Source organism: Oreochromis aureus, linkage group 3, assembly GCF_013358895.1.
Source record: "Oreochromis aureus strain Israel breed Guangdong linkage group 3, ZZ_aureus, whole genome shotgun sequence".
NCBI lineage: Eukaryota > Metazoa > Chordata > Actinopteri > Cichliformes > Cichlidae > Oreochromis > Oreochromis aureus.
The window spans coordinates 61575651-61636598 of NC_052944.1; the positions used below are offsets into that span (position 1 = coordinate 61575651).

Genomic DNA, 60948 nt, shown 5'->3' on the forward strand with positions numbered 1-60948 from the left:
TCGTGGAAATGTGCACATTATTTTTTCCTTTCTATTGGTAGGTGGCACAGTGCACTTGTGGCAAGTAAGCAAGCTAGAAGACTGGGAACCTTGCTGGGTATCCAGTTACGGAAGCAACACATTAACAAGAGAATTCTGAGTAAAACCAAAGTTACTTTCCCTAGTAACTAGTTACTTTGAAAGTAACGAGTAACTTGAAGTAACTGAGTTACTTTTTTAGAGAAGTAACTAGTAATGTAACTAAGTTACTAATTTAAAGTAACTTACCCAACACTGGTCTTAATTGATAACCAGTGAATTCCACACAGTTAAATTACAGCTGGACGTTTGCACTTCAGCCATATCTTGATTATAGTGTCAAATATTTTGTGGTGGTGTGCAGACGCAAACAATAAACAAACGTGTCTTTTGCTACCAAATTATGTCCATAACTATAATACCCATTACTGCTGATAACACAACTCTGTTACTGTTAAAACTTAATTTAATAAATTGCATGAAATGAGAAACACAACACATAAAGTATCAGAACATGGCTCATCAAAGTTTATTAATAAAACTAGTTACAAGTTGACAAAATACATATAAATACTTCAGAGACACAATCCTTCCCTCAGATGAATGAGTACACTGTCTACACTACAGTCAGAGATTTTACAAGAGAACGATAAACTGATAACTGAATGAAGAAAGTTTTTACAACATGTTGTTTGTCCAAAACAACCTGTGTTTTTTTTCTCATATCAGACACAAAACACATTCACAGAGTGAGGTTAGTGACCTTTCAGTGGTGCAGACCCAGGGTTGGTGGACTTGTTGGCACTCTTTAGTTTCAGTAGGTGGCAGAACCTGACCATGGTGTAATCTAGGGACAGACAGAGCTGATGTGGTTTTTAACACACATCATATAAAGCTTCTCATTAAAGATTACACTAATTCCAGATTACAGGTCACCTAATTTCTGTTACCAGATGCCATAGTGTGATATTACCAGTGGTCACTCTTCAAATTGTTATAGAAAAAATGTTCTGCAGCACAGACTGTTGACAGAAATCCTCTTAATGTACACAGTCTACATATTTCTCTGTATTAGGAATTTTACTCCATGGAGGTTTTATATTTTTAAAACTTCATTAGAGCCCAGAACTGCAAGAGTTTATTTTTATGTGAATGACATCATGATTTAAAGACTGTGGCTCAGTGAAGAGAAACAGTAACATGCTCAGGAACAAACCCAGAAGCAAGAAAACAGGTTTTATCTGTGAGTCCACTTCCCAGGTCTCACTGTGTAACTACTGTAACCTTACTTATGTCACATAATTTTATTTTTTTAGCCATGTTTAATTTCTGTAGATTCCATCCATCCATCCATCCATCCATTCGCTTCCGCTTATCCTTTTCAGGGTCACGGGGGGCGCTGGAGCCTATCCCAGCTGTCATAGGGCGAGAGGCGGGGTACACCCTGGACAGGTCGCCAGTCTGTCGCAGGGCTAACACATAGGGACAGACAACCATTCACACTCACTCATACATTCACACCTAGTGGCAATTTTGGATTATCCAATTAACCTATCCCCACAAGCTGCATGTCTTTGGACGGTGGGAGGAAGCCGGAGTACCCGGAGGGAACCCACGCAAACACGGGGAGAACATGCAAACTCCACACAGAAAGACCCCGGCCTGATGGTGGAATTGAACTCAGGACCTTCTTGCTGTGCGGCAACAGTGCTAACCACCGTGCCACCGTGCTGCCCTTTCTGTAGATTATAATAAAAAGCTAATAAACAACTTCCAGATGAGCAGAATCACTATTTTTTTTTTTTTTTTTTTATTATTATTTTTTTTTTCTGTAGATTATAATAAAAAAAAACTAGTGATTCTGCTCATCTGGAAGTTGTTTATTATGGCATTTTCTGAGGTAATTTTGGTTCCTACCTAGTGTTTAGAGCAGGGCTGTTTATGGTGTAACGTTCCCTGTGCCGTGTGTGTTGAGGAGTCACAAAATTAAAGAGTTAAGTATAAACTGTCCTGCAGTGTTGGTGTTCATTATTGAAGATTCCTTTAAAATAACCTATAGCCCTCCATACACCCACAGCTCAGAGAGACCAGAGAACTGCAACCAGAAACCAGGGTTACACTACTTTCCACTGAAAAAAGCTAGAAAAGGGTGGAACATTTAAATTTTGGGAATATACTTTGATTAAAGGTTAGAGCACATTAATGGACTTGAAAAAAATGTCAATAAGATTTTAAATTAAATGAGACAGAGGGTGGCTTTAAAAATGTGTATATAGCATTAGTAAGATTAGGAATGGAGCTGTAGCGTCAGCAGCAGATTCAGCACCAGGGTCAGCAGCAGACTCTCAGTTAGGGATGGGTATCGTTTAGGTTTTATCCGATACCGGTGCCAAACCCGTACTTATGAAATGGTACCGGTGCTTAAACAGTGCTCGAACCGATGCTTAAACAATGGAAAACATAAACTTTGTCCAAAAACCTCTCATGTTTAGCTGTTTGTTTTTGTAAAAAGATAACAATGTTAGCCTTTTCTGCAGCTATAGGACATATATGGCATCACTCTATCAAACAAGAATACAGCCGCATGTAACTGCGACGGTGTTTGCTAGTTCACCTTACATGCATTAATGTAATAACATGGTTAGCGTACTCAACGTTAATTACACACAAACAACATGAAGCTACTCACGCAGAGAAGAACGGCTGCTGCTGCCATCATCATCCGTCATCATTTCTGCTACGCTGACAGGGCTAGGGGCCAGGACTCTCCTCTTCGGGTTCTTGGGGGTTGTTGCTAACTCCGGGTCCGATAACAGGCACCACACCCGCAGTAGATGTGCTCGGTGTGAGGTCTCGCAGCACGCTATCAAATACGGTGCATTTCTCGGCTTTTAAAAAAACGCTATGCACCGCCAGGTGTTTCATCAGATTCGAGGTGTTACCTCCTTTGCACAGTATCACCCTAAGCACTTGTTGCTGCTGAGTTTGCATCTTTTGCTGTGAAGTACAGCCAGACTTTTGACCGCTTCGCCTTGGGCATTTTTAATCTGTAGCTCTGCTCTAAAAGAACGTACGTACCTGGGCCCGCCTTGGAAAGGTAAAATGATTGGCTAGAATCCAAAGTGTATGACATCTCAGGAAAAAAAAGCACCAAAATAAAGCACCAAAATATGCGCTGCTTTTCGGTCTGGTTACTACCGTTTATGTCAGGACCGGTGCGATACCGGTACCCATCCCTACTCTCAGTTAAGCCAAAGTGGATAGGATGCAGGCCAAGGCACTACGTCTTTGCTGTGGGATAATGAGATCTATGGCTGCTGTTGATGTGGAGATGGGAGGCAACAGCAGCTAACGGTTTACTGGGCTTCATTTACAGGTTACAGATATTTCCATCCAGACAAAAAGCATCTTAACTGGGATAGAGAAAGGGCAAGGATGTGTTGTTCTGAGTGGGACAATGAGATCACCAACAGTTTTTCTACCTCCTGCAGATATTGATATGACACTTCTAGGGGATGATGATGATGGGCCATGGGACAGACAAGTGTAAAATAGCTGAACAAATATTTTTAGAGCTAAAATTCAGTTAATAAAAAATTTAAACTTTATAAATAAGATTTGATTTATAAGATTTATAAGCACGACTTTTGAAACTTTGTGCACCCAACACCTCTTAGTATCGTGTACCACCACTCCAGAAGAGTAGATGGCGATAACACAGTGTTGTCTTCAGGAACCAGGGAAGAAAAGATCAAATCCCTGGTTTAACTATGACTCATTTTAAAGGCGCGCTTGCAGCACCGCACCAGACAGTTTCACGAAAAGCCCGAAAGGAAATTCAAAGTCTTGGTTTGTCTGTTACATTCGGACTGGATACATTATTTTGAAACACCTGCAGTGTGAGCATGGATTCTGTAGCCTCTGCATCACGTCACTGTTCTCTGCTGTTCCGCTGCGTTGTTTTCATGGTTTCAGCATCTACAGGTAAGCTCTGAAAACATTACTGTATGTACAGTAGCGGCATATAATCACGAAGACACAGACTTCTTTCAATTGTTTTTTAATTGTTCCACCCAGCGCCCAGAGCAGGTGTAATGAGGTCTGTTACACGGTGATAAATTGTCGTCAAATTGTCATCCACAAGGCCAGTAATGTTGTGGGGATGGAGCTGGACTCCGTTAGTTAGAGTGGTGTCTGAGAGGCAGATGTTTTCCAAGATAAAAACATTGTTGGATAATACCTCCCACCCACTCTATGACATGAGATACTGGCTAGTCACAGGAACACATTCAGTGAGTGACTGAGATTACCAAAAAGCACCACTGACCGACAGAAGAAATCATTCCTGTCTGTGGCCATCTCCCTGTACAACCCCTCCATCTAACACACTGTAAACACTGCAATAGTTACACCCTTTTTACACACGCTGTTTTCTACTCTGTAATATTCTTGTCAATGTTCTTGATATTTATTTATAATCACCTCTGTTAATCCTTGATATTTAGAACTGAGTGATTTGTATATATTAGTGCTATTTCTTAAATGTGTAAAATCTGTAACATAATGTTACATAATGTTTGGAGTTTAGTCTGTTACTGTTACTATTTTTACAATTTCTTCTTGGAGCAACTGTAACCCACACAGTTTCCTTATGGATTAATAAAGTATTCTGATTCTGATTGTTTCAGGATGACCTGCCATTATCCAATGACACATCTGCTTACCTGTATCTTTTGTTCGTTTCTCCTCCTCTTCTTTTCTATTTTTTCTAAACTGAGGACCTGATGGCTTTGAACTAGGGCTGGGTATCGTCACTGATTTCTAGAATCGATTCGTTTCCGATTCACAAGGTCCCGAATCGATTCGATCCACGATTCGATTCAATTCGATTCAATTAAATTCAATTTGAATCTGGGAAATTTTGACAGTCAGAAATATTATAATTCAGATCAGTACATTTACATATTTTTGTATCTATAAAAAGGAAGCTGACACATGCAAGACTTTATCAAAGGTGTGAGCGTCACAGCAGATGCCTTTGTGTCAAAGTAGCTGAAGATAAAACAGAAAAACATGAAGGTGGTTTTCCTGGCCTGGGATTTTATAAAAATATTCTGCAGTACATCAAAAACGAAAGAAAACCATTAATCAACATATGAACGTTACCTCTGACGTTACAGCGGTTTTATTAGAGACACGGCTAAGCGTTTTGCATTTTGCATAATTTTAAAAAGTTTAAATTTGTTCAGTATTGAACGGCAGAAATTAGGTTTTCTTTTCGGAAGTATGCAAAACGAAAAAAAAAAAAAACAGCGGCCGACAGCGCTGTAAACAACGGTAGAGTTGTGCGTAACAAGCAAGCGAATAATGCAGAAAACAGATTTTCAGACCGGAAACTGTTCTTGAAGTACACACAGAGAGAGAGAGAGAGAGAGAGCTTTGCATGAAGTGTGATTTTATCGTGGTGGAAGCAAAACAGTAAAAGTCAGAGTGATTTCATGACGATGTTTACGTGAAGCGTAGTTTGGATCTTCTTTTGCTGCTGGTTCGGTCAATATTGTTTGGAGAGAGATAAAACTAACAGCTTTAGAATCAGCGCAAAAAGGGCGTGAACACAAAGCGCGGACCTGCCGAAACATCAGAATCAGCGAGCTGTCGGCTTTCAGCACCGACCGTGTCCCTGCAGTTGTTGTGCCAAAAAGTGATTGCCGTCCGCGGGAACGCGCGCAGCCGCTTAAAGCTGCAGCGCCCGTCAGGTGAGAAAGGCGACATCTCACTGATTCTGATCCGCGGGTCTGCGCTGTGTGTTTATGTCCTTGTGCAGAATCCATGTACCTGCTCTCATTTACTGTCTTAGCTGTTTGGTGGTTGTTGAAATTTTGTGAGGTTTCACCTGAGATTCTGGCGTTTCGGGCAAAATAAATTTATATTAAAAAATCGATTCAGGATTTTAATGAATCGATTTCACGTTATCCAAGCCAGAATCGATTTTAATCAATGAATCGATTATTAAAACCCACCCCTAGTTGTCACATGATTCGGAAGGCATTGTGGGCATTGTAGGCTCAGCCAATCAGAGCTAGTGGATTTCGTTACACGGGCATTTTGCCGTAACACGGGCAGAAATATTGCCGTTCAGTGCCTTCGTTACTTGAATTTTTCGTTAAATGGGGTATTCGTAAGTCGGGGTTCCACTGTATAGTAGTATAGAGTGATTTAAATAAGAATTAACCAATTAAACCCTATTTTTTCATATTTAGAGATACCACTCTAAACATGCCAGAATAAGCCATCACATATTTAAAATATCCATCCATTTTCTTCCGCTTATCTGCTTAATCCTAGATCTCCCTCTCCAAAGCCATCTCCCCAGCTTGTCCAGGCCAGCCGAGAGATATAATCTCTCGGGCCTCCTTCCGGTGGGACATGCTCTGAGCACATCACCCAGGAGGTGCCCAGGAAGCATCCTTGTCAGATGCCCGAGCACCTCAACTGGCTCCTTTCGATGTAGAAAGAGCAGTGGCTCTACTCTGAGCCCCTCCCAGATGGCTGAACTTCTCACCCAATCTCTAAGGGAGAGGCCAGCCACCCTTCGGAGGAAGCTCATTTCTACCACTTGTATCTGTGATTTCGTTCTTTTGGTCACTACTCACAGCTTGTGACCATAGATTGCTTTTAAAATCAGCTTTTAAAATCAGACTGGTACAGCGTCCACATCACTGTAGCTGCAGCACAGTGTCAATCTCCCGCTCCTTCTCCCGTGACTTGTGAACAAGACCCTGAGATACTTAAACTCCTCCACTTGGGGCAAGAATGGGCACTTTGCCTTTTTCCGGCTGAGGACCATGGCCTCAGATTTGGAGGTGCTGATTCTCATTCCCACCTCTTCACACTCAGCTGCGAACCATTCCAGTGTGAGCTGGAGGTCATCACCAGATAAAGCCAACAGAACCACATCATCCGCGAAAAGCAGAGATGAGATTCTGAGACCACCCAAGTAGAACCCTTCCTCCACTTAGCTACGTCTAGAAATTCTGTCCATAAAAATATTTAAAGAAAAAATTAAAATATTTAAAATATTTGAAAGAAAATCACTGACCTTGGTTTGTTGTCCAGCAAAGCATTGATGTCAGAACTAAAGATAAATAACTCTTAGGTTAGTATGTAAAATAATAAAGGACTGTAGTTTATTTGGCTCATTTTCAGCCCATGGAAAGTATAACACTCATATAAAAGGTAGAACTGGATGCAACAAGTATAGAAAACAAAGAATTAAAAAAATATATTAAATGAACATGAAGCATGAAACAATGTAGCAGTTTTAGAAAAAGAGCTGTTCACAGTTTGTATGATGTCTGTGGTTTCCCTCTGGGTACCCCACAGTACAAAGACCTGCCTGTTAGGTGAATAGCCACTTTAAATTGAGAGAACGTGACAGTGAATATAGCTGTTTGTCTCTCTGTGATAGACCTGCAACATGATAGGAGTTCGTTCTGTCTCTAATGTCAGCTGGGATTGGCCTCTGTTCTACAAAAGTGCTTCAGAAAATGGTTCAACGGAAAATAATCTGTGCCCAAACACCTTCAGCTTTTCCATGCCCCTGTTGTTCAGACACACAAACTTTCCTGTTGCAAAATCACACACATGCATGTAAGGGAGTTTCCTGCACTACATAAAAAACACAGCTGATGACTGGAATCAAGTTACATAAGAATATCTTCACATGTTAATACTGAAGTCATAAGATTTTACCCTTTTTATCCAAGGCCTCGCCTTTTAACTTGTTACTGCTATCATCGTCAGCCTGTCAGGCTCTTTACATTGCTTCTGCATTTCCACTCCGACAGCTCTAACACCAAGTTTATAGAGCTGTTCTTTTAGTGATTATTTCATGTTTTATACTCACTGTACTGGGTGGATAAGTAATACACCAACTTTTAACTCGTGTGTCCACTTTAAAGATAAGCTGACATTATAACTAATTCAGCTCTATCCAGTTCCTTCCTCTTTAACCCGCTGCCTGACTCCAGCCTTTCTTGTTCATGTCTACATCAGTTATTAGCAGACAGTAAAAATTCAACATTTAAAATAAAGACATTTTCTTCTTACAGAGCAGACACAGTAGAGATGCTTCCTTCATCTTCTTCTCAAATGATGTGACCTTGTTTTAAAAAAAATTTATGTTGCAAATGACGAGTTGGGTAACCACAGTCAAGTGCGTCTTCATTTGTGAGCCGCGGTGAAGTCAGCCGCCTCTTATCTCCCTCATAAATGTTCTTTCGCTTCTACATTAGCCTTTAAAGCAGCATCTGTTCTTTTTCATTCCTTATCAAAAACACACAATTATGCACACATTCATGTACGTGCGCACACTCACACGTACACGAGGAATGAAGACATTCCTCCTCCGGTCCACCCAGTATACCTCTGGAGGAAGTTTTATTTCTTTCAGCTGCAATATTTCAAAAAAGAAAAGGAAAATTATACTCAAGTTGAATACCTTAAACAATGATTTTTAATACAATTTTAACATGATGTTATTGCGTTCCTATAAAGTTTTTAAGTTTGAGCAGACTTCTCCTTTAATTTTTCAGGAGCATGAAAGCAGTTTCAGATGAAACTTGGCCCAAAAGTAGAGGTAGTGGACCAGTGGAAGAATATGATACAGTTTCACGTCAACTATCAAGGATGATTTTTAATGAATTTTTGAACATGATGTGATTGTTTTTAATTAACTGTGCACTTAGCAAAATTGTTCTTTAGTTTTTGTGGAATATTGCAGTCAATAGAGATTAAACTTGTGCAACAAGTACACTGGGAGGACCAGAGGAGGAATGTGTTCAAAGTTCAACTATCAGGAATGATTTTTAATAATTTTTTAATAGGCTGTCCCAATGCAATGTATGTTCACGCGTGTCCGTGTGAGTGCGTGAGTCCATGTTTACAATCAGGAATGAAAGAGAACAGGCACTGGCTTAAAGGCTGGTGTAAAAGGGCAAGAAAATTTATGAGGGGGATAAAAGGCGGCTCACTTGAGTGGTGGGGTGAGGACAAAAACAAAAAGAACAAAAAAAAAAAAGAGACTGGGAGCTCAAATGGGATTGGAGCTCCGTGAGGAGTTCAAAGACTTCCGTTAATCCGGCAGCACTGAACCTGTTGATGCTGGGGTATTGCCTCTGGATTAGCCGTTGCACAACATAGATGACATGAACAATGCAGAGGCAACTCTGCAATGACTGGAGGCAAATAAAGCACTATTAAGTTCTTAAAGGTTATGTGACTTTTGTAACCCAGAACTTTAAAAATTGTCAAATTCGGTTAAACTGCTTAAAAATGGCCTTCTGCTGTATGTTCAGCTTGAATATACAATAGCAGGCTATCATTGGAAGATCCAACAAATAGGAATAGAAATACATTTCACTGCAAATAGTATGTTTTATTCATTTTATCTCTAGAAAATTAGGCTTTGAGCTAATGGCTCTTTGAGAATCAAAGTGAGGCAGCAGTTTGCTGATTTCTGCCTTGTTTGGATGCTATCTCTCTGCCGAAGACAACTGACAAGAGGTTATTCATGTTTAAGCTCTAATTTGGCCTTTTTTCTTCTTCTTTTTGTATTTGTTTGTGGCCTAGATGGCCTGACTCAACAGGTGGGGGTAAACGCTGTTTCTGAGTTTGCCTTCGCCCAAGCAGTGCAGAAATGTCTCCAATACATTCCAGATCGGATGGGTGGTGCAGAATGCCCGATATCCAGCCCGATTCCGGAGTAAGCTAAAAAAAGTGACTTGTAACTAATACATGTAACAAAGAAACTTTTTCATATAATAAATGACTTTGTTATTGATACAGAGATGTCTGTCTTTTTTTTAATTGCATAATGCCAGATGCTTCATATTATAGGGATATTATTATGGACATGACAAATTGTAAGGTAATGTCCAGCATATAATGGGTTTCCTGTTTGTGGATCATACACGATTGTCTTTTTTGGAGGTTTAACTATTGATGGTAATTTGCAGTGGTTTAGTTTTGATAGAAATACCTATTAAGTACTGTTGATTTTTAATCATGATTTTATTGTTGTTTCAATAGTAACCAAAGGTGCAAAAATGTTGGAAAATCAACATCAGAGTTCAACGGTGATTCAATATCAGAATCTGACATTGTTTCAGTATTAACAGAGGGTGCAAAAGTGACATTACATCAATATCAGATTTCAACGCTGATTCAATAGGATTGCCTGATATTGATTTAACATTGTCTGAATGGATATTTGCTATCTGGCTCCCATCTGAAGCAGAAGTAAAAAAACAAAAAAAAAAACAAAGCAAAGAAGAAGATAAAGGAAAAGATGCCTGTGAAGGTTTTCAGTCATCCAGGTCATCGTAGTCTAAGACAAAACAGCAGCACTAAGGTAGCTCAGACAAGCAGCAATAGGAGGCTTATGCAACTACAACCTAATGCAGGATAAGGAGGCTTATGTAACATGCTCAGACAGCAGCTACTTATATATGACCAACTAATGCAACTGACCAGTAATTAGCAGTGAAATATTAAATAAAATATTCATTCTGTTAGAGTCAGACATACAGAGTAAACCCCGCCCTCGTCCACGTTTTTCTTCCATGTGTGTAACGTGTATGTGAAATATAGATTAAGACATTGTTACACTGTTACATGTTTAAATGCACTGAGCTGCTGTGATGTGATTTGCTCTTTACATAATTGCATTAACAGTAGGGCACATGTACCCAATAAAATGGCCAGTAGGTTTGTACTGTGATCAGAATAGTTACTCTTTTATCACATGTTTTGTGTTGATTCTTCATAAAAGCACCCCTCCAATAGCCAAACCCATCTGTTCTCTGATTGGATAGTTAAATTTGTGATTGACATGACATTGGCCAATCAGATGAAAGGAAGAAAAATAGGGTCAAAATTCGTACTTGTAACTTGAAACTTGAGTGCAGAGTTTCACACGTATTTTTTGGCTAAGTCCACACACAAATCTTTTTTACGCACACACAAATTCTTTTTACACGTATAAATCTTTTTTTACACACACACAAATTCTTTTTACACATACAAATCTTTTTTACACACACACAAATTCTTTTTACACATACAAATCCTGATTTACAAGCACAAAACTGATTTACAAGTACAAAATATTTATGACCACAATTTAAGCCCAAATAACTCCAGCATCCAGGTGGATTTGTGTTGTTGACTGCAAATTGTCTGCTGTTCCTTCGGGTGGCGCTGTCACTTGGTGTTTGCTCTCTCTGTGGTCAAGTATCACTTCCTGTTCCGACACGGTTGTGTTTTTGAGTAGCTAATCTGCATCGCAATTTAATGAAAAACTTTTAGATAACTTCTGTTTTCATAGTATAATCTTTACGTGCTTCATCCGAAGCACACTCTCTGTGTACTCACTTCCTAATTTATAGCCAAAGTATTCACTCACTGTGTCTTTACTGTTTCGCTAGCTTAGCTTAGGTCGTAGCCAACTCGCTAGCAGCATGGCCTCTTCACCTGTCCCTCCTGCACTTTCCTGCTCATTGTGTCAGATGTTTAGCTACTCCTCGGCCTTCTTTAGCAGTAATGATACCTGTAACAAATGTAGCATATTTGCAGCTCTGGAGCCCAGGATTATTGAATTGGAAACTCAGCTTCGCACCCTTGATACACCTGTAGCTAGCCAGGCCCCTGTAGCTGGTGCAGCCGAAGATAGCGTAGGCCCCGCTAGCTGTTCCCCGGCAGACCCCAAGCAGATGGGGAAAGAGGGCGGCTGGGTGACGGTGAGGAGGAAGCATAGTCTTAAACAGAAGCCCCAGGTACACCACCAACCTGTTCATGTGTCTAACCATTTTTCCCCACTCGGCGACACACCCGCCGGGGGTCAAACTCTGGTAATTGGTGATTCTGTTCTCAGACATGTGAAGCTAGAGACACCGGCAACCATAGTCAATTGTCTTCCAGGGGCCAGAGCAGGCGACATTGAAGGAAATTTAAAACTGCTGGCTAAGGGTAAACGTAAATACAGTACAATCATAATTCACGTCGGCAGTAATGACACCGTTACGTCAATCGGAAATCACTAAAATCAATATTGAATCGGTGTGTAACTTTGCCAAAACAATGTCGGACTCTGTAGTTTTCTCTGGTCCCCTCCCCAATCAGACCAGGAGTGACATGTTTAGCCGCATGATCTCCTTAAATTGCTGGCTGTCTGAGTGGTGTCCCAGAAACGGCTTCATAGATTTTCTGGAGGAAACCTGGTCTTGTTAGGAGAGACGGAGAGGAGAGACGGAGAGGAGAGACCAGGAAGCAGAGCTGAAGTCTTACATGCCTTTCTGCAGCTTCTCTCCTCCTGTTACCCCCCCCAAAAAACACATCTCCGGAGACTGTGTCAGCTCCCAAACAGACAAAAAACAAACTAAAAACCAGCAACAAACATCTTAAACATAAAAAAATCACAAAGAAAGAACAATACAGTATACCGAGTATACAGATTATGAAACGTTAGGTCTCTTTCCTCCAAGTCTCAATAAGTACATGGCTTAATAATTGATCAACAAATCGATTTACTTTGCCTTACAGAAACCTGGTTACAGCAGGATGATTATGTTAGTTTAAATGAATCAACACCCCCGAGTCATTCTACCAGAGTACCAGTACCAGAAACCTCGAAGCACAGGCCGAGGGGGCGGTGTGGCAGCATCCAATCCAAAGACATACAGTTAGTGGGTTAAATGAAGATTTTAAAAGGACGGTGTAAAATTGAGTGCGAATGGTTTTCTACCTCTCTGTTTTAGGCCTCCAACCCACCCACATGACCCTGAATTGTACAAATGGAAGAAAAATGGATGGTTAAATGGATAAAATATGAAACGTTTCAGATCCCATCTGCAGATCCAGTCTGGGTTTTTTTTTTCTTTTTTAACACAGTTTGACCACAAGATATTAAAAAAATCTCATTCTCATTTAAATTAGCTGTAGAGCACAGAGAAGTCTGCCCACACACCCCTATTTTAAAAAAAGTCATCTTGAACCACGATGGAGACAAAGAAGAGCAGCTGTACATTTTATAGTTGCCTCTTCTTGTTCCTCTTTGATGTTGATTTCTCCATAACTGAAATCTTCTGTTCTCACTGCTGAGTCGACTGCAGCTGCATCACTCTCTGCACAAGAAAACACACAAAGTGAGCATCAGTGCAGGCGGTACAGTCCTATAGATACTGCTGCTGTCACATTAATGATGACATAAAAATCATTCAGATTAATCATGCTCCAATTATGCTTTTTGTGTAGGAGTCAAATGGGACATGATGAAAAACTGATCACATCCAGCAGCAAACATCAGCATACTACTGCAGATAAAAATCGTGACACGCTGGAGAGATTATATCTCTCGGCTGGCCTGGGAACGCCTTGGTGTTCCCCCGGATAAGATGGAGGAGGTGGCTGGGGAGAGGGAGGTCTGGGCTTCTCTGCTTAGGCTGCTGCCCCCGCAACCCAGCCCCGGATAAAGCGGATGAAGATGGATGGATAGATGGAAAAACGTATTATTGTTGTTATTATTTATTTAGTATTTTCTTAAAAGGTCACACTATGAACAGTAAACACAGTCAAACGTCAGAAGACAGAAAAATGTAAAAAGTAGTACAAAGTCAGTGGCAGCGAAGAATAGAAAGGAGAGAAACAACTAAACCTGTCCTGTGGGGTTCTTTTAAACCACCCTGTCCTAGATTCAAGTCCAACATGTCATTTTTTTTCCCCCAATATAATTCAGTTTTATTTTCATAGCGCCATATTATAACAGCTGTTGCCTCAAAGTTCTTTCTGTTAGCTGGAGCTAAATAAGCTAAATTAGCGTTTCTAGCTTAGTTTGCTCTGGATTCAGCTTTGATCGACTGTTTCCAGTAGAATTCCATCATCTTGTCATCTTGTACGCTCTCAGAGCCCCGTATGTTTCAGTGTCCAGACCATTGTATTTTAGGTTTATTAATCTCTTACACAGCTTCCCAACTCTTTAGCTAACTTAATAGCTTTAACTAAAGTGAATAGTTAGTGTAATTCATTAGTGCGCCCTGTTTGAAATTAAATATTTGGCACACAAGGAACAGCAACTCACCATTAACAGACTTCTACAAGCACAGAACAACCAACATGTGATCTACAGTATGATTGTAGGCTTTGACTAAGCTTTTAAAATATGTATCACTAAAATGATCTATACATTCCCTTAACCACTGATCAGGAAGCAGGAGGACTGGAGCTTCTCCCTGCTGGGATAGTATGAAAGGCAGGCTACACATCAGATAGGTTTCCAGTCCATCACAGAACTAAGACAACTTAGCAATCTTACACGCCTACATCCAATTTGAAATCACTACTTAACACCTATCACAACTTTTTGGTCTGTAACCATGAAAACAGGTCAGTGATATTTACTGCCACTCAGAACAACCAGAACATTTCATATCTGCACATTAAAGCCCATGACATTTGTTCTAAGTTTGTCTGAATGCCTATATTTAATAGATGACACAAATGTATATGTGAGACCTAAAATTACTAAATCTAAAGAGCACCTTTTGGGCAGTAGGAGGCATGGTGGTTAGCACTGTTGTCTTACAGCAAGAAGGCCCTATATTCAAATCCACCTTTTGTGTGGAGTTAGCATGTTCTCTCTCTGTTGTGCCTCCAGGTCCCTCTTAAAAAAACAAGCAGTTAATACAGTTAGGCTAACTGATGATTAACTCTGAATGGTTGTCTGTCTCTGTGACCTGTCCTGGATGTACCTTACCTACCTGGGATGGCCTCCAGACACCCTGCTACACTAATTGGACAAGTGGAAGAGAATGGATGGACGGACTATTTTCAGGATATTTATAATAAAGAAAACTCCACAGAGCTGCTTTAAACCAAGCTTCATCTGTCTTTTGAATATTGTTAAAACTGAAAAACATACTAACGTGAAACGTTCATGCAACACATAAAGAGTGTGAGTCTCACCTTTAAGTTTCCTGTCAACATGTCGTTCCACCAAAACAACCAGTAACATCACTACTAACACAACACAGACTGTTCCAGCTGTCAGCAACACGGGGAGAAGAGGAGAGGAACCAGCAGAAGAGGCAGGTGGAGGTGTGGATGTAGGTGGAGATCTGTTGGTATGTTTGTCTAAAATAAAGCAAACACAGTCATTAAGTTCTCGTCTCACTGTGAACGTTGAAAGCTGCAGAAACACAGACAGGTGAGTGTGTCACCTGTGACAGTGATCCAGCTGGATGGAGACTCTCCATGACCGCTGATGTCACACTCCACACACTCAGCTTACCAGTGACTGTCAGGTTAACCATGTTACTGATGGGACCCTCTCTGGACTCACACCAGTAAACGCCACTGTCCAAAGGGTCGATGTAGCTGAGGTTACAGGAAGAACCAGCTGCTTCTCCCCACTCCTCACACTCAGCTCTGGTGTCTCTGCTTGTGTTTCTCCTCAGAGTCCATCCAGCAGAGCTGTCGTCCTCCTCACAGCTCAGAGACACAAAGTCTCCTTCAAAGAGCTGAGAGCTGCTGGGACTCACAGTCAGACGAGCTGTGATGTTACAATTAAATATTTCATTGTTTTGCAAAGTAATATTTTATTTATTTAAATAAGAATTAAACTCTGTGGTTAGGGCTACCACCGTAAACATATTAGAATAAGCCAACAAACAAATACTTGAAACATTTAAAAGAAAATCACTGACCTTGGTTTGTTGTGTAGCAAAACATTGAAGTCATAACTAAAGATAAATGACACTTAGGTTGGTCTGGAAAATAATAAAGGACTGTGGTTTATTTAGCTCATTTTTAAAAGCTAGAAGTGGATGCAGTAAGTTTAGAAAAAAAAAAGGCAGAGATGATAATAACTCTGTTTTGAAAGGAAAGGTTAGCTTTATTCATAGATCTCTGGTCCGCTTACATTATTGTGCAGTCACATAAATGTAAAAGGATTAAAGAATGTGTTTTTCAGGTCCTGTAGAAAAAAAGACCTCTTCATAGTTTACACGTCCTCTCTGAATACTCTACAATCCAAAGACATGCTTTTTTATTAATAGTTAGTCTGATTATATTTAGAAATGAGAAACATTGTTACTCTGAGCATGAAGTCGTGTGTCCACTTTAAAGATAAGCTGATATAATAACTAACTAAACTCTGTCAAGTTCACTGGTTCACAGGGTAAAATTTCCCCTTTAACCTGCTGTTCAGTCCATTCAGCCTGGCGTCTTGTTCTAACAGTACCATCTCCTCCATCATTGTTTATTAACAGAACAGAAAGTAAAAATTCAACCTTTAAAAGAAAGATATTTTTCACTCAAAGAGCAGATGTAGTAGAGACGCGTCATCCATTGTCCTCTTGACTGATGTGACCCTTTTTCTTTTTGTCATAGAGACACAGAGCAAACCCCGCCCTCTTCCCCACATGTTTTTTTGACTATATGTAAGATGTGTGCAAAAGGTAGATTAAACCAGAAAATCAAAAATGTTGTTTAACAGAAAATAGTAAAACAGCAGAATCTCCAATGTTTAGAATGTTTTTGCTCTTTGAAAAACATCCAGTCGTTTTGAATTTGAAGCACTGCACAAACTGAGAACCTGGGAGACTAAGTGACAGTTTTTCCCAGATATATATCTTTAGTTGCTCAAAACATACGAACCTCCTTTTTAGAAACTGTTCTCTGCCCATGAATCATGTGTGCAGTCTCCATTCATGTTGTTTTACACCAGTTTTGACACCACCATCTAAATGCTGAAGCATTCGACCAGACTATGTTTTTACAATCTTCTCTGATGTTGGTGAGCCTGTGTGAATTGTCACCTCAGTTTCCTGTTCTTAGCTGTTGTTACGTCCTATGTGCTTCGCATACTACGCTCTTCTGAATACCTTGGCTGTAATGAGTGGCTATTTATGTTGCCTTACTATTAGCTTGAAGCAGTCTGGCCTTTGACCTCTCTCATCAACACTTTTCAGACCATTTTCTGTAAACTGTATAGATGGTTTTGTGGGAAAATCCCAGTAATTCAGAAGTTTCTAAAATACTCAGGCTAGCCCGTTTGGCATCAACAACAATGCCACATTCACCTTCACATAAATCACCTTTCAGCATCATTCTGATGCTGACCTGGGACCAAGCATGGAAATATCTGTACTTCTAATGCTGGTGTGCGCTTTAATAGCATGTTAATTTGAGTGTTCATTTCTTTATATATGTTCACGTGCCTACTTCTGAGTGTCTCAGCCTTTTGTGGGGACAGAAATTAGCTGTTGTGAGTTGCAGGTGAAGCACTGCTATAATAGCTATGGGCTGTGGTTTCAGACTGATATGAATATAAATGTGAGAGTAACAGATACCACAGAGTGGCTCATCAGTGTGAACCGGGGGCACAAAAAGTACCAGTATATTTAAAAGGTTCACTTTGCAGGCCTGCATTAACATTAAAAAGTTAAAGATGTATATCATCTAATGTGAGGTAATATAGAACATTATAAGGAAAAATATTTGATGTTTGTGTAAAAGAAAATATTTGGCCTAATATCATTTTTGTTCACTAAACAGGTGGATACATGCCACAACATTAGAAGAACCGGCAAGTAGAGTTAATGACATTAATTGTTCTTTCCAAGCTCCTTAGACAATTGTTACAGTTGTTAAATTACAGCCTTCCATTGGGAAACTTTGCTTTGATGTTACTCTGACTCTGCTAAATGTTGTTTCAGACAAAGAAGCACTCCCCCAGCAGGACAGTTTACCCCATTACACCAGAAAACATACAGGACACAGGCTCCAATCTTCCAGGGCCTCATTACTGCAATGCTCTAATACTACATAAAAAAAAAAGATTAACAATAATTGCATTAAAAACACATCGTATTGTTTGAGATAATTATAATTTCAATAATTTTTTTTAAAAATAAATATAAAAACCTGTTTTGCACTGTGTGATCTGACAGTACCATATGCTGTGAACTGAATGCTGGCAGCACAGCACATACGTAGGAGGACTGAAGTGTACAGGAATATAGTCTGGAAAAAAACAAAAGCATCCTGCAAAAGAAAACCAAGCCTTTCTCAAGGCAAAGAAATGGGATATTCTTCAATGACCAAGTCAGTCAGTTGATCTCAGCCTAAAAGAGCCACTTTTCAGTTAGTAGATGCAAAACTGAAGACAGAGAAAGTCACAAAGAGTAAATCAACACAGTAAATGCCTGACAAAGTTGCTCAAGGATGGAAACAGCATCTGGTGATGTGCATGGGTGATAGACTTCAGGCAATCATTGTTTACAAAGGACTTTAGGCCAAATAAAACCTGTGCTTATATTTAAAACAATGTTAGTTTGTCTAATTACCTTTGAGCCTCTGAAAATGGAGGAATGCTTATAAGAATTGCTCCAATTCATAACCAATAAATGCCATGCAACTGTTAAACCCATTAAATTAAAGCTGGAAGTTTGCACGTCAGTCACATCTTGATTATAGAGTCAAATATTTTGTGGTGGTGCGCAGAGGCAAAACTATAAAAAAAATGTGTCTTTTCCTCTAAATTATTTCCAGAACTTCAATACCCATTAATGCTGATAACACAACTCTGTTACTGTTACAACTTTATTTAATAAAGTGCATGAAATGAGAAACACAACACATAAAGTATCAGAACATGGTTCATCAAATTTCATTACAATAAAAACTAGTTACAAGTTGACAAAATACATTCAAATAATTCAGAGACACTACCCTTTCCACAGATTAATGAAGACTATGTCTACACTACAGTCACAGACTTTACAAGAGAACGATGAACTGATAACTGATAATGAAGAAGGAAAAGTTCTTATGACACAGTGTTTGTCGAAGGCTGTGTGGAGTTGAGATAAGGACCCAAAATGCAGGCACAGGCTGACATGTGAGTGAGCTTTTATTGAAGGAGAGCAGTGTTGGAAAGGTTACTTTTAAAATGTATTCCACTACAGATTACAGAATACATGCCCCAAAATGATTTTGTAACGTCTTCTGTTACGTTACTCAATGAGAGTAACTTATTCTGAATACTTTGGATTACTTAATATATTATCAAGCTTTTTACAACTACATGAATGTACTATTGCTGTGTGATTTATTACTATTAATGAAGGATATTCGCCATACGAATACCAACTAGATTTTTAAATCTTACTATAAAAAGAGTAACAGTAGGGTGGAAATTCGGTAAGGCTGCACTTTTTGCAGTGATCTTGTATAGAAAACTATTCCGTGCGTATATAAAACAGGTCCGCGGCTCTGAACCATAGTAAAGGGACCTCTGACTAATACGTCAGGCTCCATGTCGGGCTCGTAGCCGAAAACTAGCTTTACTTTGTTGTGTGGGTCAACTTTGCTAGTGAGAGAAAGAGAGAGGCGTTGAAAGGCTGCTCCAACAGAACTTATTGTTTCGGAGGAAAACACGAACACAGTGTACAGTCGAGTCTTAATAGCGTACTTACAACTGGGCTTGTCAGGCACTCTTTTTGGCTGCAGTGGTTATTATTATATTTACATGCTTCCATCTCCCGTTTCTGCTCGGCGACAACTCGTACTTTTCGACTCTCCTTTTTCTCCCTCCCTCGCGCTCACAGACACATAACAGGTATGGCAGTCCATTCTCCCTGCAGCACGGACTACACTGCCCATCAGGCTACATTATTTAGGGCTATGGCTGTAACACTCTGCCTATTGCCTTCATCCATCCATCCATTCACTTCTGCTTATCCTTTTCAGGGTCGCTGGGGGTGCTGGAGCCTATCCTAGCTGTCATAGGGCGAGAGACGGGGTACACCCTGGACAGGTCGCCGGTCTGTCCCATGAAACCTATGAATAACCAATGATCAGGAAACATACATAAACACTGGAAAACACCCAGGACCATGACAGTTCTTGAGCTGGTAAACCACAGTTTCATGTCAGGTGTAGTTCCTAAAGCTTTTAAACATAATGTAATCAAACCCATGGTTAAGAAACCTGCTCTTGATCCTACAATTCTTGCAAATTGCAGGCCTATCTCCAAACTACCTTTTCTTTCCAAAGTTCTTGAAAAGATGGTTCACAGCCAATTAATGACATTCCTGGAAAAACTAAATGTTTTAGAGGTTCCAGTTTGGTTTTAAACAATTTCATAGCACTGAATCAGCCCTTTTAAAAGCTTTTAATGACATATTTTTAGCTACTGACTCTGAGGACTGTGTTGTTCTTGTGTTTTTAGATTTGACAGATGTGTTTGATACAGTGGGTCATGCCATTTCACTCACTTGTTTCGAGCACTGGGTGGGCATTAGAGGCACAGCACTGGTGTACAGAAGTGCGCACGTCAGTTTAATTCTGTGCTGTGCTGTAATAGTTATCCTCGGTCAGAAGGAGAAGCTGACATCCAGGGAGTAGATTGTAACAGGTGGAATTTATTTGCACTCAGATTGGTGGTAGAGGGAGATGTGCAGGAGGATGATGCTGGGTGGTTTCTGCGATCGAGAACAGAAAAAGCATTAAAACATGAATACAGATTAAAGGGTAAGAGAGCTAGCCATGAATTTCTGTACAACAACTGTGCTACGGCGGCTATGCTTCAGTCTGATAGTTCTTCGTAACAGCGTTCACATTTATTAAAGCACTACCTAGATTGAGCCACAAGATGGCACTCCAATACAAGGGACAAATATTCATATTGAGGCAGTTAATAAGCAGTCAGCCCTCTAGTTAGCCACTACGTAATACAAAAATATTACAGCTCACAAGGTCATATGAATTGGTAAAGGGAACAAATAAAGCTGGAACAAGGCCAGAAACTATCAAATAACTGAGCCACCATAGCTATCATTAACTAGCACATATGCCAAAGGTAGCTAAAACCAATACGCACAAGTAATAGGCTAGAGCATCTTAAACATGGAGTGCTAACTCACACACCATTCACAACAACCACAGGGTGGGCTATTTGTTTTTCTTCCCAGCAGCTCTCTTCTCTTCTATCTCACTCAGGGGTCCCATGGGTAATGCAGTTGATGCTTACACTGACTTTTCTACCACCATATTGGTTCAGGTCCTACTTTGCCAGGCAAACTTTTTGTGTTAGTCTCTGTGACCATGTGTCGTCCTCCACTCGTCTCTTCTGTGGTGCCCCACAGGGCTCAGTTCTCGGCCTCCTCCTCTTTTCTTTGTATCTGCTCCCTCTTGGTTTTATACTCAGAAAACACTGCATTACATTTCACTTCTGTGCTGATGACTGTCAGATTTATGTCCCTCTAAATAAAAAACACACAGCCTTTACTTCAGTGTCTTGATGACATTAAGGTTTGGATGTCTGTTAACTTTTTAAAATTCAATGACAAAAAGACTGAGGTGATGGTTTTTGTAGCCCCTCTGAGAAGTCCAATTTGTATTTAGATTCTTTGGCCCAGTATAATAAGCCAACCGTCACAAACCTGGGGGTCAAATGGACTGTGATCAGTAACTTCACAGTCAGATTAAGGCAGTGGTAAACTCAAGCTTCTTTCAGCTGAGGCAGCTGGCTAAAATAAAGCCAATTCTTTCACAGCAGCACTTTGAGACAGTTATCCCTGCCTTTGTTAGCACTCGGATGTATTACTGTAATGCACTTTATTGGATTGGACAATAATTGTGTAAACCACATTTTAACAGTGGAGATATAAGTTGTGGAAATAAAGAAATTATTTTACTGCTACAGTATATTCTTCATCATTAACATTGCATTAAACTGTTTATTAAAGCTACTGGTATCAGATTAACATTTTTATTACAGGTGCAGCCATAATCATTGTATACACACATTGCATGTTGTGCTCAATAAGAGTTGATGCTCAATCTATTTAAGCTTTGTGGAGCACGATGTCTTCACAATCTATTGTAGGTGACTTGGAGCAACCGAAGGTTAAAACAGCATTCACGCTTACAAACATATATGATTTAAAGATAGGCCAGGCCGAAGGCCAGGAATTCATTTAGTTTCTAACTGCATTTGAGCTTGCCTAGTAACAAGTGACAGAAGAAGAGTCAAGAAAGTGTAAAGTCCCCAGGGACTGGTCGGAGAATGAATTAATTACCATGTATAAAAGGATGTCCTAGGAACGTCTCTGTCTATTTTAGCTATTTTTAACTGATTATTTACTGTAACTGATGCGTATTATGTTCATGTCTGATGTTGAAGAGGCTGAACCCTGACATATTAAAACCATCATGAATTGAGCTTTTTGGCGAAGATCTATGCTGATGTGTTGCAGTATACATCTTCCCACGCGTGTGCTCAATAAAATCATCGTTTGACTGAACTCTTCTGGGCCAGTGTTGGTTTGTTCTCATCCGCAATATTTAGAATTGGGACAAAGTGTTTTATTTATAAAAATAAATATAAAAAGCTAGCTTGTACTATGTGGTCTCAAGGTACCAGATGCTTCAGATTATCTTTCGGTGTTGGAGAGCTTGTTGGTGCCATTTAGTGTCAGTAGATGGCAGCACCGGGCTGTAGTTTAATCTTTCATCAGAGGGACATTGCTGATGTCTCTCTCTCTCTCTCTCTCTGTGTGTGTGTGTGTGTGTTTGTTTAAACACACAGCATTCAAATAACCTGCCCCACAAACACCTTTATGTGTCCACATGCCATACCCGTGGTCATTTTTGGTATTGCTACATTTGCTACAAGAAAAATCCATGGAGGAGAAACAGTAATGAGTACAGAAACAAAATCAAATCAATCAAATCAATGAGTCCATTGCCCAGGCCTCACACATGTGCTTATGGTTAAAGCCATATCAGCTACCATCCATTACTTTAACATACACAGATGTGGCTCTGAGGCATCTGTCATCAGCTTTCTTGGAAGCACTTTTAAGTAAATTCATCATATTGTGTATAAAGGTGGGCTAAGCAATGATCTGATAATTTAAAAGGAAAACCTTTAAGTGTGTAGAAAGAAGAGTTTCATTTCATCATGATAATCATTTTATTTCACAGTGAAACAAAAGGACAGCTGTGCGTGTACATGACTCCTGTGTGTGAGCATTTGTTATGTTAACATAAACTGATTAAACAGTTTTCTTCATTTAAGGAATATTTCTAAACCGAGAATTGTAGTCTCCTCCTCTGAACTAGAGAAACTTGTGAATGCATTTGTGTCATTGTTCAAAGATTACTGACCTGTTTACTGGCTTTCACACCTCCAAGAAACCCAAAATGCTGCAGATAGACTCCTAACATAATCCAGCAAGTGAGCTCACATTATTGCATTTATTGCAAGACTAAAGACTAGGATGAGGGGAAGGCTCCAGAAAAGTTCACCACTCAGGCTCCATTTAGCCCACTCCTTTAAAAGTTAGAGAAACTGCTGTGAAAAATGAACGCCTATTTAACTGTTATTTGGTGGGGTGGGGGTTTTGTGTTTTGTGTATAGCCATAATTTTGAGTACCCTTCAGGTAGTCTGACTCCCTCCCCCAATACAAAGACATACAATTAGTGGGTTAAATGATGATTGTAAAAGGAGGTTATGAATATGAGTGCGAATGGTTTTCTGTCTCTCCGATTTAGGCCTTGGGCCACCCACATGACCCTGAATTGCACAGATGAAAGAAAAATAGATGGTTAGACGGATAATATATGAAAAATGTCAAATCACATCTGCAGATACAGTCTGGGTTTTTTTTTCTTTTTTAACACAGTTTGACCACAAGATATTAAAAAAATCTCATTCTCATTTAAATTAGCTGTAGAGCACAGAGAAGTCTGCTCACACACCCCTATTTAAAAAAAAGGTAATCTTGAACCATGATGGAGACAAAGAAGAGCAGCTGTACATTTTATAGTTGCCTCTTAAAAAGGCTTCTCTTTGATGATGATTTGTCCATAAGTGACATCTTCTGTTCTCACTGCTGAGTCGACTGCAGCTGAATCACTCTCTGCACAAGAAAACACATAAAGTGAGCATCAGTGCAGGCAGTACAGTCCTATAGATACTGCTGCTGTTACATTAATGATGACTTAAAAATCATTCAGATTAATCGTGCTCCAATTATGCTTTTTGTGCAGGACTCAAATGGGACATGATGGAAAACTGATCACATCCAGCAGCAAACATCAGCATACTACTGCAGATAAAAATCATTACAACTAATAAATGTCTTGTTTATGTTTCTTAACTTTATGTGATTTTTAAATAATAAAATCTTGTTATTATGGTTATTATTTATTAGACTATGAGCACAGCCAAACATCAGGATAGAGAAAAAAAAGTAAAAAATCAGTGGCATTAAAAAACAGAAGGGAGAGAAACAACTAAACCTGATATGTGGGGTTCTTTTAAACCACCCTGTCCTAGATTCAAGGATTCAGGGTCACCTGGTCCAGCCCTAACTATATGCTCTAGCAAAAAGCAAAGATTTAAGCTTAATCTTTTAAGATTAGAATCCAAACTGGAAGCTGGTTCCACAGAAGAGGGGCCTGAAAACTGAAGGCTCTCCCTCCCATTCTACTTTTAAATACTCTAGGAACAACAAGTAGGCCTGCAGAGCGAGAGCAAAGTGCTCTAATAGGGTGATATGGTACTACAAGGTCATTATAATGGGATGGTGTGTCTCTTGTTTTATTACAAGAAACACAGAGACCTGTCACAGCTATAAATTAACTTAAAACACACATTTTCCTAATGTGTTCTCAGCCTCCTATAGTTCTAGATGAAGGGAGGTAGCAATTTTAATACACAAAAATATTAATTTTACAGTACTTAACACAGTTATAGATCCAGAGGGTAGCTTCCTAATCATTAAATTATCTATTCTTAACAAAAAGCTATGTATTGTAAGTATATATGGCCCAAATGTTAATGACCCCTTATGGAGTTATGGGGGTGCTCTGCCTCCGAGATGGGGCTCTGGCTTGGGTGTTTGGGGGTTTGGTTACTGTTGCCGGGGTTGTCGGCATTGTAGGTGGGTGTGTGCACGCAGGGCCAGCCCTGGCGTCTCTGGTGCATTGGCAGAAATGGGGTCCTCTTCAACTGGCGGGGAAGTTGTCACATCCTTGCAGGAGGTCTCAGCTCTCCAGGAGTCCCGGAGCGCTCCAGCAGGTGGGGGAAAGCTATAGCAGAGGTGGAGAATGAACTCAACCTGGGTGTCTGTTGTTTTATGTAGTCTGGGAGATGATTGGATAACGGGGTGGGTGTAGTTTCCTCTGTGGTGGGGTCGAGTGGGCTGCCTCGGGCTCTGTGGGACTTGGTGGTGCTGCTACTGTTTTACTGTTTGCCCTGATCCATATGGGTCTTAGACTCCACCTCTCTGGGAATACTTCCCCAGGTTTGGGAGCTTATTTCCCCCCACCACACTCCCTGCCGGCTGTTGATGCCCCTCAGCCATCGGTGCATTGGTGGTTCTCGGTGTACAGGGCTGGGCGTTCAGTTATGTACCTGCTCACTTCTGGTGGCTGCTTGGCGGGGCCTGGTGCCCGTGGCTCAGTCGGGGCCTTTCCGGGGGGTGGGGGGCCCTCAGACCCTGGCATAGCCGACTGACGGCAGATCCTGTGGCCTTTTCACCACAGCCCCCTGTGACAACGATGTTCCTGGGTCTGTTGACCCAGTGTTTTAAGTTTTAGTTTTTTTGGATGTTGATGTTTAAGTTCTTTAGGTTAGCTAAGTTCATTTGTTTATGAGATTACCCTTTAGTTTTCTACCCCTGTATTTAAGTTTCCTTCACCCTTTATGTGTTTCATGCTGCATGTCTTATGTTATCCAATTCCTGTTGTCATGTCTGTTTTCCATTCTGCTTCCTGTTTTATTGTGAAAGTACTTATCCTATGTGCACTGTGTCTAGTCTTGCTTCGCCTAGTCTCGTTAGGTCTAATTTGTCCCGGCTGTGTTTCAACCTTTTCCCCATTCCCTCATTATCCTCCTGTGTGCATTTAGTTTGTGCTTTTTTGTTTTTGTACCTTTTTATCAGCCATGTTAAACAGCTCACCTTTTATTACTATTCAAGGTTAGTCTCACGTTCCTTGGTGTCTTAAATGAATAACAGTAAATACTTACTATTTGCTGCACACTGCAGCATGCGGTGTGAGTGTGAAGTGCTCTAATAGGGTAATATGGTACTACAAGGTCATTAAGATAAGATGGGGCCTGATTATTTAAGACCTTGTATGTGAGGATTAGATTAGCTGAAGACTTTTCAGCGAGTTTTTAGGACATCCTGATAATAAAGAATTACAGTAGTCCAGCCTGGAAGTAATAATTGCATGAAATAGTTTTTCAGGGTCACTCTGTGACAGGATATAATTTTAGATATACCAGAACTAAAGTAGAAATTGTATACCGAGTATATACTTTCACAAGAGTACTGCTGTGAACGATGAAGATGGAGCTGAACGCCAGATTTGAACTGACCACAGACCAAAGTGATCACAGAGCTATTAGTTCTGAAAATACTGTTTGCACACAAGGAACAGAACTCTCCATTAACAGACTTCTACAAACACAGAACAACTACCGTGTGATCTACAATATCATTGTAGGCTTTGACTTAGCTTTTAAAAATATGTATCACTAAAATGATCCATACATTTTCTTAACAACTGGAACAGGAGGACTGGAGCTTATCCCCACTGGGATAGTGTGAAAGGTGGGCTGCACACCAGACATGTTTCCAGTCCATCACAGGACTAAGAAAGACAATTTAACAATCTTACACTACATCCAATTTGAAATCACTAGTTAACACCTATCATGTATGTCTTTAGACTGTGGGAGAAAGAACTGCCCCCATAAAGAACGTGCAGCTTAAACAGTAAACTGTTTAAGCTGCACGTTAGTGTGAGGTGAAGAGTAAAGATAGTCTTTTTTGCAGTGGAAGGTTTTAAACCTTGTGGTCTGTAACTATGAAAACAGCTCTGTGATGGTTATTGCTGCTCAGAAGAACAACCAGAATGCTTTGCAGTCTGTTACTTCCTCATACAGACCTTTATCTCTTCCTCCGCCAAAAAACAATCAGAACATTTGATATCAGCACATTAAAACCCATGAACGTTGTTCTAATTTCGTCTGAATGCCTATACTGAATAGGATATGGATAATTAATAATAAGGAAAACTCCCACAGAGCTGCTTTTAACCAAGCTTGATCTTTCCTTTGAATACTGTTAAAATTGAAAAACATATTAACGTGAGGTGTTAATGCAGCACATGAAGAGTGTAAGTCTCACCTTTTAGTTTCCTGTCAACATGTTGTTCCACCAAAACAACCAGTAACATCACTACTAACACAACACAGACTGTTCCAGCTGTCAGCAACATCGGGACAAGTGGAGAGGAACCGGCAGAAGAGGCAAGTGGAGGTGTGGTGGTGTGTTTGTCTAAAATAAAGCAAAGACAGTCATTAAATTGTCGTCACATTGTGAATGTTGAAACCTGCAGAAACACAGACAGGTGAGTGTGTCACCTGTGACAGTGATCCAGCTGGATGGAGACTCTCCATGACCGCTGATGTCACACTTGTAGAGGCCTTCATCAGACCTGGAAACATGCTGGATGGTCATGTGACCTGCAGACTCTTTCCCAGTGAAGACGCCATCTTTGAAGAAAATGGCTGGGAGGTTGGAGGGAGTGGTCTTTGTTTTACAGAGCAGAGTGACGTCATCTCCCTCCATCACAGGGAGGACAGGACTCTGCAGGATCACTGATCCACCTCAACACAGAGACAAACTACAGCATTTCATCCATTTACACACAGCTTCATCAACACTAACTCCACACACTCAGCTTACCAGTGACTGTCAGGTTAACCATGTTACTGATGGTACTCTGATTGAACTCACACCAATATATTCCACTGTCATGAGGCACCATCATAGTGATATTACAGGAAGAACCAGCTGGTTTCCCCCACCCATCTCCACACTGAGTCCTCTGTTGTTTGCTTGTGTTTCTCCTCAGAGTCCATCCAGCAGAGCTGTCATCCTCCTCACAGCTCAGAGACACAAAGTCTCCTTCAAAGAACTGAGAGCTGCTGGGACTCACAGTCAGAACAGCTGTGATGTTACAATTAAACATTTCATTGTTTTGCAAAGTAGTACTTAGACACAAATTTTTAAATGAGAATTAAATTATTTTATGTGGTTAGGGCTGCCAGCCTAAACATGCCAGAATAAGAAGCCAACAAAGAAATATTTGAAATGTTTAAAAGAAAATCACTGACCTTGGTTTGTTGTCCAGCAAAGCAATGAAATCAGAAGTAAAGATAAATGACACTTAGGTTGGTCTGGAAAATAATAAAGGACTGTGGTTTATTTAGCTGATTTTCAGCCTGCGAAAAGTATAACAATCATTAAAAGGTAGAACTGGATGGAGCAAGTTTAGAAAAAAAAGCCAGACATGCTAATAACTCTGTTTTGAAAGTGAAAGGAAAAGTTTATCTCAGCTTTATTTATAGGTCTCTGGTCCAATCACATTATTGTGCAGTCACATATTTAAAAGGATTAAACAATATGTTTTTCGACTGCTATAGAAAAAAGACATCTTCATAGTTTGCACTTCTTCTCTGAATACTCCACAGTCAAAAACATGCTTTTTTATTAATAGTTAGTCTGATTATATTTAGAAATGAGAAACATTGTAACTCTGAGCATGAAGTCATGTGTCCACTTTAAAGATAAGTTCATATAATAACTAACTAAACTCTGTCAAGTTCACCTGTAAAATGGTAAAATTTCCCCTTTGACATGCTGTTTTTAACCAATTCGTCTTTTTGTTCTAACAGTATCTTCTCCTCCATCATTGTTTACTAAGAGAACAGAAAGTAAAAATTCAACATTTAAAAGAAAGATATTTTTCACTCACAGAGCAGACGTAGTAGAGACGTGTCATCCATTGTCTTCTTGACTGATGTGACACGTTTTCTCTTTTTGTCATAGAGACACAGAGCAAACCCCGCCCTCTTCCCCATACGCTTTTTTTGCCTATATGTAAGATGTGTGCAAAAGGTAGATTAAACCACAAAATCAAAAATGTTTTTTAACAGAAAATAGCACAAAAACAGAATCTCAAAAACATCCACTCGTTTTGAATTTGAAGCACTGCATGAAACAAACTGAGAACTGGGGAGACTAAGTGACAAGTTTTCCCAGATATATATCTTTATCTGCTCAAAACATACGAGCCTCCTTTTTAGAAACTGTTCTCTGCCCATGAATCATGTGCAGGCTGCTTTCATGTTGTTTTACACCAGTTTTGACCCCACCATCTCAATGCTGAAGCATTTGACCACACTATGTTTTTACAATCTTCTCAGATGTTAGTGAGTCTGTGAATTGTGATCTCAGTTTCCTGTTCTTAGCTGTTGTTACGTCCTTTATGCTGTGCATACTGTGCTCTTCTGCATACCTTGGCTGTAATGACTAGCTATTTGTGTTGCTATCAACTTATCAACTTAAAGCAGTCTGACCTCTGAACTCTGTCCCCTGACCTCAACATGTCAGAGAGCACTTTTTCTCCTTTTCAGACCATTCTCTGTAAGCTGTAGAGATGGTTTTGTGGGAAAATCCCAGTAAATCAGAAGTTTTTGAAATAGTCACACCAGCCTGTCTGGCATTAACAATAATATCTGACCCAATATCAATTTTGTTCAATAAACAAGTGGATACATGCAACATTACATGAATTGTTATAGTTGTAACAACTGTATACAACAATGATAATAAAAAATAAACTGTACACTGTTACATTACAGCATTCCTTTGGGCTGATGTGGACTGAGATGTAACACTGGCTAAATGTTGTTTCAGACCCAACCCAAAATCCCGGGCAGCAGCACTCCCCCAGCAGGACAGTTTACCCCATTACACCAGAAAACACCACCGTCGTGACATAGGCTCATTACTGCAATACTCTAATACTACATTAAAAAATCCAATGATTAACACTAATTATATTGAAAAACACATTTTATTGTCCCCTCCGCAAATCGCTATCTTAGCGTGGTGGAGGGGTTTGTGTGTCCCAGGGATCCCAGGGGCTCAGAGTACAGCCGCTGCTCTTCCACATCGAAAGGGGCCAGCTGAGTTGAGGTGGTTCGGGCATCTGACAAGGATGCCTCCTAGGTAAGGTTTCTGGGCATGTCCCACCGGGAGGAGGCCCCGGGGCAGACCCAGGACACACTGGAGAGATTATATCTCTCGGCTGGCCTGGGAACGCCTTGGTGTTCCCCCAGATAAGCTAGAGGAGGTCGCTGGGGAGAGGGAGGTCTGGGCTTCTCTGCTTGGGCTGCTGCCCCCGCGACCCGGCCCCGGATAAGCGGATGAAAATGGATGGACGGATGGACATTTTATTGTTTGAGATGATTAAGTAATTTAAATTTAAATATGAAAAGCTTTTTTTTCTGTTATTTAGTTCTGTGCAGAGTTGTGTTTTTTTTTCCTGATACTGTTGCTGTTGTTTACTGTAGTCTGTGACCTTCAGAGCAAAATCTTTTTACCCTCATATTGCACGCAAATGAAACCATATTGTTTCTTTAGAAATCAGTCTTTGAGTATTTAAATCACCTGCTAAAAAGAAAAATAACTGCATGCAGCAGTCATTCGGTGTGAAAATATGTAGGCTTTTTTCAGACTGCAACACTGTGAGCATGCCTGATCCTGTCTGATTCTATAAGCTATGCAAGTTGGGCCTGTTGGCTCTCCCATAGAAGTACCTTATCGTAACTGTTAGTGTGTAGTCTATGTATTTCACTGTATTATGAATTTTAATCCATGAAGATTTTATATTTGTAAAAATTCATTACAGCCCAAAAACTGAAAGAGTTTATATTTATGTGAATGACATCATGATTAAAGACTGTGGGTCAGTGATGAGAAACAGTAAAATGGTCAGGAACAAACCCAGAAGCAAGAAAAACGGGTTTCATCTGTGAGTCCACTTCCCAGCTCTCACTGTGGAACTACTGTAACCTTATTTTTGTCACATGTATTTATTTTTTAGCCATGTTGTTCCTACCTAGTGTTTACGGTTGGACTGTTTATGGTGTAACATTCCCTGTGCCGTGTGTGTCAAGGAGTCAAAAACAGGAAAGAGTTGAGTGGACACTGTCCTGTAGTGTTGGTGTTCATTATAGAAGATTCCTTTAAAATAACCTGTAGCCCTCCATACACCCACAGCTCATATAGTGTTAGTAAGATTAGGAATGGAGCTGTAGCGTCAGCAGCAGATTCAGCAGCAGACTCTCCGTTAAGCTAAAGTGGATAGGATGCAGGCCAAGGCACTGCGTCTCTGCTGTGGGATAATGAGATCTATGGCTGCTGTTGATGTGGACACAGCAGGCAACAGCAGCTAACAGTTTACTGCGCTTCATTTACAGGTTACAGAGATTTCCATCCAGACAAAAAGCATCTTAACTGGGAGAGAGAAAGGGCAAGGAGGAGTTGTTTTGAGTGGGACAGTGAGATTACCAACAGCTTTTATACCTCCTACTCCTACAGTATATGCAGATATTGACATGACACTTCTAGGGGATGATGATTTGGGGCCATGGGATGGACATTCAGCAATATACATCCTTCTAACAATAACATAAAGACAACTGTAATGTCTGGATGCATGGGACAAAACAGAACCAAAGGTACTCACTGACTGGACAAGCACACACACTCATTTCTCAGTCACTTAATAACTGTTTCCAATTGGACCAACTTCTACATATATCACACAGACACATGTTACATCATGTTTTCAACATCTTAGTGTAACAATATTTGAATCCTTTACTCACCCATCAGATCTTCATTTTTAGACCATCCATTCAACCAAGTCATTGACAGCACTGCTCAGGTACAGTCATAGTAGTATATGCACCCTGCTCTCTGCCTTCCTTCCTATTTTAAAACAGTTTGTTTTCTTGTCCACGGTTAAAGCGCTTCAGAAAATTGCATCTATTTCAATCAGTGAAGTGTAAAATAGCTGAGCTGAGGTAATAGATTATCTTTTCATCTGAATCATCACTGTGAGAAATTAAGGTCCTAATACTGAATAAACGATTAAAAAACGATGAACCCGTGTAATAATACTGACAGGTCAATTCAAAGTTGCTCTGTTGTTACTTATTGATAGTGATTGTTTAGCCACGTGACAACAGTATTTATTTGTTTAATTAAAATTTTTTTATTTATTTAAAAAATTTAACTCAACGCCTCATAGTATCATACACCACCACTCCAGAGGAGTAGATGGCGATAATACACTGTGGTCTACAGGAAGTCATAGTGGTATACTCACCCTGCTCTCTGCCACTCTTCTTATTTTAAAACACAATTTGAAGTGTAAAATAACTGAGCAAACTCAGCTTAGGCTATAGGTTGACTTTTCATCACTGATTGAAATTAAGGTCCTAATACTGAATAAAAGATTAAAAAACGATGAACCTGTGTAATAACACTGACACTAGAAGTAAATTCAAAGTTGCTCTGTTATCACTTATTGGTAATGATTGTTTGGCCACGTGACAGCAGTATTTATTTGTTTATTTAAAAAAAAAAACAATCTTCACCCTCCAGGGGCAGTTTAGTATCACCAATTAATCAAACTCCATGCATGTCTTTGGACTGTTTGAAGAAACCCTGAGAAACTAACCTGTGAGAACCCCCACAGACACGGAGAGAACATGCAGACTCCAAACAGCAGGTGGATTCAAATATCCTGGAACCAGAATAAACCAGGAAATAAATGAATGTGTGTTCTTCATCTTTCAGAGGTGGATTGTTTTTGATTTGCTGATTTTGAACCTGTATGATATCAAATACATACAAGTGGCTGGAGCTCACGTGGTAGAGCCCGTCACCTACTAAACTGAAGGTTGGTGGTTTGATCCCAGTCTGCTCCATCAGAGTACGAATGTTAGATTGGGATCTCTTGCGTAGAGAAAGAACCTAGAGAAAATGTTCTTGGGTGAAAAAGGCAAATTTGAGTACTCAGATTAGAATATGAACTGGTCCATCTACCATTTACACACCAAACTGTCACCTAGGTTATTATTATCATCCCCTTCCTCCAGAGGATGTTTTGATGGCCAACCTTCATTTGTGAAGTTCATCAGTAGGTTTCTGCCTGTTCAGTCTGTGCCCAGACCAAGTCACTGAGCTCACCACCTGCTAGTTTACTGTTCCCGACAGCTGTGGTCTGTGGTCCTACATCATGGTAGATTTCCTCACTAGCTTCCAGGTAACGCCACCATACTAACTATTGCAAACTGTTTTTCCAAGGCGGTGTATTTTGTTTCTCTACCCAAGCTTTCTTCAGCCTTAGAGACCTCTCAGCTTTTCACAGATCACGTCTTCATGTTACACAGAATCTCCAGTCTCTCCACAAAACTTTCCTTCGCTTCCCGTGAACTCACATGAAGTACAGAAAACAGCAGAACTTCTGTAAATTAGCTCAGACAAGCAGCAACAGGAGCTTCTATAACCTTTTTTTTTTTTCCCCTCCCGTTTGGATCTTTAGCCATCAGAATTGTTGTCTTAAGGCCAAGAGAGATGCCAAGCAGATTTATTTTACTAAGTGGATCATCATGGCCTTGCCATATTGGTCCATTTGATTGACCTTTATTATAATTATGTATTTATTTTATTTTCGGTTGTTACAGTCGGGACAGACATGACTGGGGGACAGGACAGGGAGAAAGAATGAAAGAAAGGGAGGGAGAGAAAGAAAAATAGAGGGGAGAAGAGATGGTGAGAAAGGGAGGAAGAAAGAAAGAAAAACAAACAAAACACCTGGATCACCTGTATGGAGAAAAAAAACAGAAGAGAAAACAAACAACAACAAAAAAAGAGCAACATAATAAAAACTGCACCATCACAATAAACTAGCTAGCAGTAGATAACAGTAGATACTAAATATTAAATGTTATTGTGCAGCACGCAAGATAGACCTCGCACAATGTGCTTTGAGGTAGCAGCCAAGAAAGGTGTAGTTTGTGTCTTTGAACACCCATGTGTACACCTGTGTGCATACCTGTGTGGATAAGCATGCTTGTATTCCAAAGGTTTCTCCATGTAACGATCTGCTAGGGAGTGTGGGGAGCCATAGCCCTGTCCCCCAGGGCATGAAGCAGGTATGGAGGAGATCCAGGCCTCAGACATCCAGAGGCCCCAGAGTATGAGGACCCAAGGAGGACCACCAAAGAGGGGCAACCGTGCCACCCTCCTGGGAAGAGCTGAGTAGAGCCCCAAATGAGAGGTCACCCAGCAGCCACGGAGCAGAGGCCAGAGGGGGTTGCAGTGGCATGCCCACGGGCTCTGCCGGCAGCCAGCTGCGCCAGAGAGGACCGAGCTTCAGGCCCAGAGGCCAGAGGCCTGAGGGCACCCCACCCCCCGCAAGGGGCCCAGCCGGGCCACAGGCGCCAGGCCCTGCCAATCGGCAACCAGGAGTGAGCCGGTACAAACATGAGTGCCCAGCCCCAGTCGACAAGAAACACCAGCACACCAACATCTGAGGGCACCAACACCGGCAGGCAGTGTGGTAAGGGGAGATAGGCCTCCGTATTTTGGAGGGCCTGAGATGTTCCCAGAGAGGTCGAGTCTAAGACCCAAGCTGACATATAGACACAGACGAACAGGCGCACGCATACTCAAACGTGCATTCCCACCCCCATATACACAACCAAACACTCGGCACTTACCCAATGTGTAGACAGACACAAATAGAAACTGCACAGACAATCACACTCCCCAAACATACTCTATATCCCAGGTCCAGGTACCCCTGGCCCCAGAGGGGACCCAGGAGGTGTAACCCTTCTTTCTGGGGTGGAGGCAAGCGGACCGCCTCCTTATCTGCAGTAGCAGGGAGGCCCCGCATCCCAGACCCCAATCTGACGGCCAGCACCTCCTCCCAGGCCCCCAGCCCTGACGGCTAGCGGAACCGGGGTGAGTGAAGACCCCAAACCTCCCTCCGCCCGCTCATATGTAGTGTTGCTGTGTGCTGTTCTAAAGTGCATTTAAAACACAGGAATGCATGGTGCTTCCTGCCAGAGAGCAGCACGGCTCCTCCCGAAAACCCTCAGTGTCTATATGCATTAAAATTGAGGGTAGGGCACCAGCGCCAGAGGCGGGTTGGAATACACCGACCATCCTCTGGATGCTGTAAAACGTGCCCACCCCCAAGGCCCTATATGTATGTGTTATGTGAGAGTGTGAGTAATGTGGATGTCTAGGTTGTAGAATAAAATTGAGGCACAGGCGGCCAGAAGGGGATAGAGGGGGAGATGCCTCCCCTGCACCCTGGTGACATATCTGCACCCCAAGCCCTGCGTGTGTGGGTGGGTGTGGTAGAGCGGGAAGAGGGAGGTAGCTGAGGATGGGGAGGGAAGAAAGGGAGGGGCAAGCGGCCCCTCCCTGGGGCCAGCTCCCCCGCTGACCCCAGTAGGCACCCCCACACTCTGGAACCCACCAGGGCAAGGGCCCATCCGGACCGGGGCCCACAACAGCAGCACCGCCCAGCCCTACAGAGTCCAGGGCAGCCCACCCTACCCCACCACAGAGAAAACTGCACCCACCCCGTCATCCAATCATCTCCCAAACTACACAAGACAATAGACACCCAGGTTGAGTTCATTCTCTACCTCTCCTATATCTCTCCCCCACCTGCAAAGTGAGCTCCTGTAGAGAGGAGACCACCTGCAAAGATATAACAGCCTCCCCACCAGTTAGAGAGCCCCCTAGTTGGGCCGATGCACCAGAGGTCCCCTGCACTGGGGCTGAGCCCCCCTGCACCCACCCGCCCACAGCCCCGGCGACACAACAGCCAGGACCAAAGGCCCCCAAGACCCAGCCAGCACCCCAGACCGGGGGCGGAGCACCCCCAGACCCCCAGGCCTCCACGCCCGTCTTGGACCCACCCGGGGGCAGCCAGGCCACCAGGCCAGTAACCAGCATCCGCCAGTACAGACCCTCCCTCATCTCCGCTGTACACAGCCACAAGGAAAACACCATCTAGGTGCCACCAGAGCCCCTAACCAGGTCATAGCCACATCCCCCGGGTTAGGGCCTCCAGGAAAAACGTCCCTAGGGACTCCCCAGACGTCCTAAGGCCGTCCCTACCCCCATATCAACCACAATAGCGAAGGCAGGACCAAACCATAACCCCCACCCCCACTAGGTGATGAAGCCGCTCAAAGGAGCCCAAAGGGATTGATCAAATGTGGTGGCAGAGGCTGTATCAAGACTAATGTGATCTATTATATGGTTTTTATATGAGTTAGAATTAAGATTATTTTTATTTTTCCAGTTAAGGAGGACCGTTTTCTTGGCAATGCATAGGGCCGTAAAAACAATGTGGGCTGTGTTTATTTCTGCAGTGACCTCATCCAAGTTGCTCAGCAAGCATACTAAAGGGGAGGCTTCAATGTTACATTTCAGACACTTTGATAAGTCTTCACATATCTCACGCCAAAACTTCTGAACTGGTGGATGTAATTGTCCGGTGTATTTGCTAGACAGTGTGAGCAGTTGTTGGAAGACGTATAGCCCATCTTGAACATCCTATGACCAGTATAGTGCACTCTATGTAATATTTTGTATTGTATTAATTGCAAACTGGGATTTCTGATCCATTGAAAGGTATTTAAGCATATCTGAGACTAGAAGTTTTGGTCTAAGCTGATTGATAAATCTGCTTCCCATTTTGCAATAGGAAGGGATATTGATTCATCTATTTTAGAAAGCATTCTGTATATTTTAGACAATAATTTGGGGGGTTTTAGATTAATAAAATGTACCACACTTGGTGGTGTTTGTAATTCATCTTCACTGGGATTAAATTTCTTTTTTATTATGGATTTAATTTGTTGATATTCCAAAAATCGTTTCTTGTTGGTCCCATATTGTGTAACTAGTCTGTCAAACGAAATAAAGTCTGTTCTTTCCAATATATGTTCCAAGTATTTAATTCCTTTGCAACTCCAATCTGGAAAGTTTATCATTTTATTGTTTTGTAATATGTCAGGGTTATTCCAGATTGGTGTACGTTTGCATGGGATTAATGAGGACTCTGTCATTTTTAGAAACTCCCACCATGCTGTCAGAGAAGAGCTGATGTTGATGCTTTTAAAGCATTCATGTCTTTTGATGTTTGAGCTGATAAGTAGAAGGTCTGAAATTTCTAGATTATTACATAGTGCCTGTTCTACATCTCTCCAAGTTTCATCTAAGAAGGTGTGTTTAAACCATCTAGAGATGAACTGAAATCTGTTGGCTAAAAAATAGTGATTAAAGTTAGGCAGATCTAATCCTCCTTTATCCTTGGTCCTTTGTAATGTTTTTAAGCTGATACATGGGGGTTTATCTTTCCAAAGGAATTTAGAAATATATGAGTCTAGAGATCTGAACCAATCTTGTGATGGCTTATTTGGGATCATTGAAAATAAATAGTTTATTTTTGGCAAGACCATCATTTTTATAGCAGCAACCTTTCCCATGAGTGATATGGTAAAGATTTCCGTCTAGCCAGATCACATTCTACCAAGGGCGTAGATTTGGTTTTGGCATTGGTGGGGACGGATGATTCAACCACTCGACCCTGCGCTGTTTCTTTTTTTTTTCCTTTTTGTCTTTGCTTCTTGATAAAAAAAAAAGGAGAAATATACTTGCCTACATATGATATTCTACATTTAAAATTACAATTCATAGTTTTATATGTGAATTATATAATGTTAAATTACTATTACATAAATGACTGATTTTAGACTTTAGTTTACTTCAGCCATATTCCATATAAATCAGGTATCATACAAAAATAAAAAAAAGTCAAATACAGTCATGACAATAAAAGAATGTGACTTTAAGGACTTAACAACATTACTTCAGTTATAGTACACCAACATCTCTTACACATTAGCACTAAGGGAACACTGAATGACCTGGTGGGTTTTGTCCATAAAACTACTCATCTAAGATTACCACAAAGTAAAAGATCTCTCAGCAAAATTATGCAACATTTTAGGCACTATTGCCCCGATCAAATCAGTGAGCTGGGACTTTTTATTCTAAACATGAACTACTGTTACAGCAACACACATGGATTACTGGTGCCCCACACAACAACTCAATGTCCACTATGTGAAAGAGTCTATACTACTGTCTACTATACTGTCCTAGTGGACATGGCAACACTTTTTTCATGGTTACATACAGTTTTAGACTGATGTGGGCCAAAGCCTAGCACATACTTGCCAACCTTGAGACCTCAGAATTAGGGAGACATTCAAAGGGTTTTTTTTACAGTGTTTACTTATCGGAAAGAAAATAAGTTTAATGTCACCGGCCTGTTCTGGTGGTGTCCAAATTCAGAGGCTGCGTTCACCTGAGGACCCGGCCTTCGCGGTCTAAGTGGGCCGGGTCCTCCGAAAGCCAGGTAGACCGGAAATGAGCGACTGTGAAATTGGGGGGTCTAGCCTTCATAATTACGTCACCTCTGCCGTCTGCTCCTTGCTGTCTAAATAAAATAAAATATAACCGGACGTTTGCGTAGATTCTCGACCATCTCACACTTCTGTTTAATCAGTTTTCTGTTTGACATTTATTCAGCTGTGTGAAAACCCCGGAGGAACCCTCCCGAGGGATTAATAGAGTTTTATTTAATCTAATCTAATCTAATAACTTTAATCTCAGCCAAACCGATTTACTCACGAACAAATAAAACACTGAAAAAGGCCAAACAATAACATGTTTAAGTTATTTGAAGTTTACACAACTACATTCTCGCCGGAAAATATGTTAAAAGTGTATTTCACGACCCAGAAAGAGTAATAAGAGTAATATTAATACTAAGTAGCTGCAGTAGTAGCCACTGTTGGAAACAGGAATTGGCTGGGCCAATCTAGGATATGGTTTTTCAATTTTGTTGTCCGGGTGGAAAATCGGGAAAAATTGGGGAGAATGGTGGCTCCGGGAGATTTTCGGGAGGGGCACTGAAATTCGGGATTCTCCTGGAAAAATCGGGAGGGTTGGCATGTATGGCCTGGTATTGCCTGTAACGTCATTATGACGGACACATTTTATGAGTGAACTTGACTTTAAGTGACTTACAGGTTTCTTTGAAAAATACTTTCTTATATCCAGGTTCTTCCTTTTTGCTGCCGTCCTCCTCTCCTCCTCGCAGCGCAGGATTGCCGCTGCTAAAGCTAAACAGAGCTCGCTGAAAGGCACAGCCAATCACATTGGCCATATTTGTCACATGGGGTAGGACTCCAATAGAGAACGTAATTTAACTCTTTCTGCATCGCTGGGTGAATGAGACGCTGACAGATCGTTTTTTTCTTTCTATCGGGTTTGTTTTTCTTTACTCGAAGAGATCAAATTATTGGTGGGGACAATTCAATAATCGCTGGATATTGGTGGGGACACGTCCCCTCCGTCCATGCCAAATCGACGCCCTTGCATTCTACTGTCTTTAAAAGCGGGATGTGGTTTAATTTAGTTAATTCTGAAAGCTTAGGAGAAACATTAATACCTAAATATTTTATATTTCCAGCAGTGGGGTAGGAGAAGAATTATGGAAGGAGCAATTAATCGGAACAACTGTAGATTTTGACTAGTTAATTGAATAATCTGAGACTCTTGAGAAAGAATTTATCAATGCAATCACCCCAGAGAGATTGGTTTGTGAGTTTTGGAGAAAAAGTAACACATCATCCGCATAAAGGCTGATTTTATGTTCTACATTCTTACATTTTATGCCCTTAATTGTTGTAGCCTGTCTAATTGCTGCTGCTAGTGGCTCAATAAAAATTGCAAACAGTGAAGGGGAGAGTGGGCATCCCTGCCTGTTGCCCCTCAGGAGACAGAAGCTGGAGGATGTTTGGTCATTTGTTCTGACACATGCTGTTGGGGAATTATATAATATTTTTAACCAGTTAATGAAAGAGGATCCAAAACCAAATTTGTGTAAAGTTGCAAATAGAAATTTCCAGTTAACTCTGTCAAATGCTTTTTCTGCATCAAGAGACAATATTATGGTTTCAATGTTTTTACTGCATGAGTAGTATATTAAATTAAATAATCTACGAGTGTTTGTTGATGAGTGCCTACCTTTTATGAAACCAGTTTGGTCAGGATGAATTAAAAGGGAGGTTATTTTCTCTGATCTTTTTGAGAGAGCTTTGCAGATTATTTTGAGGTCTACGTTTATAAGGGATATTGGACGATAGCTTGAGGCAAATACAGGGTCTTTGCCTGGTTTTAGTAAGAGACTGATATTTGCAGAGTTCATATTTGGTGGTAGTCTACCATTTTCTTTGATTTCCTGCAACATTCTGTAAAAAACTGGTGCTAGAATTGTCCAGAATAAAATATTCATTCTGTTAGAGTCTGACACACAAAGTAAACTCGGCCCTCTTCTTTGTTTCTCTTCCATGTGTGTGAAATATAGATTGAGACATTGTTACACTGTTACATGTCTAAATGCTCAGAGCTGCTGTGATGTGATTGACTCATTACATATTTGCATTAACAAACAGTGGGACATGTGTACATAATAAAATGGCCATAATAAAAAGTATGTTTGTACTATGATTAGAACAGTTACTCTTTTATCACATGTTGCATGTTGTTTCTTCATAAATATGCATTTGTCTAACCTGTCTCTGCTTTCTGTGGAGGGCACACATGAGGTCATAACATCATTACATTGTTACAGAAAGCATCACAATTAAAAGTATGCAGAAAATGAAATTTGAAGTTAATGATAATAATTGTGTAAACCACACTTTAACAGTGGGGATATAAGTATTTCATTTATAAAAAATAAATATATATAGTTAGATTGTACTATGTGATCTGAAAGTACCAGATGCTTTCAGATGATGTTTCAGTGTTGGAGAGCTTGTTGGTGCCATTGAGTGTCAATAGATGGCAGCACCAGGCTGTAGTTTAATCGTGATCAGCAGAGGGACATTGCTGAAGTCTGTGTGTGTGTGTGTGTGTGTGTGTGTGTGTGTAGTCCCCTCATCTAAACTAGAGAAGATTGTGCACGCATATTAGTCATCGTGCAAAGATTACTGTCCCGTTTACTGGCTTAAATAAATCATCTCTTTCACACCTCCAAGCAATCCAAAATGCTCCTGACACGCTCTAGCAAGCAAACTCACATTATTGTATTTTTAATCTTTTTCCATTTGCAAATGATTTTTAGAATTAACTTTGAAAACTCTCGCAGTTGCATACAGACCACTAAATGGACAAGTTTAAAATCGCTTACTTGCACTTACCCTGGTGCAAGACTAAAGAAAAGTTGGAAAAGTTTACCACTCCAGCTCCATTTAGCTGACTCCTTTAAAAGTTAGAGAAACTAAATATAAGCCCTGACGCCCTGAAAATATAAGATCCTATAAATGTTTATCTGTTATTTGGTGGGGTGGGGGTTTTGTGTGTTGTGTAGAGCCAGAGCCCACTGCCATATTTTTGAGTTCTCTCCAGGTAGTCTGGCTTCATCCCCCAATCCAAGGAGGGTGTGAATGTGAGTGAGAATGGTTTTGTGTCTCTCTGTTTTAGGCCTTCAACCCCCCCCCCACATGACCCTGAATTGAACAAATGGAATAAAAATGGATGGTAAGATGGATAATATATGAAAAGTTTCAGATCACATAACATCTGCAGATACAGTTGTTTTTCTTTTTTCTCTTTTTTAACACATTTTAACCACAAAATACATAAAAAAAAATCTCAAAACAATATAGAAGACTGCTCACACACCCTTATTTTAAAAAAAAAGTCATCTTGAACCATGATGGAGACAAAGGACAGCAGCTGTACATTTTTGCCTCTTCTTGCTTCTCTTTGATGTCGATTTCTCCATAAGTGACATCTTCTGTTCTTACTGCTGAGTCGACTGCAGCTGCATCACTCTCTGCACAAGAAAACACATAAAGCGACATCAGTGCAGGCAGTACAGTCCTATAGATACTGCTGCTGTCACATTAATGATGACATAAAAATCATTCAGATTGATTATGCTCCACCTGTTTGTGCAGGACTCAAATGGGACATGATGGAAAACTGATCAGGTCGAGCTGTCAGGTTGTTGTGTGCAGGCGAGGAAGAGATGACCCAAAAGCAGGACTCACATGCAGAATGATGATGATTTATTGAAGCGAGTGAAAGAACAGAGCAGGAATGACAGGACTGACTAACTGACTGGAAGACTGGATGGCTGGCTAAACAGCTGAACAACTGAACACAGGCAGAAACGGCAACAATGACAACATCAATAACACGACGGTGAATGAGTGGAAACAGAAGACTGATGAGGATGATAATGAGAGACCGGTGAGCACACAGCCGAAAATAATGTGACTAACGACACATTAGAAGAGCTTACACAGGAAACAGGAAGTGAAAATCTGTGCTCTCCTCCTGTCTCATTCCCCATTATCCCTCAGTGTATTTAAGGCCTGTGTTTCTCTCTGTCACTGTTGTGTCGTACCTGCATTACTCTGAGTGGTTTTCCCTCTGAATTGCTGAAGGTTAGTTTTGCTCTAAGTCTGGTTAGTCTCTCTCATTCATGTCACCCAATTTCTTGTTTTCATTATACAGTTTACTTTCTATTTGCTATTTTTAAGGTTTGTGTTTGTTTGTTTGTGAAGTTATTTCTGATGATGGGTTTTCCCAGCAATAAAGCTGTCGCTTTTAGTTCATGCCTCTGTGTTCAGTGAGTCCTGCATTTGCCTGCCACACAGCACACCATGACAAGGTCAGGCTTTGAACAGTAAACACAGAAACACATCAGAAGACAGAAAAATGAAAAAGCAGTAAAAAGCCAGTGGCATGGAAGGATAGGAGGGACAGAAACAACTAAACCTGGCATGTACGTTCTTTTAAACAATTATTTCCTAGATTCAAGCATGGAGTGTGAAGGGTTTTTTTTTTTTTCATTATAATTTAGTTTTATTTTCATAGCGCTAAATCTTAACAGCTTTTGCCTAAAGGTTCTTTCTATTGTAAAACCCTATAAAATGACCCCTGTACGAGCAAACACTTGGCAACAGTGGGAAATTTTAACAGGAAGAACTCAGCTAGAACCAGGCTCAGGTGAAAGCAACCATCTGCCATGACTGGTTAGGGATGTGCGGATGAAGACAGGACAAAAGACACATGGAAGAGAGCCATAGGTTAATAATAATTAAATCCAGAGAGGTGTATAAACACATAGTGAGTGAGAAAGGTGACTGAAGAACTAATACTAATTGCATCATGGGAAGCCCCCAGCAGCCTACACCTATTGCAGCATAACTAAGGGAGGATTCAGGGTCACCTGGTCCAGCCCTAACTATATGCTTTAGCAAAAAGGAAAGTTTTAAGCCTGATATTAAAAGTAGAGTTAGTGTCTGTCTCCCGAATCCAAACTGGAAGCTGATTCCACAAAAGGGGGGCCTGAAAACTGGAGAAATATGCTCTGTCTTTCTAGTCCCCATCAGTACTCTTGCTGAAGCATTTTGGATTAACTGAAGGCTCTTCAGGGAGTTTTTACGCAGATTGTATACTGAGTATAATTTCACAAGATTACTGCTACGAAACGTGAAGTTGGACCTGAATCACAAGGCTGTATTTGAACTGAGTGACTACAGACCTTTTGTGCACAGTATGACAGAAGAGGCTGAAACAGCAGCCAAGCAGAACAACATGAAGAGAGTGTATGAGATCACCCGGACCTTGTCAGGAAACAGTTTCAAGCCAAGTAAGCCAGTCAAGGACAAGAATGGGAAAACCAGTTCAAGTGACAAAGAGCAAAGAAGAAGATGGGTGGAACATTTTGAAGAGATCCTGAATCGACCAACACCGCAAACAGTTCCCGACATACCACCAGCAGAAGAGCCCCTCTGTATCAACACCAATCCACCAACCAAGGCAGAGATCACCAAGGCCATCAAGTTCTTGAAAAATGGAAAGGCACCAGGGCCTGTCGGCATCCCTCCAGAAGCTCTCAAGGCAGACACGGCAGCAGCAGCGGAGATGCTACATCCGCTCCTAGTGAAGATATGGGAACAGGAGCAAGTGCCTGCCGACTGGAAGCTTGGGTACCTAGTGAAGCTCCCCAAGAAAGGCAACCTATCCCAGTGTTGCAACTGGCGAGGAATTATGCTGCTGTCCATACCAAGCAAGGTGTTGACCAGAATCATCTTAGAGAGACTGAAGGAGGCATTGGACAAGAGACTGAGATCAGAGCAGGCAGGATTTAGACAAGACAGATCATGTACAGACCACATCGCCACTCTGCGCATCATCATTGAGCAGTCTATCAAATGGCAATCTCCCTTGTACACAACCTTCTTCGACTTTGAAAAAGCCTTCGACAGCATCGACAGGGAGACCATGTGAAAACTGATGCAGCACTATGGAATTCCGCAGAAGCTCATCAACATCCAACAGCTTTATGAAGACTCGTCCTGCCAGATCATCCACAATGGAAAACTGACCAACCCCTTTGCAGTGAAAACCAGAGTGAGGCAAGGCTGCATGCTGTCACCGACAATCTTCCTGATCGTCATGGACTGGATCATGAGAAGAACCACAGGGGGCAGCAACACCGGTATCCAGTGGACCCTCACCAAACAGCTGGAGGACCTGGATTTTGCAGACAACATCAGCCTTCTGTCCCATAAGCAGCAACATGCACAGTCCAAGCTTACCCGGCTCGCTGAGGAGGCAGAAAAGATCAACGTCAGAAAAACGAAGGTGATGCGGTTGAACAACCGACAAGAACATCCACTGCAGCTACAGGGAGAAGACTTGGTGGAAACCAACTGATTCGTCTACCTAGGAAGCATAGTCAACAGTGATGGCAGCGCAGATAAAGACGTTAGGAGCCGGATCAACAAAGCAAGGCTTGCATTCAACAGACTGTGACCCATCTGGAATTACAAAGCCTTATCTCAGCGCAGCAAAATCTGCATCTTCAACAGCAATGTTAAAGCAGCCATTCTGTATGGGTCCGAGACGTGGCGGGTGACCAAGACCACTACCAGCAAGATACAGACTTTCATCAACAAGTGCTTGCGACACATCCTCGACATCAGATGGCCTGAGAAGAACTCAAACACAGACCTGTGGAAGAGAACAAGCCAGAACCCGGTCGGTCAAGACATCAAGAACAGAAAATGGGGCTGGATAGGCCACACACTTCGAAAACCGACAACGTCGAAAGGCAAGCACTGGACTGGAACCCACAAGGAAAAGGAAAGTGGGGAGACCCAAACAGACATGGAGAAGATCTGTCGAGAGCGAAGTGAAGGCCGCAGTAATAAAAAGAAGTGAGAATATGCAGTTTTTGTCGAGTGTGTGTGTGTGTGTGTGTGTGTGTGGGTGCATTAATAGCCCTGAGGAGCTGACGAGTTTTCATCAATAAAAGGAAAGTGGACGACCACAGAGCTGTTAGTCTTTGTTATACACAGGGTGAAATACACTGTTTGGAACACAAGGAACAGCACTCACTGCTAACAGATACTACAAACACAGAACAACTACTGTGTGATCTATATATACTGTTTGACTAAGCTTTTAAAAATACGTATCACTAAAATGATCCATACATTTTCTTAACAACTGGAGCAGGAGGACTGGAGCTTATCCTCACTGGGATAGCATGAAAGGCAGGCTGCACACCAGACAGGTTTCCAGTCTGTCACAGGACTAAGAAAGACAATTTAACAATCTTACACTACATCCAATTTGAAATCACTAGTTAACACCTATCATGCATGTCTTTAGACTGTGGCAGAAAGAACTGCCCCCATAAAGAACGTGCAGTTTAAACAGTAAACTGTTCAAGCTGCACGTTAGTGTGAGGTGAAGAGTAAAGATAGTCTTCTTTGCAGTGGAAGGTTTTAAACCTTGTGGTCTGTAACTATGAAAACAGCTCTGTGATGGTTATTGCAGCTCAGACGAACAACCAGAATGCTTTGCAGTCTGTTACTTCCTCATACAGACCTTTATCTCTTCAGATAGGTGTTAATGCAGCACATGAAGAGAGTGAGTCTCACCTTTTAGTTTCCTGTCAACATGTCGTTCCACCAAAACAACCAATAACATCACTACTAACACAACACAGACTGTTCCAGCTGTCAGCAATATGGGGACAAGTGGAGAGGAACCAGCAGAAGAGGCAAGTGGAGGTGTGGTGGCGTGTTTCTCTGAAATAAAGCAAACACAGTCATTAAGTTGTCATCACATTGTGAATGTTGAAGCCTGCAGAAACACAGACAGGTGAGTGTGTCACCTGTGACAGTGATCCAGCTGGATGGAGACTCTCCATGATTGCTGATGTCACACTTGTAGAGGCCTTCATCAGACCTGGAAACATGCTGGATGGTCATGTGACCTGTAGAGTCTTTCCCGGTGAAGACGCCATCTTTGGAGAAAATGGCTGTGATGTTGGAAGGAGTGGTCTTTGTTTTACAGAGCAGAGTGACGTCATCTCCCTCCATCACAGGGAGGACAGGACTCTGCAGGATCACTGATCCACCTCAACACAGAGACAAACTACAGCATTTCATCCATTTACACACAGCTTCATCAACACTAACTCCACACACTCAGCTTACCAGTGACTGTCAGGTTAACCATGTTACTGATGAGACTCTGATTGAACTCACACCAATATATTCCACTGTCATGAGGCACCATCATAGTGATATTACAGGATGAACCAGCTGCTCTTCCCCACCCATCTCCACACTGAGTCCTCTGTCCTTTGCTTGTGTTTCTCCTCAGAGTCCATCCAGCAGAGCTGTCATCCTCCTCACAGCTCAGAGACACAAAGTCTCCTTCAAAGAACTGAGAGATGCTGGGACTCACATTGAGATTAGCTGTGAGAGCTAAATTTTAAAAAAAAAGATGTCATGGTTGTGCAACGCAATTGAAATAATTCTTATGTGGTTAGGGCTTCCACCCCTTAACATAAAAGCAGAAGACTTTAACACATATTTGACATATTTAAAAGAAAATCACTGACCTTGGTTTGTTATCCTGCAAGGCATTAAAGTCAGAACTAAAGATAAATGACACTTAGGTTAGCATGTAAAATAATAAAGACTGTAATTAATTTGGCTCGTCCCATCTCATCTATCTATCATCTCTTGTTCACTTACAACTTGTGAGTAAGTAATCCTTGTGGGAGGCATAAATAATTGTAAAAGAATAACAGACTGTGTTTTTGAACCCTTTAAGAAAAATATCTATTCATATTTATTATTTTAGCTATATTGCTGTGGTTATATTTATAGTTCTTGTCTTTAGGTTTGTTACTGTTATGTTCCTCATTTCATCTTTCATCATCTTCTTGTTCTTTATGTTTGTGCGTCTCCTGTGTCTCGACTGGGTTCTCTCTCTGTCTCAGTCCGCTGTGTTTTCATGTCTGTTCTTCTCTGGTTCCAGTGTTAAGACTGTGTCTCTGTGCCTTTGTGTTAGTTATTGCTTTTGAACTTCAAGTCCAAAAACTTGTTTTGTCCCATGTGAGCTCACAAGAACTCAATAAAATAAACATTGGAAATCAGAAATCCATCAGTTTATTAGCCCTGTGCACATTGCTGCTCCCACATCTCTAACACCAAATCTGTAAGGCTGTTCCTTTAGTGATTATTGGATGTTTTCGAACTTACTATACTCCATTCATAAGAAACATTTGTAAACATGACTGGTAAGAGTAAGCATGAAGTCGTGTGTCCACTTTAAAGGTAAGCTGATATAATAACTAACTAAACTCTGTCAAGTTCACTGTTTCACAGGGTAAACTTTCCCCTTTAACCTGCTGTTCAGTCCATTCAGCCTGTCTTCTTGCTCTAACAGTACCTTCTCCTCCATCATTGTTTATTAACAGAGCAAACAGAAAAAGCTCAACATTTAAAAGAAAGAAATTCTTCACTTACAGAGCAGAAATAGTAGAGACGTGTCATCCATTGTCCTCTTGGCTGATGTGACTCATTTTCTCTTTTTGTCATAGATACACAGTAAACTCCGCCCCCTTCCCCCACATGTGTTTTTTTGCCTACATGTAAGATGTTTGTAAAAAGTAGATTAAAAAATCAGGACAGAAAATCAAAAATATTATTTAATAGAAGATATTAAAAAAGCAGGCTCTCTAAGGTTGCTTTTTGAAAAACATCGACTCATTTTGAATTTGAAGCACTGCATGAACTGAGAACTGAGGAGGACCAAGTGAGGCAGTATTGAAAGTACAGTTTTTCCCAGACATACGATTTTAGCAGCTCATTGGGCCTTCACTCTGGAAACTGTTCTCTACCAACAAATGGCTCATAAATCGCTTGTGCAGTCAGCTTCATGTTGTTTTACACCAGTTTTGACCCCACGATCTAAATGCTGAAGCATTAGACCAGACTATGTTTTTACAATCTACTGTTCTCTGATGTTGGTGAGCCTGTGTGAACTGTGGCCTCAGTTTCCTGTTATTAGCTCTACACTCTTGCTGTTGCTACGTCCTATGTGCTGTGCATACTGTGCTCTTCTGCATACCTTGGTTGTCATTATTGGCTGTTTGTGTTGCCTTACTATCAGCTTAAAGCAGACTAGACTCTGACCTCTCTCATCAACAGATGGTTTTTTGGGGAAATCCTAGAAAATCAGAAGTTTCCATCTGGCATCAACAACAATGCCACATTCACCTTTACTTAAATCACCTAAATCAAATGAGAATATCTATAACTGTAATGCTGTTGCCATGTGATTGGCTCATTACATGTTTGCATTAAAAAACAGTGACATTTGTACCTAATAAAATGGTCAGTAAGTTTTTACTGTGATCAGAACAGCTCCTCTTTAATAGCATGTTGATTTCAGTGTTTGTTTCTTTATGCATGTGTGTTTCTCAGCCTTATGTGGGCACAGAAATGAGCTGTTGTGAGTTCCAAGTAAAGCAGTGAAGCTTTACTAGTAAAGCACTGCTTTGTTGGCCATGGGCTGTGGTTTCAGACGTATATGAGTACAAATGTGAGAGTAACAGATACCACAGAGTGGCTCATCTGTGTGAAACTGGGGCACAAAAAGTGCCAGTATATATAAATAGTTCAGTTTGCAGGCCTGCATTAACACTAAAAAGTTAAAGATGTATATCATTTAGTGTGAGGTAATATAGAACATTATAAGGAAAAATAATTGATGTTCGTGTAAAAGAAAATATTCGGTCTAATATTATTTTTCTTTAGTAAACAGGTGGATAAGAACAACTATCAAGTAATGTTAATGACATTGATTGTTACAGTTGTTAAACTGTACATTGTTACATTACATTCTTTTGGGAAACTTTGCTTTGATGTGGATGTTACTCTGAGATGTTCCACCAGCTAAATGCCATTTCAAACCCAACAGCACTCCCCCAACAGGACAAGGATGGAAACAGCATCTGGTGATGTGCATGGGTGGTAGACTTCAGGTACTCATTGTAGGCAAAGGACCTTTCGACCAACTGTCTCTACATTTAAAACAATGTTAATTTGTCTAATTGCCTTTGAGCCTCTGAAAACGGAGGACTGTTTATTAAAAAATGACTTAATTCACATCTTGATTAAAGTGTCAAATATTTTGTGGTGTTTTACATCCACAGAATGAGGTTAGTGACCTTTCAGTGGTGCAGACCCAGGGTTGGTGGGCTTGTTGGTACTCTTTAGTTTCAGTAGGTGGCAGCACCTGACCATAGTGTAATCTAGGCACAGACAGAGCTATAATAGAGATAGAGAGATATAAAGCTTCTCATTAAAGATTACAATAATTCCAGATTACAGGTCACCTAACATCTGTTACCAGATGCCATAGTGTGATATTACCAGTGGTCACTCTTCAAATTGTTATAGAAAAAATGTTCTGCAGCACAGACTGTTGACAGAAATTCTCTTAATGTACACAGTATACATATTTCTCTGTATTAGGAATTTCACTCCATGGAGGTTTTATATTTGTAAAATATTTGATTCATTATCACTTTATAATTTAATGTATAACACTGAAGTTGTTTATTGTGGAATTTTGTGGGGTAATTTTGGTAGTGTTTACGGTTGGACTGTTTATGGTGTAACGTTCCCTGTGTCGTGTGTGTCGAGGAGTCAAAAAAATAAAGAGTTAAGTATAAACTGTCCTGTAGTGTTGGTGTTCATTATTGAAGATTCCTTTAAAATAACCTGTGGCCCTCCATACACCCACAGCTCAGAGAGACCAGAGAACGCTACCACAACCAGAAACCAGGGTTACACTACTTTCCACTGGAGAAAAGCTAGAAAAGGGTGGATATATATTCTTGGGAACATACTTTGATTCAAATGTTACAGCACATTAATAAACTTGAGAAAATTTAAATAAGATTTTAAATATAATTAGACAGAGGGCAGCTTTAAAAATGTGTATTGGTAAGATTAGATGTGGAGCTGTAGCGTCAGCAGCAGATTCAGCAGCAGACTCTCCGTTAAGCCAAAGTGGATAGGATGCAGGCCAAGGCACTGCGTCTCTGCTGTGAGATAATGAGATCTTTGGCTGCTGTTGATGTGGACATGGGAGGCAACAGCTGCTAAAAATTTACTGGGCTTCATTTACAGGTTACAGAGATTTTTATCCAGACAAAAAGCATCTTAACTGGGAGAGAGAAAGGGCAAGGATGAGTTGTTTTGGGTGGGACGGTGAGATTACCAACAGTTTTTATACCTCCTACTCCTATATGCAGATATTGACATGACACTTCTAGGGGATAATGATGGGCCATGGGACGGACATTGAGCAGAAGTACAGCCTTGCAACAATAACATAAAGACAACTGTAATGTCTGCAAGCGTGGGGCAAAACACAGGTCCTCACTGACTGGACAAGCACACACACTCATTTATATCATTACTCAATAACTGTTTCCAATTGGACCAACGCCTACATATATCACACAGACACATGTTACATTAATGCTGCTATCCTGTAAATATCATACTTACATTTGTTTGAGTACTTATGTTTGTTTTATTGTACCTTTTATATCTTACTATTTTTTATTATATTTATTATTGCATTTTGCACCAAGGGAGTGGCACTCCAATTTCGTTGTACCCTGTACAATGAGAATAAAGGCTATTCTATTCTATTCTATTCTATTCTATTCTATTCTACAGCATGAGTGCATGCTTTTAACATCTAAGTGTAACAATAGTTAAAACCTTTACTCACCCATCAGATCTTCATTTTTAGACCATCCATTCAACCACGTCATTGACAGCACTGCTCAGGTACAGTCATAGTAGTATATGCACCCTGCTCTCTGCCTTCCTTCTTATATTAAAAGACTGTTTGTTTTCTTGGCCACTGCTAAAGTGTTTCAGAAAATTGTGTCTATTTTAATCAGAGAAGTATAAAATAGCTGAGCAAATATTTTCAGAGCTAAAATTCAGTTAATAAAAAATGTAAACATTATATATAAGATTTGATTTATAAGATCAAAGCACGACTTGTGAAACTTTGTGCTTTCAATGCGTCTAAGTGTCGTGTACCACCACTCCAGAGGAGTAGATGGCGATAACACACTGTTGTCTACAGGAACCAGGGAAGAAAAGATCAAATCCCTGGTTTAACGAATGATTAGTATGTGCGATACCACTGATTTCCTTTCTGATCCGATACCAAGTAATATTCAGGGTGGTATGGGCGATACTGATCCGATACCAATACTTTGTAAAACTTATTTTATTTATTGTATCTCAAATTATAGCATCATAATGATTACATGACATCATATTACTTGTTCTTATCACTTAATAATGCAGAGTTGATCATATAGAAATTTAATAAACTGAAGTTGTGCGCTATTTGAACACCTTGCCTGCCTGCAGCGCTAAATGACTCCGTGAGAGACGTCTGTCTGCCCCAGCAGCACCTGTCCCTCTCCTCCTCTTCAGTTCGTCTCAACATAAGCTCGTCATATTCTGTGATATGATTTACTCTGAGGTGTTTGACAAGGTTAGTGACGTTGCCACAACCATACATGCCAACCCTCCCGATTTTTTGGGGAGAATACCGAATTTCAGTGCCCCTGCAAGGAGCAGAAGGCAGAGTGTCCGGGTCCTCAGGTGGAAGCAGCCTCTGAATTTGGACACCCCCGCTGTTTCCGGGCCGGCCAATAATAACGGTGACATTTAACGTATTTTATCCGATAAATAAACCTGTAAAATGTATTTAACCCCGCCCTCCCAACAGCCCTTTTGAATGTCTCCCTAGTATGGCCACAACACCTCACTCTTGTAGCACTTTTTTCCACATGTATCCAAACCACGTCTCAGCTGTTTGTGGAGGTAAAATACGCCCGCACAATTACGTTTAGCCATGGTTGTGAGTGCCCACGCCAAGGGGCTGCAAGACATTTAAACAGCCGTATTTCGCACATGACTATGAAAGGCGGAAGAGGAAGTAGTTCCTTTGAATGTAGACAATCGAATGTTATAATTTCTTTCCACTGTGTTCCTGTTAATGATAAACTACAAATTTACTCTAAATTACTAAAATATCGATATTTTAATGTGAGAATCGATTCTAGAACATAAATTATTGGTATCGGAGGAATCGATATTTCAGGATCGATCCGTACATCACTAACGAATGAGTCATTTTGAAGTCGCGCTTGCAGCACCGCACCAGGCAGTTTCACGAAAAGCCGGAAAGGAAATTCAACGTTTTGGTTTGTCTGTTACATTCAGACTGCACCACTGACTGGATACATCACTCAGACACACCTACAGTGGGAGTTCAAGAACAACAACATGGATTCTGTAGCATCTGCGTCACGTCACTGTGCTCTGCTGTTCTCCTGCGTCAACTTCATGGTTTTAGCATCTGCAGGTAATCTCTGAAAGCGGTACTGTATGTACAGTAACGGCAGCGGTTTTACATACGGGCGGTTGCCCGGGGCGGCATCGTGGTGGGGGGTGGCATCACGGCCATGGGCAAGAAAAAAAATGCTCGTACTCATGCTGCCCCGACATCATGCCAGCGCATATTGGGAATGGCATGAGTACCGATCGGTTTTCTATCGCCCATTTGCTGGGAGTAAGGGCGTCCTCCGTTTGCGAGGTGCGCCTGCTGCTTGCGGCGCAGGGAGGTGAGGGCGGGGCGGCGGGGGATTCACTGGCTGGCTGGAGCAGCGTCTAATAACCAACTCGCAAAATAAAACAAAATAAAAACAAACCAACAAACACGAAAACACCAGACATTATGATACAGACTTATAATTTGCACCGATGACTAAGGAGCTTGGAAAGAAAAGCGTCTGGACTTCTTTAAGTTGCTTGAAGAGGTTTCACCTCTCATCCGAGCAGCTTCTTCAGTTCTAAGGTCAAATGGTGGAGAGTCCCAGATTTAAACCCAGTGGGAGTTTCCCCCCAGAGAGGGACAAAGGTCCCCCTGATCACGGGGTCCTTTGATCAGGGGGTCCTTTGTTACACCTCTCATCCGAGAAGCTTCTTAGAACTGAAGAAGTTCATACTGGAGTGCAACACTAAAACCAATGGAAGATGGACAAAAAAAGTTCAAAGCCATCAGGTGCTCAGTTTAGAAAAAAAAAAAGAGAGAAAAGAAGAGGAGGAGAAACGAGCAAAAGATACAGGTAAGCAGATGTGTGATTGGATAATGGCAGGTCATCCTGAAACAATCAGAATCAGAATACTTTATTAATCCATAAGGAAATTATGTGGGTTACAGTTGTTCCAAGAATAAATTGACTTCTTTTAATTGGTTGTTTCACTGCGCTCCACCCAGTGCCCAGAGCAGGTGTAATGAGGTCTTTTACACGGTGATGGATTGACTTTTCATCTGAATCATCACTGACTGAAATTAAGATCTTAATGGTCAATAAATCATTAAAAACAGTGAAAATGTTTATTAATACTGACACTGGAATAACGTAACCATCAACTGTTCCGTCCCGCCCTCTTCCATCAGTACTGTTTACAGTCATACATGCTGTAGATGTGTGACTGTCACATTCATCATTATTAGACAGGTCTAAAAGTAAAGTCAGAAAATAATCCTTTCTTTTTTTTAATTTAGTGACTCAACAGCTGCAGTCATCAGTGCCATGCTGCTATCCTGGAAGTCAGTCTCATTTTGGATTTCAAAGTAAAAACAATTTAATAGCAAAGTATAAGTAAAGACCTGGATCTTTTTCTCCCTCACAAGAAATTTATTTTAAGCATGTGATAGTACAATCCTGTACATGTTTTGGTTTCTGTCACGACGGCATCTGTTCCTTTATGTTATTGATATGTTATGTCTTAATTTGCATTGCTTTTGACCTCTTGGGGCCACCATAGAAAGCTCTATATGAGCTTTTTAGATTATCTATTTACTTTTTTATTAAAAACAAAAAACGATTTTCTCCCTCCAGGGCCAGTTTAGGATCACGTTTAATCAACTTCAATACATGTCTTTGGACTGTTTGAGGAAACCCTGCAAAACAACCCGGTGAGCACCCCCACAGACATGGAAAGAACATGCAGAGTCCACACAGAAGGGCTAACATCTGTTTATTATTTAACTTAATATACTGTTTAGTAAATGTTCTTGTTGCCATTTGATTTCAGGATTGTCAACTAAATATTATACTATATACCCTCAGAGCGGATATAGTGGATGTAGCTCAGGTGGTAGAGCAGGTCAGCTATTAATTGGAAGGTTGGTGGTTCGAAGAGTATGTAAGCTGAATGTTTGATAGACAGCACGTACATAGAAAGAGCATAGAAAAATGTTCTTGGGTGAAAGAGGCAAATTTGAGTACTCAGATTAGAATATGAACTGGTCCATTTACCATTTACACACCAAACTGTCACCCAGGTTACAATTATCAGCCCCTTCCTCCAGAGGATGTTTTGATGGCAAGCCCTCATTTGTGAAGTCCATCAGTATGTTTCTGCCTGTTCAGTCTGCGCCCAGACCAAGTCATTGAGCTCACCACCTGCTGGTTTACTGTTCCACACACCTGTGATCCTACATCATGGTAGATTTCCTCACTAGCCTCCAGGTAACGCCACCATACTAACTATTGCAAACTGTTTTTCCAAGGCTGTGTATTTTGTTTCTCTACAAGCTTCCTTTAGCCTTAGAGACCTCTCAGCTTTTCACAGATCACGTCTTCATGTTACACAGAATCTCCGGTGACATTCCCTTGGACTGAGGACCCCAGTTCACTTCTCGTGACTGACTAATGGTCTAACCAAGAGGACCAACCAGGAATTGGACGCCACCCTCATCGTGTGTTCTAATCAAACCATCAACTTGGGGCTTGCACCTGGCCTGTGCCAAACACCTCCAACATTTGATGACCTTCTCTGCGACTGGATTATTCCTGTTTGAGGCTTTACTGGAGTATCATTTTTTCCAGGCCATCAAAGAAAGTTGTCTGTTCTTTCTGTCCAGCATCACCTTTGACATTGCCACCAAGGTGGACCTGCATAAAACTATGGAGCAGAACAAGCTTACAGTCATTGGATCTTGGCCCTCATCTACACTCCAGGTCAGAAAGTTACTTCCAAAAGTATCGCATTGAGGACCAAATCCCTCAAAACGACTCACAATTACATTGGGCCATTTGGGTTTAAGCCTCTCATCAACCCATCACTGTCCATCTTAAGCTCTCCAGAAATGTGACAGTTCACAATATGTTCCAAAATTAGCTGAGCTTTCTCCCTGACCCCAGTATTTGTCTCTAAATTCAGGTATTCATCTAGAAAGTCCTGCAAATTCAACCTCAATCTCTAACCACTGTATTGCTGTGTTTGCAATAATTCACCAGCACTGAAGAATATTTAGTAGGTGAATCATTTCTTTGCAATGTGTCCTTTGTATTGAGGCTAATTCTGCTAACTTTTATGTGGTTTTCATTAATCTAGAAATTACAGATCAGAGTGTTAGCACATTTCTCCAATATTGCATTTCATACTTCTCTTACACAACTTCTCTAATATCGTGGATCATGCTTGGTAGATGGAAAAAAGCTTTTCCTTAATAAAATTGGAACTCTACAAGTGAAAAATTGAGGAAGATTAAAATCCGAAGACTGGGAAGATAATTGGACTTTAGATTTAGATTTTGTTTCTTCAGATTTGAACATCTCAAAAGCAGCATAAATAGTAAGAGTTTTGCATTTCTGAAGCAGGGAAGAGAAGATGTGTCTCAGGTCCAGTACCAAAGAAATATGGTAAGAAGAAATATATATGGTCACAAAACTGACATTATTAACAGATGAATTTATTTTGTACTAACCCAAGCGTCTACCTGACACTTTGAGCCACACATTATGTGCATGCCTGCACGTGTGTGTATGTGTATCTTTGCATTTTTTTCCTCCAGTTGGTACTGTATTGTTTAGGATGATGGGAGGGGTGGGGTTTCTCCCTAAATCCACCATCATTTCCAGTTGGTTCTGACTGCACCAGTGGACTAGCTGGTCCACGTCCTGTCAGCACAGCACAGATCAGTGGGAAGAAGCTGTAGAAACTGGAAGTTGCCCTTTGACTATTTTACCCTCTCTGATCTTTTTCCTCTTACAGACCAGAAAAATATCTCAGCCACTGTTGGGGAGAGTGTCACTCTGCCATGTAGAGCTCCAGATAACTCCATCAGAGCTATAGTGTGGAGCAGGCCTGACCTGGAGCCAAAATATATCCTTTTGTACCGTGACAAGCAAATTGATCCAGAAGAGCAGCATCCATATTTTAAGGACCGGGTGGATCTGCAGGACAGACAGATGAAGGATGGAGACGTGTCTCTGATGATGAAGAATGTGATGATTTTTGACAGTGGAACATACGAATGTCAAGTTTTTATGAAAGGACCAAACCAGAGAAAGAGAACTGCTGACTACATCACCATCATCAACCTGACTGTTGTTCCAGGTAACTTTGCAGAATTCAGCAGGTCTGTGATCAGAGGTGAAGCTGCTTCCTTTTTGCTGATGAGTTGAGATGATGTTAAATGTTATTATTATCATTTTTTAAATGACACATAAAGAGTGAAGGGCAGAACGTTTGATAAACTTAAAGCCCTGATATCTGAACTGAACTTCTCCCTACACTTTGTATGTCTGTGATGATCAGTGCTACAGCATTTTAACCTGTTAAGCCTCTCTGCTCTGTGTTGTTTCCACTTTAAGTCAAGAAAAACATCACAGCTGGAGAGACAGTCGTTCTGCCATGTCAAGCTCCGAACACCAACAGCAATCCTAACACAGTTGTAGAGTGGAGCAGAGCTGACCTGAAGCCAAAATATGTCCTTTTGTACTGCGACAAGCAGTTTGTTCCAGATCACCAGCATCCATCTTTTAAGAACCGGGTGGATCTGCAGGACAGACAGATGAAGGATGGAGACGTGTCTCTGATTCTGAAGAATGTGACGACTGAGGATAGTGGAACATACGAGTGCAGTGTTAAGATAAAGACAAATTGCAGGAAGAGAGCAAATCTGGATAATGACGTCATCAGCAGCATCACCCTGAGTGTTGTTGATCCTCCAGGTGAGTGAGTAGAGTTGAGTGTGTGTGTGATCAGAGGTGAAGCTGCTTCCTGGTTGTTGATGTTTGTTTCTAAAGATGTTGTTGATGAGACTTTGTAGAAAGCAGCTGGTCTGAGTGATGTGATCAGAGTGCAGTAGATAATGTCTGACAGCAGTTTGAAGAGGAAATGGATTCTGTTCTGTTCTTCACTCATCACCTACCTGACAGCTGACACCTCACACCTGTTTCTCACCTGCAGGTCAGCCAGGAGGAGACACAGAGGATGGATCTGTTGGACTGAAAGTTGGTCTGTCGGTTTTTGGAATCCTTGTTTTAGTTGTTGGTGTTGTTGTGGGTTTTGTGATCTTCAAAAACACTAAAGAACAAAAAAAATGAGGCTTCATCCTAATAGGCTTCTGGTGAACCAGAGCGTATTTATCTAACTGCTCTCCTGCTGCTATTACTTCTCTGTACTGTCACTTAATAGGGGATCAGTCAGAGAAAGACAGACTGGCTTATTGAATGCATTAGACCAGGGGTGTTCAACTCCAGTCCTTAAGAGCTACCCTCCTGCAGCTTTTAGATGCATTCTTGTTCCGACACACCTGAATTAAATGAATGGCTTGTTATCAGGTCTTTGCCAAATTTGATGGCATGCTGAAGAGGTAATGCAAGCATTTAATTCAGCTGTGTTGGAGTAGGGATGCATCTAAAAGCTGCAGGACAGTAGCTCTCGAGGACTTGAGTTGGACACCCCTGCATTATGCCATAAAATTGTCTTTGTGAAGCTCACTGTTATTTATTTATTTATTTATTTATTTATTTATTTAAACTGGAAATTTTGTTTGACAACAAAATGTAATCATACTAGAAGAGCACGATAGAATATCCAAACACAGAGTGCAGAATATTAAACTGGGGTAGATGCTTGAAGCTTACTATGTTGATCATTTGTGCTCAGATCATGTTGTGATATAAATGGAGCTTTTAAAATTATAACGCACTATTAGAGAGCTAAAGTATCTGTTAGTGAAATCGTATGTGACAGTCCAGTGTTTGAAAATATTTATTATAAAAACTTTGGATGAAAATTTGTGAGTGACAGTGTTGGCAGCAGGTGATCATGTCTGTGCATGTAGACCTTTAAATAATGGATTGGATTTATATGGCGCTTTTCACCCAAAGCACTTCACAATGCCACTATTCATTCACTCTCACATTCACACACTGTTGTCAACACCAGAATGTTAAAGCAAACCCTGAAGTTAATGGGGAGTTTGTACAACTCATATAACATTAAAAAATATTAAGTTAAAACACTTAGAGAGTCTGGATGAACACTTCTAATGTGCCATGGCCTCCATCATGAATAAGGAAGAAAATTTCCGCCCATGGATATTTCTTTGAGCACATGTAATCTAAAATATTCATCCTCACTTACAAAACCACTTCACACTTTCACAACACCTGTGAGATTATTATATTATCTTATGCCACGTTATACCACTAATTAAAGATTGTGAAATTATTATGTAGTTTTAGTTTGCATTATTCTCCTGACTTAGAAGAAGGTGATAACTATTACATTTATTAAACTGATTGTATTACATTAGACTGCTGATTTATTGTGAATGAATGATATTGTTTTATGATGCATTTTACTGCTGAGGTATAAGAAATACTGTTTTCAGAGAGTCATGGCCTCATTTGTCTGATTAGAAAGAACAGAACATACTGCACAGAAAGCCGAGGTCATAACTTAGACTTTGGAGGGTGGCTGAAGCTATAAGAATGTGAGGAACGCTCAGACACGTCAAGATCAGGCGGACACCCTCCCGCGCTCATCTCCCCTCCAGATGGTTTATGCTCAAAAGTGTTTGTATGGAATAAAGAGATTGTTGATCGAGCATTTATACACCGAGTATTGTCCTTCCTTCAGCCCAAAGATGAAAGAATTGGGAGAATTTAACACACCCACAGAAAGCCAAGACAGAGGGTGTGTTAAATTCTCCCAATTCTTTCATCTTTGGGCTGAAATGAGAAGAAAATACAGAGAAGTTATTGTTACAGATAAAGTTCCTGAGCTCTGAGGGCCTACGTGGCCCAGCAGCAGAACCAGTCACAGTTAAAATAACATAAAGTTTACAGAAAAGTTTTTATTTTTAAATTCTTTGAGCTTTAAACTCTAAAAATGCCATTGATGAACTGCAGCACTTTCTCCAGAATTTACACATTAAACATCTTATAACCTACTTATAGTTACATTTTTTCGTCCTTGTGTGTTCATCGTGACTGTGCACAAGCTTTTTCCTTATTGTTGCCTCCCTAAAGCACTCTGTGACTGGTTTATTGTCTTGCAAAGTGCAATATTAATACATTTGGCTTATGTGGCTAAAACCTCCTCAAAACAAACAAACTAAAGTGATCAAACCTTCAACACACTCTAATTATGAACCATGAAAATCAAAAACAGCTGCCACAGTAATGTTGGTTTTATGGACTCATGTTGGTGGATTGTGGAAATTCAACAGTGCTGAGGCTACAGAGATGCACTTGTGTGAAGTCGTCTTTCATGGTATGCAAAGCTTTGCAGACCCGGTTTAGTTAAATCAAAGATGGTGGCAGCGTGTGTGTGCGTGTGTAGGACACAGCAGGAGTTCAGGTGGAAGATATTTACTATTATTATTTATTTAAGATATTTACTGAGCTGCTGTAACTCTCTGTGTTCTCAGCCATGATGATGGAGCTCGTTATCTACATTTTTTTTCCTGTGGCGTCAAAGGTCAGATGAAAGGCATCACTGTTAGGCAACTGAAGCTCCTCTGCTGCCACCTACTGGCTGTTTTATTCTGTTACTGATGCCTTTACACCATGCATGCACTCCCTGGCCACTTTATTAGGTACGTCTCACTAATACTGGGTTAGGCTATGTTTTTCCTTCAGAACAAATTTTTAGAACTGTATTTATTTTCATACCAAAAATGTTTCTGTTTATAGTGAAATTTATAAAAAGAAAGGAGAAAAGAAAAAAATCTGTTTAATTTCACATTAAGCTAGAGAGGGAGAACGGCAGCACACTGATCTCCAACATTTTTTCAGTGATTTCACTCATCTTAAACCTCATCCAACAAAATGTAACCTTTGAAGGTCCAAAGGTCAGACTGAAACAGATTGCTCCTATGAACACAAAAAAGAGAAGAGGGGGAGGACACTTATGTATTTCACCCTCCCATTATTTCCTTTGGTATTTATTGCATTGTTGTAACTAGTGATGGTGAGATGAAGCCTCGTGATGAACTGAAGCTTTCCACCCAACTGGTCGACTCATGGTTCGAAGCATTGTGATGATTCATTTGCTCTACTGCGCCATCAAG

General features: G+C 40.8%; 3 protein-coding genes across 5 annotated transcripts; 1 reads left to right on the top strand and 2 right to left on the bottom strand.

The window, feature by feature from the left end:
* Positions 1–23089: 23089 nt before the first annotated feature.
* LOC120433157 (Fc receptor-like protein 5) lies at positions 23090–28442 on the bottom strand. Its single transcript, XM_039598893.1, has 4 exons — positions 27847–28442; positions 27522–27767; positions 27286–27435; positions 23090–24003 (listed from the first exon to the last, which is right to left on the bottom strand). Exons 1-4 carry the CDS (start codon positions 28130–28132, stop codon positions 23918–23920), a joined length of 768 nt encoding a protein of 255 aa, XP_039454827.1. The 5' UTR covers positions 28133–28442; the 3' UTR covers positions 23090–23917.
* A 13222-nt stretch (positions 28443–41664) lies between these two features.
* On the bottom strand, positions 41665–48071 carry LOC120437799 (low affinity immunoglobulin gamma Fc region receptor II-like). Its single transcript, XM_039608350.1, has 6 exons — positions 47982–48071; positions 47069–47104; positions 46659–46931; positions 46334–46579; positions 46098–46247; positions 41665–41968 (listed from the first exon to the last, which is right to left on the bottom strand). The coding sequence occupies exons 1-6, from the start codon at positions 48010–48012 to the stop codon at positions 41817–41819; spliced, it is 888 nt and encodes a 295-aa protein (XP_039464284.1). The 5' UTR covers positions 48013–48071; the 3' UTR covers positions 41665–41816.
* A 4438-nt stretch (positions 48072–52509) lies between these two features.
* LOC116321143 lies at positions 52510–59164 on the top strand. Of its 3 annotated transcripts, XR_005610229.1 has the most exons (7): positions 52510–52929; positions 54136–54180; positions 54473–54549; positions 54919–55105; positions 55231–56978; positions 57236–57595; positions 57834–59164. XR_005610229.1 is itself a non-coding variant. In XM_039606696.1 (4 exons), the coding sequence occupies exons 1-4, from the start codon at positions 52851–52853 to the stop codon at positions 57968–57970; spliced, it is 921 nt and encodes a 306-aa protein (XP_039462630.1). In that variant the 5' UTR covers positions 52510–52850; the 3' UTR covers positions 57971–59164. The 3 variants fall into 3 exon arrangements, 1 of the variants encoding a protein (XP_039462630.1); XR_005610230.1 differs by lacking the exon at positions 52510–52929 and having other exon boundaries at positions 53701–54549; positions 57376–57595; XM_039606696.1 differs by lacking the exons at positions 54136–54180; positions 54473–54549; positions 54919–55105 and having other exon boundaries at positions 56634–56978.
* Positions 59165–60948: the final 1784 nt, after the last annotated feature.

Coding starts and splice junctions, on each gene's coding strand:
- LOC120433157 (XM_039598893.1), bottom strand. CDS start 28,132: ATGTTTAATTGTAACATCACAGCTGTTCTGACTGTGAGTCCCAGCAGC. Junction 27,436..27,521: donor CAGCTGGATCACTGTCACAG/GTGACACACTCA, acceptor GCTTTATTTTAG/ACAAACACACCACCACACCT. Junction 24,004..27,285: donor TGTTGACAGGAAACTAAAAG/GTGAGACTTACA, acceptor TTTCTTGTGCAG/AGAGTGATTCAGCTGCAGTC.
- LOC120437799 (XM_039608350.1), bottom strand. CDS start 48,012: ATGGATGACACGTCTCTACTATTTCTGCTCT. Junction 46,580..46,658: donor GGTTAACCTGACAGTCACTG/GTAAGCTGAGTG, acceptor CTCTGTGTTGAG/GTGGATCAGTGATCCTGCAG. Junction 41,969..46,097: donor TGTTGACAGGAAACTAAAAG/GTGAGACTCACT, acceptor TTTCTTGTGCAG/AGAGTGATGCAGCTGCAGTC.
- LOC116321143 (XM_039606696.1), top strand. CDS start 52,851: ATGGATTCTGTAGCATCTGCGTCACGTCACTGTGCTCTGCTGTTCTCC. Junction 52,930..56,633: donor CATGGTTTTAGCATCTGCAG/GTAATCTCTGAA, acceptor TTCCTCTTACAG/ACCAGAAAAATATCTCAGCC. Junction 57,596..57,833: donor GAGTGTTGTTGATCCTCCAG/GTGAGTGAGTAG, acceptor TCTCACCTGCAG/GTCAGCCAGGAGGAGACACA.